At 47.8% G+C, this 69,332-nt stretch overlaps 3 protein-coding genes and 1 long non-coding RNA gene across 11 annotated transcripts in view; 2 read left to right on the top strand and 2 right to left on the bottom strand.

Moving 5' to 3' along the window:
* Window positions 1-2,933, top strand: part of Rfx5 (regulatory factor X5) — a 6,335-nt gene extending 3,402 nt beyond the window's left edge. For both annotated transcript variants that reach the window (XM_059265812.1, XM_059265813.1), the window contains exons 8-10: window positions 1-111; window positions 619-722; window positions 1,123-2,933. The exon at window positions 1-111 is cut by the window's left edge and continues 91 nt beyond it. In XM_059265812.1, the coding sequence (XP_059121795.1) occupies window positions 1-111; window positions 619-722; window positions 1,123-2,220 (1,313 nt within the window). In that variant the 3' untranslated portion in view covers window positions 2,221-2,933. The remainder of the gene's footprint in view (window positions 112-618; window positions 723-1,122) is intronic.
* A 12,554-nt stretch (window positions 2,934-15,487) lies between these two features.
* On the top strand, window positions 15,488-49,988 carry Pi4kb (phosphatidylinositol 4-kinase beta). 4 transcript variants are annotated; one of them, XM_059265808.1, is made up of 13 exons: window positions 15,488-15,865; window positions 25,244-26,180; window positions 30,858-30,902; window positions 34,915-35,142; window positions 35,983-36,210; window positions 38,436-38,545; window positions 39,137-39,241; window positions 39,415-39,538; window positions 41,636-41,901; window positions 47,626-47,758; window positions 47,988-48,108; window positions 48,679-48,741; window positions 49,114-49,988. In XM_059265808.1, exons 2-13 carry the CDS (start codon window positions 25,272-25,274, stop codon window positions 49,293-49,295), a joined length of 2,514 nt encoding a protein of 837 aa, XP_059121791.1. In that variant the 5' UTR covers window positions 15,488-15,865; window positions 25,244-25,271; the 3' UTR covers window positions 49,296-49,988. The 4 variants fall into 4 exon arrangements, with proteins under 4 accessions (XP_059121791.1, XP_059121792.1, XP_059121793.1 ...); XM_059265809.1 differs by lacking the exon at window positions 30,858-30,902; XM_059265810.1 differs by lacking the exon at window positions 48,679-48,741 and having other exon boundaries at window positions 15,489-15,865.
* LOC131913266 (uncharacterized) lies at window positions 36,754-46,474 on the bottom strand. The gene is made up of 4 exons (XR_009379852.1): window positions 45,648-46,474; window positions 44,910-45,117; window positions 39,314-41,788; window positions 36,754-38,713 (listed from the first exon to the last, which is right to left on the bottom strand). It is a non-coding gene; the product is annotated as an uncharacterized LOC131913266 (long non-coding RNA).
* A 6-nt stretch (window positions 49,989-49,994) lies between the features above and the next one.
* Znf687 (zinc finger protein 687) lies at window positions 49,995-59,176 on the bottom strand. 4 transcript variants are annotated; one of them, XM_059265804.1, is made up of 10 exons: window positions 58,364-58,454; window positions 57,065-57,160; window positions 53,593-55,715; window positions 53,271-53,449; window positions 52,726-52,902; window positions 52,450-52,612; window positions 51,962-52,291; window positions 51,762-51,874; window positions 51,425-51,569; window positions 49,995-51,310 (listed from the first exon to the last, which is right to left on the bottom strand). In XM_059265804.1, the coding sequence occupies exons 3-10, from the start codon at window positions 55,696-55,698 to the stop codon at window positions 50,816-50,818; spliced, it is 3,708 nt and encodes a 1,235-aa protein (XP_059121787.1). In that variant the 5' UTR covers window positions 55,699-55,715; window positions 57,065-57,160; window positions 58,364-58,454; the 3' UTR covers window positions 49,995-50,815. The 4 variants fall into 4 exon arrangements, with proteins under 4 accessions (XP_059121787.1, XP_059121790.1, XP_059121789.1 ...); XM_059265807.1 differs by lacking the exons at window positions 57,065-57,160; window positions 58,364-58,454 and adding an exon at window positions 58,839-59,176; XM_059265806.1 differs by lacking the exons at window positions 57,065-57,160; window positions 58,364-58,454 and adding an exon at window positions 58,542-58,661.
* Between the last annotated feature and the right edge of the window lie 10,156 nt (window positions 59,177-69,332).

Consider the following 69,332-nt stretch of genomic DNA (forward strand, 5'->3'; position numbering starts at 1 on the left):
TGAAACGGTCCTTCAGTTCCATAGTTCAGGTCGCCCGCTACCTACTACAGCAGCATCTCATCTCTGCCCGATCTGCACATGCTCATGTGCTTAAGGCTGGGGGGCTTGCTGGTGGGTGGACCTGCTCTTCAGCCACTTTTACCGGTTTTTTTTTTTGGACGTGCGTGTGTGTGTGTGTGTGTGTGTGTGTGTGTGTGTGTGTGTGTGTGTGTGTGTGTCTGACTCTGTTGCCATAGATGGACTAGCCCTCCTGGGCTCTAGCAGTCCTCCTGCCTCAACCTCCCAACAGGCACACACTGATATCCTTTCCAGCTCTAAAGGCCTTCCCAAATACAAGGGTGGACACACCTCGGATTGCCTTCTCTTCCCGGTGATCATTTTTGTGTGGGTGGATAGGTGTGCGGGCCAGGTGGAACTCAAGTCATGCTTACTTGGCAAGCCTGTAACCAACTGAACTATCAGCCCAGCCCCTCCTGGAGCTGCTTCTTAGGACATGCTTTAAACACATGCTTTCCCCGCTGTCTGTCCCAGGCACAGCTAGGCAGTCAGGTTCACTTCACTGTCCACACCTTGGTTTTTTCCTCACCCTTGCTTTATTCCCATTGGGTACCTCTGCAGAAGAGGAAGAGCGAGCCCCTCGGGAACGGTCATCATGTAAATCCAAGAATGGCGTAGAGAACCTGGAAGGTGGAGGCCCCAAGAAGCCAGAGAGACCAGCCCAGGTAAGGCAGCTAATGCCTCTGCCTTCGTGGCCCAGGGCTCGGGGTTTTAGTGTCCCCTTCCAGCAAAGAGCCTCCTCGTACTTTTATTTTGGTGCATCAAGCCCTTCTCTTCCTCCTGTATTCAGTCTTTATTTTCTTAGTTATCTTTAGATTTATTTATTCATGTGTATGAATGTTTTGCTTGCATGCATGTATGTGCACCACATATGTACCTGGTGCCTAAGGGGAGAAGAGGACTTCAGATGCCCTGGAACTAGAGTTACTATTGTGAGCCACCATGTGGGTGCTGGGAACCGAACCTGGATCCTCTACAGGAACAAATCCTCTTAACCTGTGAGCCATCTCCCCAGCCCTGTATTCACAGTCTTTATACATGATTGTGGCTATGTTTGCATTTTAGCCTCCTAAGGAGCTAGAAGTCCGAGCTGGAACTGACACCCCAGGACGTGGAGAACGGAAGAAGAGTGTAATTGACAGCCCAGCCCCCGCAGCCAGTAAGCCACAAGTTAATGCCCTTGTGGCCCGCCTGCCTGTGCTCCTTCCCCGAGCACCACAGTCACTTATTACACCCATTCTGGCTCCTAAGCTTTCTCCAGGCACTCTGAAAGTAGCTACATTGCCTCTGCCTGCTAGGGTTGGGGGACCCCAGGCAGCTGTGCCCATCATTAACATGATCTTACCACCTGTTCCTACTTTATCAGGGGCTGGGGCTAGAATTGGGCCTGGGCTCGGGGCTGTGCCTGCACCTGGGCCTGGGGCTGGGGCTGGGGCTGGGGCTGGGGCTGGGGCTGGGCCTGGGCCTGGGCCCGGGGCTGGGCCTGGGGCTGGGCCTGGGGCTGGGCGAATTCCACCTAGGACACTACTTCTGCCTCGAGGCACAGAGAACAGGGAGGTAGTGATAAGTGGTGACCCACGACCCCATGACAAAGGTATCAAAAGGACAGCGGAAGTGCCTCTGAGTGAGGCCAGTGGGCAGGACCCACCGGTTAAAGAAGTGAAGCAAGAGGCCGAGGCCACAGTGAGTGAGGCGAAAAGGAAGCGGGGACGCCCTCGAAAAAAGCCAGGCGGGAGTGGGGAGAGGAATGCTACTCCAGAGAAGGCAGCAGCCGCAGCTGCTGTGAACTCTCCCCGATCTCCGAGGTTACTCTGGGAGACATGGAGCTCCAAAGGAGAAAACAACTTAGTTGGGAGACCAGAAAGACTAGGGCCAATGGGTGACGCCAAGCAGGAGACAGTGCCTACTCAAGGTCAGGAAGATGGTGCTGTTTCCAAAGGAGAAAGGAGCCTGAGTTCCCAGCCAGCCAAAGAAGCAGAAGATAAAATTCCTCCCATCACCTCAAAAGTGAGTGTTATCAAGGGCGGAATTCCAAAGGAGGCCCTTTCGTTGGTAAAGGGAGAGGCTGACACCACAACACAGGGTAACAAAGGGTTAAAGGGTCGTGGACTTCAGAGTTGCCTAACCCAGGAGCATAAAGACCCCAAAGCAACACCCCCATGATAGATAGCTCTGTGGGGAAGAATGGCTATGTTCATTTGAGCTCAACCTGCCTGCCTGGTAGAGGCCCTTCACTGCACCTGCTTCTCATTCAGCTAGTCTTTCCCTAAAGGAGCCCATTGGCCTGGCTTGTATAGTGCCTGGCAGCTGCTACAGACCTTTCCAGCTCAATACCTTGGCTTAATACAACCAGTAAATTATAATGACCTTCCCACCTAGATCCCTGTGCTCTCCTGGGGGAAATAGAGATAGGGTAAATGTGAATGTAGGTTAGGGATATTCTGGCTTCCAATCATAGAAAACTTAGAACTCACTTAAGACAAAAGCTGTTAATTGGCTTATGAAATTGGAAAGTCAAGAGGTAGTGCTGGCTCCAGGTGAGGTGTGATCTGATCGCTCGGTACGTTTCTCACGGCTTCACCTGATAATGTAAAATCATCCTTAGTTTGGACCATTCACAGCTGCCAGCACTCCCAGGACTGCGTTTGCCCATTATATCTAAGCAGAAAGAAAGGGTATCACTGTGTCAGGAATCCTAGCAAAAGCCCAAAGATTTACCATGATGAAACCAGCCTGGGTCAGGTGGTGACCAACAAGTGTGGCCAGGAAGATGTTTATGCTAATGTGTTTATTATACATCATGGACCAGCTTTGGAAAAAGGGTGGAATTGGCCTTCTCACACCACAGACTCCCCAGATGGAGACTTGGGGTGGAGAGTGGCTGCTGGAAGTGTGTCTTCGCTTGCTACGCTAAGGTGAGCTAGACTGCTGCCTTTTCCCTGAGTCTTGTGTTTCCCTCACTGTGGCGGTGACATCTTATCTCATTGTAGTCTGGGAAGGACAGAGAAGGAAGCCATTCTCTTGAGAGTCTCTTACTTCTCATGACGACAACTTTTCCACTGTCTCACAGCTCCTTCAATGGTCTGATTCTGACTCTCTGGGTCCCACTCCCTACCATGAGTCCAGGAAAGCTAGCCTGAGGTCACTTCATTCAGTCTGCAGCCACCAGGTGTCAGGACCGTGTGGGGTCAGGCTAGATTAGCCGAGGAGGTGGTACCCGACTCTGTAAGTCAGGGAGCACCAGGGGCCAGAGCCAGACACTACAGATGTATCCTTGGGGACAGCAGGAAACCAGCCCATATTAACTGAGGACCTACTCTGTCCTCTCCACAGGATAGCTTCTTGTCAGGGAATCTTGGTTTTTTTTCCCAAGAAATACAGATTTTCTTTCAGGGAGATAACACCCATTTGTCCATTTATTTCCACAAGAGCAGATTTTTTTTAATTATAATAATATTTGATATCTATAAAGAAATATTTACTATAAATTATGAAATGCAATGAGTACCTGTGACCCATCATTCAACTTATACATTAAAACATTAAAAATTCTATTAGGTTATGCCCCCCTTCCCTGCCTCTTCTTAGAGGTAACCACTGTCTTTAATTTTATGCTCATTAATTGCTTGTTTATGTATATTGGCCATGTGTGTATATATTCTTTAAGAATGTATTATTTCGTTTTGCTTGTATTTCAGCTTTACAAAAATGTTGTACTCTGTTAGTCCCTTGAGGTTTGCTCTTTTGCACCTACCATTGTTTCTAAGATTCATCGATGTTGTAATAGCTGATTCATTCATTTACATCTGTATAATACTGCAGCAAATACATACAACACAACCGACCTAGCCATTCACCTACTGAGTAACATTGGGCTGTTCCCAGGCTTTTGTTATTATTATACACAATGCTGCTATGAACATTCTTGTATATGAGTGCCTTTGTTTTTAGTAAGATTTCTAAAGAGGTTTCTAAGATGGTCCTGGACGGTCCTTTTGGTCTGTGTACCCTCTGAGTTGGGGACTGTTGCCTCTTGTCTTACTTTATGGAAGAGTTTACATCATATTGAAATGAACTGGTCTTGAATGTTTGATAAAACTCACCTATAAAGCCATCTGAGCCTTATGTTTCTTTGTGGGCATGATTTATTTTTATTTATTTTTTTATTTTGTTCTGTTTTGTTTTCTCAAGACGGTCTACTATGTCGCTCTGCTGTCCTACTCACTATGTAGATCCACCTGCCTCTGCCTCCAGACTGCTGGGACTAAAGGTGTGCACCACTGTGCCCAGCTCTTGGTAGACAGAATTTTAACTACTGGTTCCAGTTATTTCATAACTATAAACTATTTGGGCTCCTGAGTCACTTTTCCAGTTTAGTGTGTATTTCATATCTCCTTTTTTCCTTTTTCTTTTGAAACAGAATCTTATTATATAGCCCTGGCTGGCCTGGAACTCACTGTGTAGATAAGGCTGGCCTCAAACTCACAGAGATCCTCCTGCCTCTGTCTTCAGAGTGCTGGGATTGAAGGTGTGCGCCACCATGCCCAACTCATTGGTCTTGTCAAACATGAAGTTAATGTATTCTATTTTCCTTTTCATTTCAGCAGTTTCCCCGTGATCAACTGTACCAGAAATTTTAGTTATAAATTTTCAGATGCTACTGTGGGCTTTGTTGATCCTCTCATTATAACTATCCAGAGTTTGTCCTACTTTTTTTTTTTTTTTTTTTGGTTTTTCGAGACAGGGTTTCTCTGTGTCGCTTTGCGCCTTTCCTGGAACTCACTTGGTAGCGCAGGCTGGCCTTGAACTCACAGAGATCCGCCTGGCTCTGCCTCCCGAGTGCTGGGATTAAAGGCGTGCGCCACCACCGCCCGCCCGGCTTGTCCTACTTTTTTAAGGTTTGATTTTTATGTTTCCATATAGTTAGTAGAAGACACATTTTGATTTCTGTTTGTTTTCAGTAGCCCAGGCTGCCTTTAAAGCACTATGTAGCTGAAGATCACCTTGAACTTTTGATCCATCTGCCTCTGCTCCAAGTGGTAGGATTACAGACATGTGCCACCATGCCCCACTTATGCAGTGCTGGGTTGGAACCCAGGGCTTCATGCATGCAAGGCAGACACTCTACCAACTGACCAAGATACCCTGCCCCTTTTATAATATCTTAATTGGACAGCTGGTTATATCTACAAGGTATCTTTTTGGTTTGGCTTGTTTTTTTGCAAGAACTCAAGACAGTCTTCCGTCATCAGCTTCCTGAGTGCTTTATTCTATGCTGTCAAACTCCACTCTTAGCTAAGGCTGAGGGTCACATGGTCACCAGCAGTCAGAGCTCTGAGGTACATATTCAGGCTTTGTTTTGTTTTGAGACAGGGTCTAGGGATGGTACATATCTCAGGATGACCTTGGAAGTCTGTGTAGCCCAGACTAGCCCCTAACTTGTGATCCTCCTGCCTCAGTTTCCAAAGTGCTGGAATTATAGGTGTATGTCACATACCCAGCTATTTTAAAACTCCACTTTTCTACAAACCATGAGGTTTTCTATGCTATATAATATTTTCATTAATATTTAATTTTTTAAATATTTAAATTACCTTCATGAGTTTGTGTAAGTATTTATGTGATTTCCATATGTGCGCACTTATGTAAAGGACTGAACTTAAAATTAGATGTCTTCCTTAATGGCTCTCACCCTACGTATCAAGGAAGAGCATCTGCTGAGCCCAGCATTCCCTGTTTTGGGCTAGTGTTGGAATCCCTGATACTGACTCCTACATGCTGGAATTACTGGTAGGCCTTCGTGCCCACTAAGCAGTGATTACTCCAGTTCTCACACACAAACAAACACTGCACCGCTTCCCCGTCTCCACAGCTCCCTTCACGACCTGTTTTTTGGTGTATGTGGTGGGGGTGATCAGAAGTAGGACTTTGTGAACGCTCTACCACTAGCTGTAACCCTAGTGCTCTATGAGTTATTTTAAAAATTTATAAATTTCCAAATACCCCAAAATTTATATTTTTAAATCTTTTTTGATACTGATTTTTCAACTTTATCATTAATGTTCAAATAATACTGAAGAAGAGTATGGTGCCTTCATACCTGTAATTCCAGCACACTTGGGAGGCTGAGGCAGGAGGATTACAAGGTTGAGGACAGCCTGGGCTATATCGTAAATTCCAGGCTAGCTTAGGCTTCAAGTGTGAGACCATTTCAGAAAACTAACCAAACAAAGCCAAGTATGGGTCCATGCCTATAATCCCATGCTTAGGATATAGAAACAGGTTTGTTAATCTATAAGAATCCTGGGGCTGGAGAGATGGCTCAGAGGTGAAGAGCACTGACTGCTCTTCCAGAGGTCCTGAGTTCAGTTCTCCACAACCACATGGAGGCTCACGACCATCAGTAATGAGATCCGGTGCCCTCTTCTGGCCTGCAGTTCAGGCATGCATGCAGGCAGAACACTGTATACATAATAAATAAATAAATAAGTAAGTCTAAAAAAAAATCCTGAGGGCCTAAATTAGAAATAATTCTCCATTGGCTTCTCCCAGGAGCCAGGGCATGTAGCAACCTAGACACAAGCTGGCCCTTCAAAGAACCCGGAGTTAGTGGGCTGTAGTGTAGAATGGTGGTATAGAATGCCCACCATATGGGAGGCTTAGGGTTCAAGTGAGGAAGTCCAGGCTTAGTAGTAGTCCCAGTCTTTAACTAGACCTATGGTTTTGACTGTTCACAATGCTAATTTGGGTGTCTGACCCCAGGGTATGTTGCTCATCTTTTATGTAGCTTTCAGCATAATGCCTTCTATTTTCTCCTTTCATGTTCTCCCTTTCTGATAAACTCAGCAACATGCAAAAATTATGTGTAACTGTAACGGATCCAGAATCTCACTGTCCTTTGGTAAGAGAGCTCTTGATTTTCTCTCTGCTGTCATGTATGTATCTACGAATATGATTCTGGTATTTCCTCTTGTTTCTCGAAGTGCTAGGCACTTACAACACTGGTCTATGTGGACTCTGTCTTCAGACATTCTAGTTGGGAAGACGACAGTGATGTTAACAGCAGGGACAGTTTTCTGAGTGGTAAGCACAGAGGGCCCCCAGAGCCTAAGGAGCAGCATGTAGATCAGACGGGGATCAGAGAGAACTTCCTAGAAGAGGTAAGCAGGACATTGGGACGATTCTAACTCACAAAGCAGGGACAGCCTGGGCCGTAGAGGAACCAGAAAGCAAGCTCTTGACGGTAGATATAGGGACTTCAGTGGGGCTGAGTAATCTGGGGAGGCAGCATGGAAAAGGCAAGTGTGAGTTAGTCAAGACTATAAAGATGGAAAGGCAAAGATGGGCATTCCAGAAGCAGCAAGGTTGTGGTGGTGTGGCGTGGCAGTAGAGCCTGGTAAAACCACAAGAAGTGTATGAATTAAGGTTGTAGACTTGGTGGCAAGTGCCTTTGCCCACTGAACCATCTTACAACAATCATGCCTGATTTGCATGGATTATTAAAAATAGCTTTATCCTATTTTCAGATGTAACTTGGGGGCTGGAGAGATGATTCAGTCACTAAAGTACCCACTGGACAAGCATAAGGGCCTGAGTTTAGATCCCCAGCATCCACTTAAAAGCCAGGCAGTGTAGCATACCTCTGACTTCACTGCTGGGGGATTGGGCGGAAATACAAGAATCCCTGGAGCTCACTGGCTAGCCAGCCTAGCTGGATCAATGAGCACCTGCTTCAATTAAGAGACCACCTTCACAAGAAGTAAGATGGAAAGCAATCAAGAAACATACCCAGAGTTGACTTCTGCCATCAAACTCACTCTGTAGACAGGCTGGCCTCAAATTCACAGAGATCCGCCTGCCCCTGCCTCCCAAGTGCTGAGACTGAAGGAGTGTGCCACTACACTCAACCACAGTATTCTTTTATTGTGTTTTACTTACGTGTCTCTGCAGGCATGCCCAAGTGCTTGAGTACAGGTCAGGAGACAGCTTGGGGGAGTCAGTTTTCCCCTTCCACCACGTGGGTCCTAAGAATCAAACTCGGCAGTCAGGCTTGGTGCCAAGTGCCTCTGCCCACTGAACCATCTTGTGGCCTGGGAGTATTTCTTTTGTTTTGTTTTGTTTTGTTTTTGAGACAGGGCTTTTCTGTATAGCCCCAGCTGTCCTGGAACTCTCACTTTGTAGGCTGGCCTTGAACTCAGAGACCCACTTGCCTCCTGAGTGCTGGGATTAAAGGCATGTACCACTCCCACCTCCACCCTGGCTCTTTTGTCTTATTTATTTATTTATTTGTTTGTTTGTTTGTTTATTTATTTATTTGTATTTTGGGGATTTTCAAGACAGGGTTTCTCTGTATAATGGCTCTGGCTGTCCTGGAACTCACACTGTAGACCAGGCTGGCCTCAAACTCACAGAGATTCACCTGCCTCTGCCTCCTAAGTGCTGGGATTAAAGGCGTGCAGCACCACTGACCAGCTTTGTCTTTAAAAAAAAAAAAAAGTTTTTATTTATTCTTTGAGAATTTCATACAATATAATATATTCTTTGTCCTCAACTCCTCCCCCACCTCGCTACCCACCCGACTTCATGTTCTTTCTCTCTTAAAACAAACAGAAACCACATGGAGTCCAGTTTGTTTTGTGTAGTTACTACTGAGAATGGGGCTTGCCCAGAAGTGTCACTCCATTGAAGAGAAGGGATTCTCCCTCTCAGGCACCCATCATTTGAGAACAGCCCCTTGGATAGCAGAGGTTGTGCCCGCTTCCCACCTCCATGCTGGGTTCTCTCTGGTGTGAGCAGTCTTGTGTGTACTGACACCGTCTCTGAGTCTGTGCGTCTGCTGTGAACAGCTCCCCAAAAGTCACCACCTGTGGTTCTTATTCTGCCCCCTGTTCTGCATAGAGCCCTGAGCTCTGAGGGGAAAGGTGCGATAGCGAGGTCCCATTGAGGGCTGAGCCAACACTCTCTTAAGAATGGAGGAGAGGCCCGGGAGTACAGCTAGTGGTAGGGCACTGGGACTGGTGTGGCATGCACAGAGCCTTGGGTTCAGGCCCCAATACCACAAAAAAGGCAAAGAGGAAAGTTATCCACTATGTAGATCAGTATAGAAGTTCCTCAAAAAATACTAAAGTACTCAGAAGTGAGTTCCAGGACTTACATACATCCTGTCTCAAAAAAATATGGAGAGAGAGAGATACGTGCCACAATGGTGATGAACCTTTAATCCTAGCACTTGGGGGGCAGAGGCAGGTGGATTTCTGAGTTTGAGGCTAGCCTGGTCTACGAAGTAAGTTTGGCCAGCCTAGTTAGATGCCCCCCACACACACGAATACATGTTTACTTAGTAAAGATGAAATATTGTTTATTGGAAAGATCGTGAAAGCCAACTTTAGTTTTACCACTTACCATACAACTATTTTGTGTGTGGGGAGGAGGCGCGGCTGTGGAAGCAAGACGAGGGTGTCAGATTCTCTCTGGAGCTGAGGTGACATGTGGCTTCAGACACCTGACGTGAAGTCAGTACTAGGCCTGAACTCTGGTCCTCCCTAAGAACAGCAAGTGCTCTCAACCACTGAAGTGCCTCTCCGGATCCCACCAGATGGTGGTTTGGTGGTTTTGTGTGTCTGGATGTTGTGCCTGTCTGTATGTCTGTGCATAGTGTGTATGCTGTTGCCTGCAGAGGCCAGGAGGCATTGAATCCCCTGTAACTGGAGTTACAGAGACTCATAAGCTACCATGCAGGTGCTGGGAATTGAACCCAGGTCCTTTGAAAGAGTAGCCTGTGGTCTTAACTGCTTGCTGAGCCACCTCTCCAGCTCCACAATATGATTTTGAACATTTATTGTCTAGTTTTTCCAAACTTTATGTTGCAAGCCACTAGTAAACTATGAAATCTATTTAGAAGATTGCAAAACATTGTTTCTAAAAGGGAAATAAAATAAGCCCCAAAGTATGAGAGTGCTGCACAGTTAGGTATTAGTTCATGAAACTCTTATTTCATATTAAATATGCTCATGTATTTTTCAGTGATTCCAGTATAAAATGCATTGGCTTTTTAAAAAAAAGTTTTTAAATGTGTAGGTGTGTTTTGCCTGCATGTATTTATGTGTATCATGTGTGTGCAGGTGCCAGAAGAGGGCATCAAATCCCCCGGCACTAACTAGAGTTACACATGGTTGTGTACCACTATGTGGATAGTGGGAATTGAATCTGGGTCCTTTACAAGAGCATTGAGTGCTCTTAACCACTGAGCCATCTCTGCAGCTCCAGAATCCACATTTAAAAAGCCAGGGGTGAGGCTGGAGAGATGGCTCATGGATTACAGTTCTGCACCCCATACCAGATCTCCTTTAAGGTTCTGAAAAGCAGACTTTTATGAGCTTTGTGATTTAGAAGTCTGGAGGGGCTGGAGATAGCTCAGTGGTTAAGAGCAGTCCTCAATTCAATTCCTAGCAACCACATGGTGGCTCATAACCATCCATAATGAGATCTGGTGCCCTCTTCTGGCCTGTAGGCATACATGCAGGCGGAACACTGCATATAATAAATAAATAAATCTTTAGGGGAATTAAAAGGCTAGGTGCAGTGGTGTTGCTTATAACCCCAGGGAGGCAAAGCCAAGAGGATCCCTGGGGCTCGCTCAGCCAGCTCAGTGAGAGCTTGTTGCAAAAAAAATAAATAACAACAAAACCCAAAGTGAATGGCACCTGAGGGAATACCACCAAAAGTTTATCCTCTGGCCTCCACAAGCTTGTGTGTGTGCATACATATACTTGTACACCAGCAAACACATGCACGTACACACACAAAGAGGTTCAGTGGTGAGGAATTTAGAGAATAATGAAAATATATTTCAGTTTTGAATACACTTCTCATGGTTTTGCTATTTGAAAATGAGACTTGAGTATAATGTACTATGCTTGTCATGGTTTTATGATTGACACTTAGGAGACTGAGGGGAAGCTAAGTAACCTGCTTGTGGTTCCAGAATTCAGGGGGTGGGAGTAGGAGGGTCTCAGGTTTGAGGCCAGGCTAGGTTACACAGTGAGATCTTCTTTATGTAACTCTGCCTATCCTGGAACTCACTATGTAGACCAGGCTGGCCTTGAACTCACAAAGATCTGCCTGGCTCTGCTGGGAGGCCACCATACCCAGCTGAAACCCTGGTTTGTTTTTTTTCCCAAACAAAACAAAATAGGACTAAGACTTTAAAAATAAAGGAAAATAGGAATATAGAAAAATTAATTTAGTCGAACCTATGGACTTAAAATATTTAAAATTTATTCACTTTTGAAAAATATACTTTCTCAAATAAGACATCAGTAAAGTTTCACATTGTTTCACAATTTCATAAATCTCCTTTATGCGCTACTAAATTCTCATATCTGCTTCTGAATTCAATCTGATGCCATATCAACAAATACAAGTTTTTCCTATGGTGAAAACTATGGATTCTTAGAATGCAAAGGTGAATCTTTCCCCTCCTGTAGGACAGCAGTTCTCAAGCTGTGGGTCATGACCCCTTAAGCAAACCTCTGTCTCTAAAAATATTTATGTTTCATAATAGTAGCAAAATTATAGTAATGAAGTAGCAAGAAAAATAACTTTCTGGTTGGGGTTCAGCACAACATGAGGAACTGTATTAAAGGGTCGCAGCAGCAGCAGCAGCAGCAGCCTTAGGAAGATTGAGAAGCACTGCTCTAGGAGCTCAGAGTTGAAGACTAAGGATTGGTTAAAAATTAGGTCTGTAATCCTAGCTACTTGGGAGGCTGAAACAGGGTTGCAGGTTCACTGCCTGCCTGGGCAACTTCTTGAGAACCTAGCTCAAAAAGGCAACAGAGCTGGGGATAGAGCCCAGTGGTAGAGCACTCGTTTAGTGTGCAAGAGGCTCCAGATTCAACCCCAACACTTCAAAAATAAATAAAAGTGTCAAAATACAGGTCGAAACAAGGCTGGGATGTATGTAGCAGAGAGTAAACAAAACAACCAACAACCCAAACTCTCCAGATAAAAGCATAAAGACAAAGCTGTAAATGTGCACCTACTGCAGAGGACACACAGAGGTCACAGGGCAACTTGCAGGAGTCAGTTCTCTCCTTCCACCATCGAGGACGGGGACTCGCTCTCAGACAACCAGGATTGGTAGCAAGCTCTTTACCCAATGAGCCATCTCACCAGCTCCAAAGAGTTGCTATCTTGATAATAAAATCCTCAGTTTGAAGAGATACTCTAGTCTTGAAGTCTTGTTTTTCTGCCAATGGAAAAATCCCAAGAGGTTGAGGAAGGAGGATCACTATATACATAGCCGGGGTTATCTAAGTGTCTCAAAAACAAATGATAAAGGGAGGTACAAGCTGGTTGTGGTGGCAGATGACTCTAATTTCAGTACTAAGAAGGCAAAAGAAGAAAATTGGGGAGTTTTAGGCTAGTCTTAGCTACATGAGACCCTGTCTCAAAAAGCAAACCAGTAAAAAGGAAGGGGTGGATGGGAGAATATGAGCAAAGTAAAATTGTATATATGAATATATACATATATTTGTGTCTGTTCATAAAAATGTCATAAATGGGCCAGGCAGTGGTGGTGCACACCTTTAGTCCCAGCACTTGGGAGGCAGAGGCAGGTCGATCTCTGTGAGGTTGAGACTATCCTGGTCTACACAGTGAGTAGTTCCAGCACAGCCAGGGCTACATAGTGAGACCTGTCTTAAAAAAACAAAATTTCCTGCCAAAAGTACTGGCTCAGGCTGAGTTGATACAAGTTTAGAGTCAATCTGGGCTACAGAGTTAAAGACTAACCCGGGCTATAGTGATCCCGTTTCAGAAAACAAACACAAATGAACAAAAACCCTAAGATAAAAAGGGCTCTCAGCAGGGCGGTGGTGGTGCACACATTTAATCCCAGCACTCAGGAGGCAGAGGCATGTGGATCTCTGTGAGTTCCAGGCCAGCCTGGTCTACAGAGTGAGTTCCAGAACAGCCAGAGTTACACAGAAAAACCCTGCCTCCAAAAAAAAAAAAAAAGGACTTTGACACCTCATTTTGTATTGTTTATTTTAATATAGCCAGCCTGTCATACCTGTTTTTACAATATTTAAAAACTAGTTTTAACCCAGTGTGGTGGCACATACCTTTAATCCAGGCACTCAGGAGGCACAGGCAGGTAGATCTCTGAGTTTGAGTTCAGCCTGGTCTACATAGTAAGTTCTGGGACAGCCAGGGCTATGTAGAGAGACCCTGTCTCCAAAAATCAAATTAAATAAAGACTAGTTTTGTGGCCCCATGGAATCCTAGGTCTTTAAGGAATGTGTAACATTTAAACTCTAGGCTACCACAGGCTCACCACTTCTCGATACAGCTGATGATTGGAAGCTAGCTGAGAACTGTGGGTGTGACAGGTGGGATGGTGATGGCCCACACAGTGACAGGTTGAACTGTCTTTGGCACCCTGTTGCTCTTCTTTGCTTATCTTCCATTACTATGCTCCCCCTTTAGCCTAGTTTATCTGTCTGTCCTGTCCTCGTGATCTGAAAAAATTCCCATTTCTATTGTTCAGCATGTAATTTTTTTACTCTTAGAATGCTCTTTTTTATCCCACTGGAGACTATCTAATATCTCTCCTAAGTTCTGCCTTGCAGTATTCATAAGAAACCTTCCATTCATTCACCATATACCATGCAGCCAGGCCTTCTGTGTCAGTTTAACAAGGTTCTGCCTTGTGTCTATACAAGGAAGAACTCCATTTGTACTACCTTCTCCATTTGTACTACCCGAGGCAGGTTTTAAGCAGGCATTTCAAGCTACAGCTCTAATTTTATCTGCATGAATGTTTTGCCTCTATGCATGCAGATATGTGTCTGGTGCCCACAGGTCAGAAGAGGGCATTGGACCCCTTGGAAGTGGAGTTATGGATGTGGTGAGCCACCCTGTGGGTACTGAGAATTGAACCCGGGTCCGCTGCAAGAGTAACAAGGGCTCTAAACCACCAAGCTATCTTTTCAGCCCCCTCAAGCTACAATTATTTATCTGCCACCCATTAAATACTGACGCAGGGACATTCATCCCTTGTATTAATGTTCCAATAACAGACATGTAGTATTATAGTACTTTCTTGATATTCCCCAACCCCCCCTAAACCTTGGAAAATGGTATTATTACCTCAGATATTACTATTACTATATTGTTATGGTAATATTGTCATTGTTATACAGAGGTTCAGTCCAGTATGGGGGCATGTGAATATATTACTAGTCACTTTACAGGCCAGTGACTTGAGCCGAGGAATTATAAAGCATCCTGGGAAAAACAGACTGTCTCTAAAGGGGAAAGGTGGGGGGGGGGGGGACTAGAGGGAAAACGGAAAGAAAGAAGGATGGCAAACACTAAGCACCGTGAAGATGGCATCCAAGATCTGAGTTCAACCAGCTTCCAGTAGAATATTAAGATCCTACCCCTAAGCCGGGCGGCGGTGGCGCACGCCTTTAATCCCAGCACTCGGGAGGCAGAGGCAGGCGGATCTCTGTGAGTTCGAGGCCAGCCTGGGCTACCAAGTGAGTTCCAGGAGAGGCGCAAAGCTACACAGAGAAACCCTGTCTCAAAAAACCAAAAAAAAAAAAAGAAAAAAAGAAAAGGTCCTACCCCTACAGGGAGCCCTAGGTCCCGAGAAAGGTTCCAGGAAAGCGTTGGGGCAGTCGTTCTGAGGAAGGGGAGGGCTTCCAATAATAGCGGCCAACCAATAGCACAAAACCAGCACGGAGGCCTGTCTGCAAGGCCCGCTTGTGTCTGCTCAGTCTCACATGGTTGTCTGGTTTGGAAAAAGATGGCCTCTAAGCTTTCGTCACTTCACTCACCTCTCCTAACCTGGCTTGTCCAGCCTGTTTGAGGTCAAGGCGACTGGACACTGGAGGCCAAAGGCTGCCCAAGCTGGGGATGACCTCGGAAGCAGAACCTTGGCCCAGAGCGGTGCTGCTAACGGTAAAAGAGTGAGGCGGTTGGACTGCGCCATTCCAGAAGCTACAGGGGCATCCTCTTGGCATTGTCCTTAACGATGAGGAGGAAAAGGAAAGTGAGGGTGATCCCTTCTTTTTCTCGTTTGTTTTCTGGCCTTCCAGCATGGGTCCCACCGGCTGGCTTACGAAGGGAATCCTGCAGGATAGGAGGAGGAAAAGCCACTGATGGCAATTCCCGTAACTCAGTGGCTTTTATACAAACGAATCATTTACATATAATTTGCATGTTGGTATACTTGTGGAAGTACATAAACTATCACTACATCCACATCTCGCCGCCTATCCAGCCCACGGTGCTTCCCTCTCGGCTTCCTTAGTAAAGCCTGCCTCTTAGGTCCGCCCTCAAACACTGGGCCCGCCTTCCCCCGATAAGCCCCGCCCTGCTCCCCCGCCCCTTCCCAAGCTTCCAAATCGCTCTTCCCCGCCCCCTTTTTATTTCTGAACAGGCGTGACTCGGGCAGCTCACCCAACTCAGATTACTATGGCATCGGTAGCGTCCTGACAGTCCGGGAAGCAGGAAGGCAAATCCCGGCAAGAAGGGCTCGGGCCCAGGAGACTCTAACCTGCAGAGGAACTGTTGTTTTGGGTCCTGCTTGTGCGGTCCGGTCCAACTTGAGGCAGCGTGAAGGCCCCTTCAGGCGGCGCCGCGGGCAGCCCCGCAGCCGGGGCCTGGTGCAGCCGCCGCGGCCGCTGTCAGGGAAGCGCAGGCGGCCAATGGAACCCGGGAGCGGCCGCTGCTGCTGAGGCGGCGGTGTCGGCAGTCCGACCCCGACCGCCTGCACCCCCTCCGCGAGGGTCCCCCGGAGGTAAGCGGCTCCTCCCCCATGAGTCGCCTTTGCCCTGGTGGGGGGTCCTTCTGCCACCCTGTCCCGCACAGCCTACCGCGACCTGGGTTCGACTACAAAACTGCCCTCCTGGTGGGAGCTGCACCCTGAGGTCCCTCACCCTGTCCCCTCGGGCCCGGGGTCGTCGTCTCTGCTTTTTGGCTTCCTCCTCTGTTTAGCCCCTCCCTCTGCCCCGTGGATTCCACCTCCCCCCACCACACACACTTCTTACCCCTGTTGCCTCTGTCCCCTAACTATTTCTCCAAGCCGTGAACCTTCTCCACGTTAGACTCCCTCTACAATGTCCATCCTTGTTTGCCCTTCTCGCCGTTTGTGTTTCTGCTCCCAGACCTTCTCCATGGACTCCGCCTTTATCCCTTTTCCTATTTTTGCCCCACTCCTAGTCTGTGCAACCTCAGCACAGAGTTCCCATTTCCCTCAGCTAGAGATCGTATCCCTCTCTTCTGCTTCCGATTCCATTACCTCACCGTAACCCACTCCCCCCAGCTCCTAGCTTCCAAGAATTGCCTATTTCCTTCTTAAAGGATCTCAGACCGTTGTCATCATGCCCAAGATCCCATCTACTCTGACCTCAGTGCTCAACTCTTCTCTGGGGTCCCTGATGATACCTGGAGTTGGTCGTCTTTGGCTTCGCGTTCCCCCTTCTCAATCTCCAGTCCTCCGGAGGATGGTTCCTGTAGGAGAAGGATCTGCCGTGAACACCCTTTCGGATTAGGGATTTCCAACTTTTGACACACACACAAAAACAACCCTCTTTCCAGGACTTTGCCAATCTTTGTCTCCCTTCGTTCTGTTTTCCCTGTGGTCTTTAAGTGTTCTCTGTCACACTCTTTATCTCCACACATCACTTATTTCAGATCAGCCAAACCTTGAACTAAGAAGAAAACGTGTTGTGAGGAGGGGTGCCTCAGCTGTCTGGACAGATGTGTGTTTCTGAAGGATGGAGCAACTTTTAAAGAAGTCCCTATCAATCACATTACATTTCGTTGACTGATTAGGAGCAACCACTAGGACAGATGGGCAGGCTTGCATGGACACTGACTGAGGCTGTGAGAAATTTTGCTTCAGGTTGTTTATTTTAGGTCTTTGTTAGGTCACAGGATAGTATCTCCTACTCCTGTCTAGACCACATCATTACTTTACTGACCAAAGCCTCGTGGAATAGTGCTGGTTGGTTTCATAAGCACTTGCACCTAAGGGGTGAAGTTGTGTATGTCTGGGGTGGGGGGTGACTGGGAAAAGGAACATGAGATGACATAAAGAGCTGGCATATTCAGAATCAGGACCCTTGGTTCTGCATGTAACTTCCTTACTTGAACTTGAAAATGCTTTTTTGAGAAAAATGACCCATTCTGTAAGCACCAGGGCAATGATAGGCTAGTAGCAGGATGTCTGTTGGGAGAAGAATTATACTTTTTCTTTTAATCTATTAAACACTGCAGGTTCTCAGGCAAAAGGTATTTATTGCTAGTGATTTTGTCATCTTGAGACTTTCCCTTTATTGTGATATTTTGATCTCTCTGGTCTCTGTGTGTATGAAGTCAGTTTGAAACACAAGCTCCTGGCCTGCTACTTTTCAGCTCTGCCTTTTTCTCTTCCACCATGTTAAATCGTTGGCCACCTGCGCCTCTCTTTCTGTACCTGATCCATAACTCCAGAGTCTGTAGTTAGAAAATGTGTTTGTAGAAGAGCCCTTGGGAAAGGGGACTTAGCGGCTGACCAGCTCCTGCTTCGTCTCCCACATCTCTTCTGGCCTGAGATAATAAGGAAAGCACAGGCACTCCGTTCCTCTCCCAACTCTGGGCCTGCTCAGGTCTGAAATAGTTCTATAAACCAGGTGGTGGTGGTGCGCCTTTGATCCCAGCACTGGGGAAGCAGAATTTGGATCTCTGAGTTCGAAGCCAGCCTAGTCTATAAATGGAGTTTTAGGACAGTCAGAGCTGTTACACAGAGAAACCCTGTCTCAAACTGCACCCCCCCCCCAAAAAAAAAAAAGAAAGAAAGAAAGAAAAGAAAATAGTTAAACCATCTTGGCCCACTTCTTACCCGAAGTTACTCAGAGTACAATCTAGTAATCCATCTATGGGAGACCTTCCCTCCTTAGATGTGCCTTTAACAAAAAAACATACCTCTAGTTGTCCTTGCTTCTCATCTGGGTCCACACTGCATAAGAACATGTTTGTTGAACACTAATGTAACAAACTGAGCTGCTTTGGTTTGGGGAAGAGGTTTGGGAAAGAGGTTTGGGAGGATCATTTCTGTAATTGGCATGGGACAAAAGAGGGCCTAGTCTAAGCACATTGAGGACTTAAACAAGGAGGACTAGTTCAGAGAAAGGTGAGCAGTACAGGTTGCTTTCTTTACCATCTGTCAGTCTCATCAGGGGCTCCTGAGCAGGCTTAGGCTGTCTGGCTGGAATCTGCTTATACCTGCTACATGGCCTTACACAGAGTTCTCAGCTTGATCAATATTGACCTAACTACTGTGAGACCACTGCCCTTCCCCTACGGCTGTAGTTGAGAATGCCCTCTTCCCTGATACCACCATCTTTTGAGACCTTGGGCAAGCATACTTGCTTCCTGCTGGGCTTGAGCTTGCTAGACTGCTCAGTCCAGAGTCTCTACAGGGAAAAATGTAGAAATCATTCTTCCTTTACCATTAAAGTCAAAGGTGAAAGATGAGTTGAGTTCTTAAAGATTTGTAATAGACCTTAAGACATGGAAAGGAACTTCTTTTTTAAGAAAAATATTTTATGTGTATGGATGTTTTGCCTGCCTGTATGTCCATGGGCCATACATGTGCCAATTGCCTGCAAAGGCCAGAAGAGGATGTTTGTTCCCTTGGAACTGGAATTAAAGATGGTTGTGAGCTGCTGGGAATTGAACCCAGATCCTCTGGAAGAGCAGATAGTGCTCATAACTGTTGAGCCCTCTGTCCAGCCCCAGCAAGGAACTTGACAGCAGAACAAGTAGCCTAGGACAATACAGAGTCCCTTTTGAAGAGCAGCCTATTTTTAAAAGTTGCTGCTAACGATGTACATGTACTTGGTAATATTCAATAGCATTGTAGGGATTTACGATCAAAACTAACAGTCCCTTTCCCTACATCTGTACTCACACTCCCTCAAATTGGAGCTAGCCTCTTTAATTATCTCAGTATAAACTTCTATCCAGAGCTCATTACCGTAGCTTCACTTAAATGCTTGTTTCCCGACCCTTTGTTGCAAAAGAGAGTTTGATTGTAGAGGATTTATACTTGTTTAGGTAATTATTACATTTTTGTTTCCATCTGAGCCTTTTCCATTGCTGGGATTGAAACTCAGAGCCTTGCTCATGTTAGATAAATCCTATATCACTGCACTGGACCATTGGTTCACTACACCCTTGGCCTTCTTTTCCATGAACTTTAACTGCACCTCATACAGTAAGATACTGGTTCCTTTATCTTTTTTTTCCACTTCTTGTGATCCATCTCAAAGGATCCTTAAAAGGAAGGAAAACTGAGCTGGCCTGCCTGCTTAGAAGAAGAGCCCTAGATCAGATGATTTCTAAAAAGTAATTCTGTGTGCCAGGCGGTGGTGGCACACACCTGTAATCCCAGTACTCAGGAGGCAGAGGCAGGTGGATCTCTGTGAGTTTGAAGCCAGTCTCAAAGTGGTCTACAGAGTGAGTTCCAGGACAGCCAGAGCTGTTACACAAAGAAACTCTGTCTCAAAAACAAACAAAAGACATTCTGTGAAAATGCAGGAGCATGTTAAAGCATCAGGATTGGTGTGAAGCAGTTCATATTTATCATGCATGGTAAAAGATTTGAAGTGGTAATAATGGTGATTGGGTAAGGGCATTGATTTGGGACTTGGTACCATCTTTCCTGAAAAGCCAGTCCAGTAAGTCTTTTCATGAAGACTTTTTTCATTAAATTCTGTGCAAGCAACTTCATGAAAAGTTTTTTTTTTTTTTTCATGAAAAGACCTTTTTCATTAAATTCAGAATTTCTGAGGTGCTCAGTTGAAGATAGCCTGGTTAAGAGATAATATTCCCTCCAGAGTCTTCTGTAGACATAACTGCTCAGGCCAATAAAACATATGGGGCCACCTTCTCTGCCTCTTCAGAAGCTGCTCTGTACTACCATAACCTGGACTGACCCTGATAGCCTTTCTCTACTATATTAGTTATTTTCTTGTTGCTATCACAAAATACCTGACAAAAGCGACTTAAAGGAGGATTTGTTTTGTCTCACAGTTTGAGGTTACAGCCTGTCCGAGTGGAGTGTGGTGGTGTGGTGTAAGGAGTGAGGCAGCTGGTCACTTTGCATCTGCAGTAAGGACAGAGAGACCATGAATGGACGTACTTGCCTTACTGCCTCCTTTTGATTCAGTCTGGTGCCCCAGGCCATGGAATGGTGCCTCCAACCTAGTCTAGAAAAATCGCTCACAGACATGCATACAGAGGTTTGTTTCCATGGTGACTTTAAATCCTATGAAGTTGATTTAAGATTACCCATCATGCCTACCTTGCCCAGTTCCATGGGGCACAGTTGTCAACACTTTCAGCTCTGATCTTTCCCCAGCCCCCTCCTTCTTTCCTAGTAGCTGAGCTGCTAGGCTCAGACAAGGAGGCTCTTCTTTTTTCCCCAGTCTGTCTTAAGGAGAGTTTAGACTCCCAGTGTGCTGTGGATCCTCAGCTGTGTGGATGCTACAGCTTGTAGGAGGAAGAGTGATAAATACAAGGCTTGTTTCTCCTCCTTTTTTTGTTGCTGCATTTTAATCCTTTTACTTTCTTCAGAATAGTTAGTGCTCCAAGGTTTATTTTCATTGCATTTAAAGATGAAGAAATTAATATTGAAGAGCATATTTGAATTAGATTTTGGAGAATCCCTTATTTCTGTTACTCATGTAGATGTGTCTCTGCCCATATGTTTATTTGTGTGTGCACACATACATGTGGAGGCCAGAAGACAACTTTAGGTTGTTTATCAGATGCTGACCAGCAACCTTTTCTAAAAGACAGGAGTTCCTTAGCTTGCATCTGGCTGAGTACAATAGACTGGCTAGGTGATAAGTCCTAGGGATCTGCCTGTCTCTGTTTTCCCAGCACCGGGGATCACAAGTGTACACTACCATGCTAGGCTTTTTTGACATGGGTTCTGGAGATCAAACTCAGGTCCTGGTGCTTGCAGAGTAAGCATTTTCCCATCTGAACAACCTTTTCAGTCCCTATTTCTATTATCTTAATTGCCAATGTGATCTAACCCTATTTCCTCTAGTACCCCTTCTCTCTGACTTGTGGTCCCTGAGTCCCTAAGAGCCAGGTGGAGATGCTTGTATAAAAGAGAAGTCAGGCTTATCTGCCCTACTTTTTCGGTTTGGTTTGGTTGGTTTTTTTTTTATTTGTTTTTTTTTGGGGGGGGTTGGTTTTAGTTTTGTCTTGACAATAATCTCTTGTAGCCCAGGCTGGCCTCAACTCACTAAGTAGCTGAAGATGAGCACGAACTGTTGATCCTCCTGCCTCTACTACCCAAGTGCTGAGATTACAGGCATATACCACAATACCCTGCTTTTTAAAAAAATCTGTGTTTCGTGTGCCTGTGCATGTGCCAGTACACACATGCCATGCCGTGCATGTGAAGGTGAGAGGAAAAGTTTCATGGCATGACTGATTCTCTCCTTCTGCCTTAGGCTCAAGGAATGGAACTCGGGCCTCCAAGCTTGCATGGCAAGTGCTTCTGTTCACTGAGCCAATCTCACGTGCCCTATGCCAGGCTTTTTCTGCACCTGTTGATAGCATCCGGTTTCTTAGGCAGGTGGGGGAATCTGTTCACTGTGGGATTCCTCGCTGAGCCCTGGGAGACTGTCTTCTTTTGCCTATGGGATAAAACGGTGATGATACCTTTACCTACCTTCCTGGTGCCAGTCATAAACACAATTCCAATTAATTGGGACAGGAATATTAATTTCCTGTCAAGTCTAAGACACTCTTGTGTGTGAGGATGAGTGAACTTCATTTCCCTTGGAAGTTTAGGGGATGGTTGGTTTTGTTTTGTTTGTTTGTTTGTTTGTTGTTGTTTTTTTAAAGATTTATTTATTTATTACGTATACAGTGCTCTGTCTGCATGTAGGCTGCAGGCCAGAAGAGGGCACCAGATCTCATTACAGATGGTTGTGAGCCACCATGTGGTTGCTGGGAATTGAACTCAGGACCTCTGGAAGAGCAGTCGGTACTCTTATCCTCTGAGCCATCTCTCCAGCCCTGTTTTGTTTTTTGAGACAGGATTTCTCTGTGTAACAGCCCTAGCTGTCCTGGAACTCGCTTTGTAGAACAGGCTGGCCTCAAACTCACAGAGTTCTGTCTGCCTCTGGAGTGCTGGGATTAAAGTGTGCCCTCCACAGCCCGGTGATTGTTTTTGTTTTAATGATACTGGGGATCAAATACAGGGCTTTGTACGTGTTAGACAAGTACTCTGCTTCTAAGCTTTTATTTACTCTCAGTACCCCTTTAAATTTTTTGCTTTGTTTCTTTTTAGATTATACCATGTAAACTGGGCCTTGAACTTGCTTTGCTATATAACTGAGGATGACCTTGTGTTCTTGATCCTCCTGCCTCTGACTCTCAGGGATTACAGTTCTGCACCCCATACCAGATCTCCTTTAAGGTTTTGAAAAGCAGACTTTTAGGATTTAGAAGTCTCTAGGGGCAGTAGAGATAGCTCAGCAGTTATAAGCACTGGCTGCTCCAGAGGACCTGAGTTCTGTTCCCAGCAACCACAGGGTGGCTCACAACCATCTGTGATGAGATCTGGTGCCCTCTTCTGGCTTGCAAGCATACATGCAGACAGAACACTGTATACATAATAAATAAATAAATCTTAAAAAAAAAAGTCTCTGAAATAGAAAAGAGAAGGATGAGTCAGGCATACAGATACTGAGAAAAAAGAGATAGTTGAACAGAGTTGATTGAGGCTAGAAGACCTAGAAGGTAAAGGTCTCAGTCATGAGAGTGCCCTACAGAGGTGTGGCAGGAGTGATTAAAGCTGCTATTATTCCTGTGCAATACACATAGGCAGCCATGCTGGTTCTTCTGCTCAGAGGCACTGCCTACCTCTGGGAAAGAGTATAGTGAAAGGCTGCCACCTTCATATTGATACCAAGCCCAGACCTCATCAGGAGTACAGAGATACTTTTCTTGCTTGACAGAGTTGGGAGAAAGTTGAAGTAAAGTTTCCCTTTTTGTTGGTATTTGAGAGTTGAAGAGTTTCCCATCAGTCTTTCTGCAAAGCTTTGGTACTATTCCCGGGAAGCAGAGAACTAGACTGTATAATATTGGGCAAATGAAAGTAACCTTGCCACTTAACGCTTCAGAGGTAAAAGACGTATCCGTGGAAGGAAGGTGGTAGAAAGTAGGGCTTCTGCAGCTGGAGATGCAGCTTAGTTGGTAGAGTGCATGCCTAACATGTATGAAGCCCTGGATTCAATCAAACCAGGCATACAGGCCCCTGCCTTTAACCCTGGTACTTGGGAAATGAGGCACAAGTATCACAAATTTAAAATCATCCTCCGCTATATAGTGAGTTCAAGGCCAGCCTGAAATTCATGAGACCCCTGTCTAGGGAAAAAACAAAAGTCCTTCAGAGTGACCAGAAAAACATATACTGAGCACCCCTTTTCTACTCACCCAAGGTATAAATACCCCAGCCTCACTGGAACAAAGAATAATGTTCTAAACACTTAGAAATTACTTTCTTTTTTTGTTTGTTTGCTTGTTTGTTTGTTTTGAAGACAGGGTTTCTCTTGTGTAGCTCTGGCTGGCCTGGAACTCACAGAGATCCGCCTGCCTCTACCTCCCGAGTGCTGGGATCAAAGGCGTGCGCCACCACCGCCCGGCTGGAAATCACTTACTTTCTAGTTCTACAGAAGCCTCCCCCTTCTTCTAAAGTGGTACATTAGATGCTCTCTTTATTTGGAAAGAGGTCTCTGAGTCTACTGATGCTATGTCGAGGTTCTAAAGCCAGAGTCATCTGACAAAGGGTTCTAGACTTTTCTCCTGATCTGGTCACTCTGAGATCCTTTTCTTCTGCTTTTTGCTTACTCTCCTGATCTGGTTTGGTGACACTCTGAAGGCTCCTGTAGGGTCAGTGGTTCTCACAGCAGTATTCTCTGACTGCTTCTACAAGTCCATCCAGAGAGAGATCCAAGTTTCAACTCCTGTGTCGCCCTGGTTTTTTAGAAGTTAGAGACCCATGAGTCCTGATTTCTTTTTGTCTTTTTACAGCCCTTCCAGTTCCTAGAGTTTGTACATGATAGTGGGGAAGGGGTAGTAAGGGGAGGGAAAAGTGGTCATAAATTTTTAAAGAATCACAAATAACTAGTACAGCTCATGTCCCTTATAATAGCACATATGCACACACTGTTTAGTAACCTTTTACAGGGTTAGAATTCAACTAGCATTGTTGAGTACTACCTCGTGCCAGAAACTGTATTCAATCATTTCATCCGCATACGTTTATGTCTGTCTTCTATACAGCAGCAATGTGAAGTAATTATTTTTTTTCTCAATTTGCAGTTGAAGAGACTGAAACAGAAGATACATGGTGTGTTTCAGTTTTTACGGCTATAAACACAGAGCAAGGGTGTAGTGTCAGGAAGCCAGACGTGCGGAAAGTGGTATAGCTTCTGCAGGATTGCTGACGGCTGTTTGAGAGATGCTCTCCACTACGGGAAGCCTAGTGTGGTAGTTGCTGGCTCTTGTTCCCTGGGCACTCTGTCTGTAACCACAGCCAGGAGTAGTAACTAGTACCTATAATTCCAGTACTTGGAAGGCTGAGGCAGGAGGATCACTACAAGTGTAAGGCCAGCCTGGGTATAAGATTGTCTCAGAAGACAATAACAGCTTTGATACTAAATAAAGAGAGAGGCAGAGAACTTGTGTGTGAAATATGTTATGAATAGTTTAAATAGGAAAAGTATCACCACAGGCATTTGAAGGTGACACAGGAAGAACAAGAAAAAAGTATTTAGAGTTAAAGAAAAGAGAATAAGACCAAGTTGCTCCCCAGTATGCTGAAAAACTTATAAGACTATATAACTGTATCACCTGTTTGCACATACAAGCTAAGAACCACGGCTAGTTTGAGTAAGTACAGAAGGAATGAAGATATGCAGTGATCAGAAGTGGAGGTAGTGAGGGAGATTTCTGTGGAGATGACTTCGCTGATGTTGAAGGAGTGCAGAAAGACAGGAGGAGGTGCTTGGGCAGGCTTCATGGTAAAGGGAAGACCTGAATATGACACCACTAACCACTGTGTGTGTGTATGTCCCTTTCTGTTCTTGTCTCCCTCCTCTAGCTTGGAAGCTCCAAGTCTGGCTGTAGCCATGGGAGACATGGTGGTGGAGCCTGCCACCTTGAAGCCAACTTCTGAGCCTACTCCTAGCCCATCAGGGAATAACGGGGGCTCATTACTAAGCGTCATCACAGAGGGGGTCGGGGAACTGTCAGTGATTGACCCTGAGGTGGCCCAGAAGGCCTGCCAGGAGGTGCTGGAGAAAGTCAAGCTTTTGCATGGAGGTGTAGCCATCTCTAGTAAAGGTACCCCGCTGGAGCTGGTGAATGGGGATGGTGTGGACAATGAGATCCGTTGCCTAGATGATCCACCTGCCCAGATCAGGGAGGAAGAAGATGAGATGGGGGCCACTGTGGCCTCTGGCACAGCCAAAGGAGCAAGAAGACGACGACAGAACAACTCAGCCAAACAGTCTTGGCTCCTGAGACTGTTTGAGTCAAAACTATTTGACATCTCTATGGCCATTTCATACTTGTATAACTCCAAGGAGCCTGGAGTGCAGGCCTATATTGGCAACCGCCTCTTCTGCTTTCGCAATGAGGATGTGGACTTCTATTTGCCCCAGTTGCTTAACATGTATATTCACATGGATGAGGACGTGGGCGATGCCATTAAACCCTACATAGTCCACCGATGTCGCCAGAGCATCAACTTTTCCCTCCAATGTGCCCTGTTGCTTGGGGCCTACTCTTCAGACATGCACATTTCCACCCAACGACACTCCCGAGGGACCAAGTTACGGAAGCTAATCCTCTCAGATGAGCTGAAGCCAGCTCACCGAAAGAGGGAGCTGCCGTCTTTGAGCCCAGCCCCTGACACAGGGCTGTCTCCCTCCAAAAGGACTCACCAGCGCTCTAAGTCAGATGCTACAGTCAGCATAAGTCTCAGCAGCAACCTGAAACGAACAGCCAGCAACCCTAAAGTGGAGAATGAGGATGAGGTAAATTGGGGGAGGGACAGAAGGGCAAGGTGTCCGAGGGTTGCATGGAGACAGGACATCTTACATGGGGTCACTCTGTTCTCTGTCCTCCCTTCTGTTCCATTTCACTGTTAGAAGGATGGAATGTTAGGATGGAAAAAGACCTTAGAATTCATGTATTCCATTGGCCTCATTTCACAGAGGAAAAATTCGAGAGTAGAGAGATAAAGTGACTTGCCTCAGGTCATCTAGCTAATGGCAGGGCTGATACTCTTGACTTTGTCCGAGTTGGCTTTCACTAAACTGTGCTGTCATTCCATTTCCACATACTAAGAACTGTGGTACAGGCCTGATGCACCCTGCCTGAGACCTGGCCTGGCTGAGGTACCAGCAGCCCCAGCAGCCCACAAGGAAAGAAAAGAGGCTGTGTTCTTTCTGTGCTGGGAGAGGAAGGATGCTAACTAGTACACCAACTTCTTCTCCTGGCCATTCCTCATAATCCCCTTCCCTCACTCCCCAAAGATCCTACTTTTTGCTAACATAGGGTAAAGTTTATTCTCTACCAGTGGGACCTCAACAGAATGTCCTGCCTTCGTTGGAGATAAACAAAAAGGGGAGAGAGAAATAGCCTTGGCAAAGTAAGTCTAATGCCTGGTTGAGGGGCTGAGACGGAGAAAAGAAAACTGAGCAGTAGCAGGCTACCTAATATTGGTACAGAGCAGGAAGTGAGTGGTCAAGAGCTTAGCGCCACCCTGTACTATACATCTGGACAGCTTGTGGGGAAACGTGCCCAGTGGATAACCAAGTTCAGTGGCCTGGTGTCCCAGCCAGACTAATGGGGCTCCAGTCTTCATCTCTGATTTCGCTGTTGGCAGACTCCCATCCTGGCTGCCAGCTGAGCCTAGCAAAGAAGGAATTGAAAAGAAAAGAAAAAAGGAAAAACAATGAATTTGCACTGTTGGAAAGCTTATGCCCATGGTCCTGGCATCTGGCTCTGTGGGGTGTAAACCACCCACATTTTTGATACAGTAAAGTTTCTTTCAAGTGGGGGGAAGTCAGAGTAGTTAGAGAAAGGAAAAGCAGTAGACAAGGGCAATCTGGAGCCTGCTCTCCCTGGAAATGTATTCTATTATGATATTTAAATCATACTAAAGCTAACTGTGCCACTGTTTATTGACCATTGATGTGCTAGACAGCAGGCCAGATAATGTATGTGGAACCCTCACAGCTCTACCTGGTGTTATTTCACCAGTGAGGAACCGGGCCTGGAGAAGTTAAGTGACTTTACTAAGGTCACTCAGCTGAGCTGCCTCGGTCATTGCTCAGCATCTGCTCCCCCATATCCCAGCTGTAAGAGGTCATGGGGGAAGAAGAGCCCAGGATGTGACAGTCTGCACTTCCACATCTGTGTACAGACAAAGCCCGAGCTATTATGGGAAGTAGAGTGGACCGTTTTCATTTCTGTCTGAGCTTTGCAGCAGAGTCCAGGGTCTAGGAAGGGAGGTTGTTGCAGAGCAAGAAGAACCCTCCAGATTGTGGTGGACCTGAGGGCCTGGAGGGCTTGAGCGTCTCTGAAAGAACTGCCTCATCTAAAATCAGATCTGGTTGGAGTGCGTGTGCGCATCTGGGAGGGAATTCATTGGTGCCTCTTGTCTGGCTTGACTTTTCCCTGTATCTATTTTTTAGTCTTCATCTTAGGACCAGAAAAGCAGAGGCCTTAGGGTTTCTCTTACCCTGTGCTGGTCTGGGGTCCCTCTTCTATGCATCTAACTTCTGCTGCAGGATTATGGATGGCTCTGAGAGGCAGGTATTCTATGAGTGTTTAAATCTCTAGGGTGGGTTTTTCAGTTGCCGTTCTTCCCCACCTGGCTCCTAGTTGATCACTAGGTCCGGGGAAGGAGGGAAGGAAGATAGTACTTCCCCAGGCCCGCCTGCGTTAGCTGATGCTGGCAGAGAGACACTTGAATCCACTGAGGCTCCTTGGGAAATGTGAAAGCATGAAAGAGAAACAGAGAACACAAACATAAATACCACTAGGTTTCTAGGCATGGAGCCAAACTCAGGGGTTTCTGCCAGTCCTTTTGACATGCTGAGGATATGTCTATCAAAGTTTTTGTGCTTGAGGTACCAAGGGAATTGGTCTTCCTTTTCTTCCCCCTTTGTCAGGAAACCTGACTCACTAAACAACTAGTTGCTTGTACAGTGTGCAGAGTTCTGTCCCAAAGGCAGCAGAGGATGGAGGATAAAATACTGTTCTTGGACTAGAACTGATAGTCTAATACCAGAGCTCCAATATGAGGAGCTCATCAGCATGTCTTTCTTGAAAAGTTGTTTCCTGAGGCAGTAAGTACATACATATCTTATTAAAATGAACTACAGATTTTTCTAGAGCCCAAGCAAGATCTTGTAAAGAAGGAGAGTTTCTGGGTGGGGCCTTACCCTCTCTGCTCCCAGTCTCAGTTTTCCTTTGGGTTCTGCTTAATCCCGTGCTCCTCCCACTATGGAGAAGCTCGGAAGAAGTGAGGTGGGGCCTCAGGGAAGAGGCCCAGGGCTACTTCCTGCCTGGAGTCTCCCTACAAAGTTCTTCTTCACTGGCCAGGTCTCAGAAGTTTCCATTTTCTTATGAGGATTCCTTCATGCTCCTTACAGAGGGTTCTAGCATTGATTTCTCACATCTCTCTCTCACACACACACACACACACACACACACACACACACACTCACACACACACACATACACACACATACACACACTCACACGCACACACATACACACACACACACACACATACACACACTCACACGCACACACATACACACACACACACACATACACACACACACACACACACACACACACACACACACACACAAGCCCAACCTTCAAAGCAGTTCTTATCAGCCTCAATTTTCCTTCCTGTTTGTAGCCAAATGATAAATATTTTGGCGTAGAGTTGGGGGGGGGCACAAGGATCACAGAGTGATTTAGGTACCACCCCCTCGTTCTATCCTCTCTACATAATGACACTCCAGACAGATAGCTTTGTCTTTTCAGGACTGTAACCTTTGTACAGAGAAATCTGCTGCATGTCACACTGGAAGCCCTTCCAGCCTGATAAGGGTGTGATGTCAGCTCTTGGCTTCAGCTTTACTCCCTAAAGCTGACTCAGTACAAATGACTCAGGCCTAGGGAGTAGGAGGAGAGGAACAGATCACGATATCCTCCTGCCTGCCATGGACATTCATGAGTCCACCGGGTCTCATCTGGGAGAGGATCAGCTAGAGCCAATCTCCTGCCTGTTACTCTTTCCCAACTAGCTGAGGTGTAGAAATTGAACCAGTAGGTTGTAACACATTCTGCCAGCCTCACTGTCTCAATCCTCCCTCCCACTGCTACTCAAAGTAGAAGAGTTGTGGCCTTAGCGGGGTGTTTCCAAGTGTGGCTACACCCTGTAAATGCTCTCCTGCCCAGTTTCATAAAGGAAAACCCAAACGTAGCAGCTCTACTGAGACCTTCAGCCATAGAGTTGAATTTAGCAGATGCTGACTGTAGAGAAGAAGTACAGTGCCCACTACCTTCTTGCTCTGGAAACTCTAAAAGACTCTGCCTCTTAGTCCAGACCCTCCCCTCCTGCCTTTGTGCACACATTCTGTGCCGCTGCCTGCCAGCTCTGGCAGACTGTGGACAGGACCAGGCTGGCCCAGGGCATGAGTACTGCTCCACAGCCACTGAGTGTGCTGCCCGCACTTGGTTCCTAGATAGCAGCTGAGCAAAGGAGACGGGGAGTGTTTGTTGTTTAAATTTTTTGTTTGTTTCCTAAGAAAGTCTCTCAGTATGAAGCCTGGGCTAGCCTTGAACTCTTGATCCTTCTGCCTTGGCCTGCCAAATACTGAGATTATAGGCGTGTGTCACTGCACTCAGCTGGAGTAATGTTTAGATTATTGGGGTCAGACTTTGGGCTGGGATCAAGACTGCTACTGCCCTGTTAATTAGCTTTCTTGGGTGGATTTAGCTAGGACCTAATTGTCCAACATCAGTCCAGAAATGTCATGTATTCAGTGTCATGTGCAGCAGCCTGACAGGAAGCCAGAGGTTTAATGGGTTTAATGAGACTGATGAATATGTGAGCATCCAGCCCACAGGTTTCAGGTTCATAGGTCTGGGATGCCCTTTGTCACACACTTAGGGTGATCCTGGGGCTGACTAAGGAGATCTGTACACCTGAAAGATTAGCTCTTCCTGAGATTGCCAGGAAACTAGAGGAATATAGACTTTCTAGTCCAGGGGTCGTGCAGTTGGTGGCTGTCCCCATGGAGAAGGGTTGGTTGAAAGCATGTGAGTGGGTGATAGGAAAGAAGTGAACCCTGGCCAGGCACTCACTGCACTAGGGGTCCAGCTCTAGGGTTTTGATCTAAAAGGAAGGTTTGTTCAGGCAGGAATAGAAGATAAAATAGAAAACAAAGTGCCTTTGCCTTCAGCTCTTAATCTCAAGGTCTGAGCTAGCCTTCCAACATCCCCCAAATGTCTAGACTCTGGGCAAGTGGCGTTTCCAGGCTGATCATCTTTCACTAAAGCAGAAAGATATAGCTGCACAGGAGAAGCAGTTATGATCCAAGTTGGAGCTAAATTCTTTGCCTTTGTCTCTTTCCCTCCCCCAACCCCACCCTTCCCCCCCTTGCCCTCTGGCCCTTTCCCAGGAGCTCTCCTCCAGCACCGAGAGTATTGATAATTCATTCAGTTCCGTAAGTGGGGCCAGGCTGGGACTGGGTGGCAGGCTCCTTGCGGCCGCATTTCCTCTCCGTCCTATGTCTTCTATGACCAGTGAAGGCCCCTTTAATTCCAGGAGATTAGCATCTCCTTGCCAGGCTTCCCAGACCTGGAGGCCAATGCCCTGAGCCCAGGCCCAGACAGGTTCAGCTGATCCTCTGCTCAAAGACAGCAGCTGGAATGTTCTTCTGCTCCTAGGCCTCTGGAGCAGACAGCTGGGACAGGTAGAATTTATTCCTGGATTAGAGCCAAGGACTGTTTGGCAGAAACCTCCAGGACCCCATTTCTCCCACCCAGAACCCTTTCCCCATGACTTCTGCCATCAGAATTTATTTTTTCAGTTTTCTAAATGTTAGGCTCTGTGCTGGCTGAGCCAACTCCAAAAACAAACAGGAACTGGCCTGAGGGAAAGTTTTGCCTTCCCACAACTGGTTTTCCTTTTTAACTTCATTTCTTCCAGGTCTGAGTTCTTCCCTTCCCCAGCCCACTGCCCAGGATGTCCCTTAATCCCTGTTCTCCTTTCTTCCTCCCTCTGGACTAAACCATGACCCTCTGGTCCTACAGGGTCTTGGACCTTGTTCCTGGCAAAGACGTGAGAGGAAATGCTGGACCCTCTGGGAGTTTGGATATTTAAATTTTTTTTTTTTTTTTTTTTTTTTACATTTTATTCTTTGTCTACCCACTGTTTTCTATTTTCTGTGCTGATCCCCTTTTAATCGTGATCCCTTCTCCTCCCATGTGGCAGAGCCTCTTTTTTGGAGGCCTGGGGTCATGTCCAGTCTGGCTAGGTAACATAGGGGTCTACAACTGAAAGGCTGATTTGAGGATGGAAAAGAAGTCTGCCTTTTCTAATATGAGGTGACTAAATTGGATGGGGTGGAGGGTCCTTTGGACAGTGACCCTTTGCCACCTGAGTGGATGGATTCAGGGATCAAGATAAAGGCATGAGTCTTCAGATCTCAATCGCCCTCCATAAACACACCCTCTCTTTCTGGGGTGGAACCCAGGGCCTCATCCTTTTTTGGCTGTGTTAGGCCCCTAGGATATTTCTAGGGATCCTTGAAGTCCAATTCCATTTTCTTTTTCTCCTGCAACCCTGTCCCTAGAGCTTCCCGTCCTTGCTGCTGTGCAGGGCTCTAAGCCAGCACAGCTCCTCCCATCATGGAGTAGAGGCTGTGCGGTTCCTTTGCCCCCTGACCCTATCCCACACGTCTAGGGGACATGGTATTGCCCAGTTCTCAGGAGAAGCCTCTGGGTGGGGAAAACTTAACAAGGCCCCGCCCTAGATGAAGTGCTATAGTAGCTGGCAGTAGCTGCTGGGGAGAGAGAATCCGTTTCCTCCAGGAATAAGCCCCATGATAGGTTTCCCAATCCTAAATGGTCAGCCATAAAAACTTTTACATGTGCACAGCACTAATTGGACTTAGTATTAGATGTATAAAATAATAAGAGGTTGAAAAAATGGCTCAATGGTTAAGAGCAATGGTTGCTCTTCCAGGGGGCTTACTTTTGATTCCCAGCGCTTACATGATGGCTCACAACCACCTGTAACTCCAGTCTCAGAGGATTGATGCCCTCTGTGGCCTCCATAGGCACTGCACACATATGGTATACAGACATATAGACAAAAAACCCATACACATAAAATAAAATAATTTTTTAAAGACTTATCCAGGTGTGGTGGTATGTGCCTTTAATCTCAGCACTTGGGAGGCAAAGGCAGGTGGATCTCTGTAGCTGGAGCTACACAGTGAGACCCTGTCTCAAAAACAAAAATAATTTCCATGCCCAGTAGTTTCATCTTTTTATAATACTGTAACACTATTACAGAAAAGGTAGAAAGAAACTGGGTCTTTCTGCTCCCAGTGTGTCCAAACTCTGAATAAATCTACTTTCAAAAAAATAATTTTTATTATAGAAGAGATGATGAATTCAAAAGGGAATAGGAGGGACATGGGAAGGGTAGAAGTGATATAAATATAGTACACTCATATATGAAATTCTCAAAACTTTCATTAACAAAAGAAGTCTTGAATAAAGTTTGTTCTTAATTTCAAAAAAAAAAGAAAACAAAAGATGTTCTTTTTCTTTTCTTTTTTCTTTCTTGTAGTATGAGCAGTAAAGGTAGAAATTCTCTATCAGAACAGTGAGCAGACTTGGTATAGTGGTACACATCTTTAATCCCACCACTGAGAAGGTAGAAGAAGGAGGATTTCTGTGAGTTAAAAGGCCAGCCTGGTCTATATAGTGAGCTCCAGGCCAGACAGGGCTATATAGCAAGATCTTGTCTCAAAAAAAAAAAAAAAGCCGGGTGCTCGTGGTGCATGCCTTTTCAATCCCAGCACTCGGGAGGCAGAGCCAGGCAAATCTCTGTGAGTTCGAGGTCAGCCTGGTCTACAGAGCGAGATCCAGGACAGGCACCAAAACTACACAGAGAAACCCTGTCTCAAAAAACAAAACAAACAAACAAAAATAGCAAAGAAATAGAAAGAGAAGCCAGGCAGTGGCGCACACCTTTACTCCCAGCACTCAGGAGGCAGAGGCAGGTGGATCTCTGAGAGTTCTGAGGCCAGCCTGGTCTACAAAGTTCCAGGACAGGCAGATCTGTTACACAGAGAAACCCTGTCTCAAAAAACCGAAAAAAAAAAAGGAGGGGGGTGGGGAGTAGTGAAAAGCCTGGTAAATGAAATACTATTTCAATAAGAAGAGCAGAAAGGAAGAATAAGAAGAGAGATTGTTTTATACATCTGAGGAGACATGATGAAATACGGAATTGTGTAGTAAATATCTGTTGGTTTTTCAGGGTCTTAGTATTTAAGTCTTGGCTGACCTAGTAATCACTAACTCAGGCTGGCTTGGAATTTGTGGCAGTCCTCCTGCCTCAGCCTCTCAAGAGCTAGAATGTGAGTCACCATGCCCAGCATATGGGGGTTTTGTTTGTTTGAATCAAGTTCTTTTCTATAGCCCACACTGGCCTCCAACTTGTGATCTTCCTTGCCTTGACTTTCAAGGTGCTAGGATTAGAGGTGTGCACCTCTCTGGCCAGCTTTGTGGCTGTCTTGAAAAAGGGTCCCTGTGGTAGACAGGCTTAGACTAGGAGAGCTCTTCATCATGTCTATCTGAGTCCATCTTTCTCCCCACCCTACCTTGGCCATTCTAGGAACTGCTAAAATACCTGGCATGAGGAACCAAGCCTATCACAGGGAACTAAAATGGGGAGCCTAGCCTCTGAAAGGCAGGGGAAGAGGACCCAGGGAGTAATTGCTAGAGACAGGCCTTCAGAAGGGCCACCAAGGGCTAAAAGGAGCTATTGCTGTCTCCATCCACCTGTGTGCACCACCCTCCCCCTGCCTTATCTTTCCCCCTGGCTATACCCTCATTAATACAGTTTGCTCATTCTCTTCTCATCCCCTGCTTGTGTACTTAGCCCTGACGAGAATGTGGGGTAACTGGGTTATGTGCCATGGAGAACAACAGAAGTTTTAGGATGAAGAACCTTTTTCTTCTTTGAAAGGAGAAATACTGATTCAGGCCACTTTTCCTAGTCTTGTGAGGTCTGGCAGAGCCCTTTGGCACAGCCAGCCTGAGGGCCCAGACAGGAGAAGGGATAACCCTGTTCTTCAGATGAGTATGAGCTCTTCTGTCTGAGGTCCTGGGTGGCCTCTCTAGACCTTGTCCCCTTGCCTGCACCAAAGGCTTAGGGCAGTCTTTAAGAAAGGACTCAAGTCCAAGAAAAAAATGGTCTATCCCAGTGTGCTGAGTTCAGGCCATCTTGGGTCCCTAGGAAGTAGCTCAGAGAAGGGAATGTGTTGGTTCTTCCCAGTTCAAACTGAGAGGAGGAGGGTGGAAATTCCTACCATGGCCAAAGGTCGCCCCTTTCCTGGGGTTCTTTAAATACTGAGGCCCTGGCCAGAAGCAAATAAGAGGGATAGGCTGCTTTTCCAATGTCATCTTTACCATCTTTTGTTTCATCCCAACCCTCTGTAGCCTGTCCGGCTGGCCCCTGAACGAGAATTTATCAAGTCCTTGATGGCAATCGGCAAACGGCTAGCCACGCTCCCAACTAAAGAGCAGAAAACACAAAGGCTGATCTCAGAGCTCTCCCTGCTTAACCATAAACTCCCTGCCCGAGTCTGGCTGCCCACTGCTGGCTTTGACCACCACGTGGTCCGTGTGCCCCACACACAAGCTGTTGTCCTCAATTCCAAGGACAAGGTAAGTGGGTTCTGGCCTAGACCCTTCCCTTCATCTGACTGCATTCCCTTGATTCCTCAGGCTTTGTTCCCTACCAGCATGCTGGAGACTTTTTAGTTTATGGTGCATGTGTTAACCGTGACTCTACCTCATTGCTCCTGTGATGCTCAGAACCCAAGAACCCTCCTGCCTGACTTCTTGGGTTTTGCTTTTATGGGCCAAAGTAGCCCAATTCCAGTTTACCTCATGCCATCCTTGAGGAGAATGGCTTCCCACCCATTCCTTGTCCTCCTTTGAGAAGTTCTTCCAAACTTCCAGCCTCTCTGACTTTCAGGCTATCCAGGTACAACCACCATGTGGGTAAAGGGACATTTTTTATAAGACTTTTTTGATCAAAGTGGGTGGAAAGGAAAGAAATATGCCCAATTCATACTAGAAAAAATAAGCTGTGTTTGTCTGCTTACAGGAATGATGGTGCTCATGGTTCAGATTCTCCTCTCAGAGGAAGTATTGAAAATTAGGGTTCTCCTTGGGACACATATCGCTTTATCCAGTTTTTTGTGTCTACTTCCCTGGGCCCCGACTTTAGCATAAGCCCACAGAGCTTCAACTGCCATTGACAGTTGGAACAGTTTTCCAAATTGTACGTGTGCATTTGAAGTCCTGATGATAAGCGTGGAAGCCTTTGCAGTACCCTTCCCCCAAATGTTTTATGCAGGTGGTATCACAAGTGCCCACCTGTGCATGTTGCTCACAGTCAGAAGGGACTGCTGTTGAGGGTTGGAACAAAAAGAACTATGTCAATGAAATTTAGACGGGGAGGTAGTGGCAAATGCTGTCTTCCCCCACCCACCCACCCAGGCTCCCTACCTGATCTACGTGGAAGTTCTTGAATGTGAAAACTTCGACACAACTAGTGTTCCTGCCCGGATTCCTGAGAACCGAATTCGGAGCACACGGTCCGTAGAGAACCTGCCTGAATGTGGTATCACTCATGAGCAGCGGGCTGGCAGCTTCAGCACAGTGCCCAATTATGACAATGATGATGAAGCCTGGTCGGTGGATGATATAGGCGAGCTACAGGTGGAGGTGAGGTAGCGCCAAGGAGACAACACTGGGGGCCCAGCACCTGTTCTCTAGGAGCTTTTAATACATTTGGGATAACACACTTGTTAGCGGAGGGTGGCAGGCACCCAGATGAGTGTTGTAGGGAGTGAGGGGTGTGAGGAGGAGAAGCTCTGAACAACTGGTTGGAATAGGTTCAAGCTTGTTCCCCTGCAGGAGGGACTCAGATTGAATGTGAGGAGGAACATCTAGACTAGGCGAGGAGGGAAATGTAATAGAACATTTATGGACACCTGCTACATAAAGTTGATTTTGATCAGCAGAGACTGAGAAGCCATGCATGCATTCAGTCAAATACATAAGGGAACTGGGCAGTGGTGGTGCACTTGGGAGGCAGAGGCAGGCAGGTCTGTGAGTTCGAGGCCAGCCCAGTTTACAAAGTGAGTTCCAGGACAGCCAGGGCTGTTACACAGAGAAACCCTGTCTCTAAAAACCAAAAATAAATAAATTATATATATATATATATATATATATATATATATATATATATATATATAAACGGGCTGGAGACATAGCTCACAGTAAGAGCACTGACTGCTCTTGTAGAGAATTGGGTTCAGTTACCAGTGCCTTTGTAGTGGCTCACAACTGTCTGTAACTCCAGTTTTAGAGGACCATCTGCCCTCTTCTGGCCTCTGTGGACACTGTATGTACATGGTGCACATATATACATAAATATTTTAAAAAGAGAGAAATATTAATATCTGTGTGTAGTGACTTACAGCTATAATCCCAGCACCTAAAAGGTTGAGGCAGAAGGTTTGGGGTTAAGGCAAGCCTTGGCTATATAGAGAATTTGAGCCCAGTCTGTACCCTTCTTGAAAAATTAAAAAGAAAAAAAGTTTATGGAGGGCTTTCTGTGTTCCACACCTGAGTACTGTATGCTAGTGAACAAGACTTGGCTTATACCTGCAAGGAATTTATGACCTAACAGAGAATCAGACCAGACAGCTGGTAGTTTTTTTGTAGTATGGTGTGATCTGCACTGTCGTGGGGAGCATGAGACATTATGGAAGTACCCAGAGTTGGTTCTTACTCCAGACTTGGGGTGGGAGTCAAAAGATTTCCTGGAGGAAGTAGTCTTTCAGCCGAGGCCTGAAGCATGGTTGGAATTAGAAGAACAAAGAACATTCAGACAGAGGAATGAATGTGTACAAAGACTGAAAGAGAAAATGGAGCATGGATTTCAGTTCCATGATAGGAACTGAAAGAAACTTGTATGCATTGGATGTGTAGTATGAGGTGAGAAGCAGTGACGAATGAGGCTGGAGAGGGTGACACGACCTGACAAGCCATGCACTCATTCAGTCCTGTTGGCTGTGGGAAGAAATTCCAGCTTCATTCTGGGGTTATAGAAAGGCAAGCAGAGCAGGATTTTATGTAGCAGCATTTGGTGAAAAAGACAGATCTCTATCTGTTTACAGTCAAGTCGAGGTTAGACATAGTGATTCAAGGAGAAAAATGAAGATGCACAAGTGGATTAGCTGGCAGAAGCATTGCAGTAAGAAGTGGGTTAGAGGGTCAGGCTGAAAAGAGGAAGGTGGATGTGGAGGCTCACCTGCCGTCCCAGCACCCAAGTGGAAGCAGGAAAGGCAGGAATTTGAGGCCAGGCTGAGAAACGTGAGTCCCTGTCTCAAAAAAGAAAAAAAAGCCGGGCGGTGATGGTGCATATCTTTAATCCCAGCACTTGAGAGGCAGAGGCAGGCAGATCTGTGAGTTCAAGGCCAGCCTGGTCTACAGAGCAAATTTCAGGACAGCCAGAGTTACACACACAGAAACCCTGCCTCGAAAAAACAAAACAAAAAAATTGAAGAACTAGTCAAAGAAATCTATACGATTTCTGCAAAAGTTGTGGCAATGGTGTACAAACTTGAGGGTGTTGGGGGTATTCTGAAAAATTTGCTATAATCTAGCTTCTAGATTTCATTCCCAGTAGTTCCAATTTAGACTGATGGTGAGATCTGAGAATCTGCATTTCCTACCCATCTCCATGAATTATGATGGAGTAGTTCACACTTTGAGAACACCACTGTGAGATCTATAACTCCAGAAGGCCATAATGGTGTGGAACCACGGTGACTTTGGGAGCAGTCTGGAATGAAGCGGTAGGCCTGTACGCCACAGTCAGGGCAAGTGATCAGCGGGCAAGAGGGATCTTGTGTTTAGCACCTCTGACCTGCTCTTCCCAGCTCCCTGAAGTGCATACCAACAGCTGTGACAACATCTCCCAGTTCTCGGTGGACAGCATCACCAGCCAGGAGAGCAAGGAGCCTGTGTTCATTGCAGCAGGGGACATCCGGTATGGCCAGATCACATCAGCCTTCATTTAACCTCTTCTCCAGGCTCTGCTTGTCACTTTATCCCTCTCCTGTGTCCAGTCACCAGCTGTCAGCCTGTGTCTTTCTCCTTTATCTCATTATTCTGTCCTCATCCTCGGGCCACCATACTTGAGGCATTGCTTGAGCTACTACAAAAAGAAATGATATTTTATGAGAGTTCCAAAAAGAAGACAGTGCCTCAGAGGGCATTTAAGCATTGCTTCTCAATGTTGCACTTGACTAGCATGTGCAAGGCCCTGGGTTCAGTTCCCAGCACCACGAAAAAACCCAAAACCAAGAATCAAAGTGAGATCTCAAAATTGTATCCTTCACTTTGAGGGGAGAGAGGAGACCTTATTAGACGTGCAGATTCTGGAGTCATACCCTTTCTGAATCAATATTGGGATAAAGGAATGAAGAAAGCCAGGTTCTTTGCATGATCACAAACTACCAGGTCAGCAAAATAGTGCTGTTGATTATGCTTCTAGGAACAGTGGCAAGGAAAAGGGGACAAAGGCATTGCAGCTCTGAAATAACTCTTCCAAATAAATTGTGTATTTTCTTCCTGCTAGACGGCGCCTTTCAGAACAGCTGGCTCACACTCCCACAGCCTTCAAACGAGACCCCGAAGACCCTTCTGCAGTCGCCCTCAAAGAGCCCTGGCAGGAGAAAGTGCGGTGAGGAGGGTAGAGGGTAGAGAGTAGTCTCGGTACTCCTCTCAGAGCTCCAAGGCATCTTCAGGTGCTTACTTCATCCTCCCCAATGCCTTTCACCTCTAAACACTCCATGAGACTTCCACTGCTGCCTGAGTCCTTATCCTGGCGTCACCCTGGCTCTTCTTTCTTCATAGGAGGATCAGAGAAGGCTCCCCCTACGGCCATCTTCCCAATTGGCGGCTCCTGTCAGTCATTGTCAAATGTGGAGATGACCTTCGGCAGGAGCTGCTGGCTTTCCAGGTGTTGAAGCAACTGCAGGTGAGGAAAGGAAACAAAAACGCACAGGGAAAGGAGCAATGAAAAACTGGGTGCATCCCCAGCGCTCCAGGGACCACACAGGCTTTCTCAGGGAGCTCTCTGCCCAGCACCGGCACCGCTTCTACCCAGGTCTGAATGGGAAAGTTAAACTGAAACTGGCTTGTCTTTCCCCAGAGAACCACAGCCACAAGATGAAGAGCTCTAGGGCGGCCTCTGTTGGTTCTTTCTGGAGCTACATGTTCTGCCCTGTTCTGACCACTGAATGTCAGTTTCTTTTTTTGACCGAGGAGTGTGATTTCACGTAGGGTCTCACGTGGTTCAGGCTAGCTTCGAACCCAGTTATAGCAAAGGTGGCCTTGCGCTCTTGATCCTTCTGCCCTCACCTCCCAAGTGCTGGGTTAAATGCATGCACCACTGGGCTTTGGGTTTGTGCCTGAAATCAGAACTTCCCAAATGATCTGGGTTGGATGGATTTATTCTGTGCTCAAGCATTTGGGTTTTGTTTTGTCTTTTTTAAAAAATATTTATTCATTTTTATTCATGTGTATGGGTGTTTTCCATGCATGTATGTGTACAGTATCCATAGAGACCATAACAGGGTGTCTGATCCCCCTGGAACTAGAGTTACAGTTGTGAGAAGCCACATGGGTGGTAGGAACTGAACTAAAATCCTAAGCAAGAGCAGGAAGTGCTCTTAACCCCTGAGCCATCTCTCTAGCCTTTGCTTTGTCTTTTTGAGACAAGGTCTCACTATGTAGTTCAGGCTGGCCTTGAATTCATGACAATCCTCATACCTCAGCTTGAGTAATAGGATTACAGGTGTGAACTGATGGGCCTGGCTATACTGTGTTGAGATACTGATCACCTGGTCTGCCTGGGTTGGTGACCTGCAAGAGGCTTCACCTGTTCAATCCAGTGCTTTGTAATATTTGTAGTTTTTGTTTGTTTGGTTGGGGTTTTTTGTTGTTTTTTTTTTTTTTTCTTTTTTTGGTTTTTCGAGACAAGGGTTCTCTGTGTAGCCCTGGCTGTCCTGGAACTTGCTCTGTAGACCAGGCTGGCCTCAAATTCAGAGATCCACCTGCTTCTGCCTCCCAAGTGCTGGGATTAAAGGTGTGTGCCACCACCGACTGGCTTGTTTGTAGGTTTTTTGAGGGGTAGAGGTGGCTTGAACTTTGTCCTGGTTTTGGTTTTGTTTTTAGAAAGGACCTCACTTATAGCCTCAGCCAGATGTTCCTTGCTTTGTACCCTCTGTACTCTCAGCCAATGTCAACTGTCCTTGTACCACACCCCACTACCTCCTCCCTCAGCTTCCCAATACTAGGGTTACAGTATGTGACACATGGCTTAAGTACTTGCATTTTTTGTTTTGTTTTTGAGACAGGATCTCATGTAGCTCAGGTTGACCTCTGACTCTCACTTGTAAACACTGGCCTCAAACTCCTGATCCTCCTGCTTCTGCCTTCCACATATTGGAAATACAGGCTTATGCCACTACATCCAGTAGTATTTAAATTTTTATAATTTATTTTTATTTTATGTGCATTGGTGTTTTGCTTGCATGTATGGCTGTGTGAGGGTGTCAGAAGCTCTGGAACTGGAGTTACACACAGGTGTGAGCTGCCATGTGGGTGCTGGGAATTGAACCCAGGTCCTCTGGAAGAGCAACCAGTGCTCTCAACCATTGAGCCATCTCTCCAGCTCCATATTTTCATTTTCTAGAGATGCTTTCTCTGCCCCTAAAACTCCATTTTTTTAATTTTTGTTCTTGTTATTCAAACTCATATTAACCTCTATGTGTAGTTTCCTCCCTTTGCCAGGCCCTGGACTTCCTTTTCAAACTTCCTGGTTCTGTTATTTGTGGTTGCATACACCTGTAATCCTAGAATGTGTAAAGTGGAGATGGGGATCAGGAATTCAAGGCTAGCCTGGGCTATATGAGTCCCTGTCTCAAAAAACTTCCTGGTTCTTAGTAGGTCAGTGAGTCTTGCTTAATGTTCAAGATACCAAGGGAGAGATTGAGGAGAAGGAAATTTTATTTCTTCTTCTCTGATCTGGAGACAGATGAGCCACTCTCGGTGCCTTTGTGTCTCTTCACAGTCCATTTGGGAGCAGGAGCGAGTGCCTCTGTGGATCAAGCCATATAAGATTCTCGTGATCTCCGCCGACAGCGGCATGATTGAACCCGTCGTCAACGCTGTGTCCATCCACCAGGTGAAGAAACAGTCACAGCTCTCCTTGCTCGATTACTTCCTACAGGAACATGGCAGTTACACCACTGAGGCTTTCCTCAGTGCCCAGCGCAATTTTGTGCAAAGTTGTGCTGGCTACTGCTTGGTCTGCTACCTGTTGCAAGTCAAGGACAGGTAAGTGGCTTGTGCCCTTCATCCTAATCTTTCACAAGGGTCTTCTCCTTTCCTTCACATGTAGTTCCTCAGTTGATGAAACATCTTTTTAGGAAAGATTTGTTTGTGTGACATTAAGCCAAAGAGGCAGACTGATGCGTGCTGGCGGAAATGAGGACAGAAACAGAGGACGTAGGAAAGACTTGAATGAGTAGAGAAAGGGTGAGGGAGAACAAGGGCAGATTGAGCTGTGGAGGAAAGATAAGGAAACGTTCCATTGGGATCAAACCCCGGGTAGCAGGCAATGACACCAGTCCTTCGTTATGAGACTGAAGAGTTTGGGGGATTTTGTTTTTTGAGAAAGGATCATTTTATGTATCCCTGAGTTCCTGGAACTTGATATGTAAACCAAGCTGGTCTTGAACTCACAGAGATCTTCCTGCCTCTGCCTCCTGAGTGTTGGGATTAAAGGCCTGTGTTACCATGATCGGCAAGAATTTTATTCTGCAGGATAGGAATGATATGTTCTGATCTGTAGATGCCATATGGTGCTGTGGGTGAATTGAAGGTTAGTGTGACTGCATCCTTAACAAGAAAGCAGAAGATAATGGAGCCTGACACAAAGGTAGTCAGTGACTCAAAACAGAAAGGAAAGGATGAGCCGGGCGGTGGTGGCGCACGCCTTTAATCCCAGCACTCGGGAGGCAGAGCCAGGCGGATTTCTGTGAGTTCGAGGCCAGCCTGGGCTACCAAGTGAGTTCCAGGAGAGGCGCAAAGCTACACAGAGAAACCCTGTCTCGAAAAACCAAAAAATAAAAAAAAATAAATAAATAAAATAAAAATAAAAAAAAATAAAAAAGAAAGGAAAGGATGAGGGAGACCATGGAGATAAACTTGAAATCCCCAGTCACAAGCTTTCCTTTCTTCTCATTCCAACCTGATTTCCCAAACTTTTGTTTTTTATGTGTATGGGTGTTTTTCCTGCATGTATGTGTATGCCTAGTGCCAGTAGAGGCCGTAAGAGAGCATGGGATCCTCTGGGACTGGAGTTACAGGTAGCTGTAAGCCTCCATGTGTGCTAAAAAGTAACTCCTCATCTTCTGGAGGAGCAGCCAGTGAGTGCCCTTAACCGTGAGTCATCTCTCCAGTCCCCAGTTTGCACAGTCCTTAAGTATCTCTTGTTCTGCCTAGACTGTCATTTCTTTCACTATCACATCATTTTTATGAAGCCCGTCTTCACATAGGTGAAGCATTGATAATGGCACTACCTATGCTCTGCAGTCTTAGTATCTCCAGGCAAGTGGTTTGAGGTCTGGGGCCTGAATGCTCCTGTTGGTTGCAGCTCTCCCTAGCAAGTTGGCTTAGTGGTTAAAGCTATTGCTCAGTCCCTGGAACCAACTCCAGAGTTGTCAACTGACCTCCACACGGACACCCTGACATGTTCTGTAGCATGTGCACACATACAAATATACACACATGGTAACACTAAAAAAATAAATTTTAGAAAGAAATGTGCTTCCAGGGCTTCCAGTGACACGGCAACCCATTAACATTAGTCAGGCAAGCAGCTTCTCGGAATCTAGCATTATCTATTTAGTGACTGTATATCACATATGACCATGGCCTCACTACATTAAGTGAAAACCTTGTGAAGTAAGTGCTCCCTCATGAGGAAGCCAAGGGTCAGTAGTAGCTTGGGAGCCTATGGTCATTCCACCCTGCCAGGCCTACCAAGCAAGAAGGGCTGTGTGTGTGTGTGTGTGTGTGTGTGAGAGAGAGAGCTGTAGGAGTGTAACCATAAGGATCTTGATGGCAAGCTTTAGACTGTCCTGAGCTTCGGGATTTTGAACCCAGAATTTTGAAGCCCAGGGCTCAGCTACAGGATTGAGTAAGTGAGGAACAGGGAAGCTAGCACTAGTTAGATCTCAGGAATTTCACTTTAGAAACTGATATGTAAAAATAATAAAACAGATAATAAATAACACTACCAAAAGAAAATGTTTGGATGAAAGTCTGTCCCTTTGGTGTGGCAGGAAGTTGCTGACCGTTTTTCCCCCAATGTACGAGTTTTACCTGCATGTATGTCTGTGCACCATGCACAATGTGCCCAACAGAGCCAGATAGCATCAGATCCCTTGAGAATAAAGATGGTTGTTAACCACTGTGTGGGTGCTGGGAATTGAACCTGGGTCCTCTGGAAGAACAACCAGTGCTCTTCACTGCTGAACCACCTCTCCAGCCCCTGATGAACTATTCCTACTAACTTAAAAAAGAATGGATGTGAGTTGGTGTTGTAGCTCAGGTTGAAGAACGCTTTGCTTAGCATGCACGATGCTCTGGGTTTGATCTCCCATTTAACACATTGACACTGGGAGGTACAGGCAGGAAGTTTAAGATCATCCTAGCTACATAGGGAATTTTTTATAAAAGAAAAGAAAAGAATACTGGGAATCATCTCACAAGATGGAGGCTATAAAGAAAAGAAAGTTGTTGGTGTTGATCAACTGTAGGCCTTATTATAAAATCACACACACTCGCCAAGTGTGTGTGTGTCGCACGCCCTTAATCCCAGGAGTCCGGAGGCAGAGGCAGGCAGATCTCTGAGTTCAAGGCCAGCCTGGTCTACAAAGTGAGTTTTAGGACATCCAGAGCTGTTACAGAGAGAAACAAACAAAAAAATCACACACATTTAACATGGTCACACAAGGCAAAGCAAAATTGGTCATCCTCACCAACAACTATCCTGCTTTAAGCAAGTCTGAAATAGAGGACTGTGCCATGTTAGCCAAAACTCGTCTATCACTACAGTGGCAATAATATTTGGGTATAGCATGCAGAATATGCTACAGAGTATGCACTGCCATCAATCAGGTGATTTTTAATATCAATACAAGCCTGCCAGAACAAGCCTAGGAAGAGTAAGCCGTTCAAATTTTTTCTTTAATAGAATTTGCCAGAGCTTATTTTTTATTACATTTTTATTTTATGTGTGTTTTGCCTGCAAGTATGTCTGCACACCATGTTCGTACCTGGTGTCCACAAAGGCCAGAAGAGGGTGTCAGATCCCCTGGAACTGGAGTTACAGTGAGCTGCCACGTGGGTGCTGAGAATCAAACCTTGGTCCTTTGGAAGAGCAGCCAGTGATCTTTACTGCTGAGCCATCTCCCCAACACTGCTTTTTAAAAAGGGGGGTGGGCTGGGGAAGACTGAGAATGTAGCTCAGTTGGTAGAGTTTATCTAAAATACATAAAGACCAGGGTTCAGTCTCCAGCATCCCATAAAACCAGGCATACTGGCACACACTTGGGAGATAGCAGAAGGAAGATCAGAAGTTCAAGGTCATCCTCATATGTTCCAGACCAGCTTGGGTAATGAGACTGTCTCAGAATAAAAAACAAAAAAAACAGCAAAGGCATATGGACTTATTTTTCAGGTCACATTCCATGTGTATAGTTTGAATATGGAAAGTTTTTCTCATTCACAGCTGAGGCTACAAAGAGGTAACCAGCTTTCGGTACTGGTGCAGTTATGGGTCTCTCTGCCTATCAGGGGAAAGTTAGCTCAACAACGGTGGGACCTATTTGGGCCAAAATAATAATTTTCATGTATTATTTGTTAAGATTCACTTCCTCCTTTTATTTCTAGAAAGTGTTCACTCTGTTATTCCTGCATTAAGATCTTAGTAGGTCTGAGGGAAATCTGACAAAACCGTCACTTGGGGAACTGAAAGAGCACGTCCACTGCACTGGTGCAACCAAGAAACGTACCTCCTTTTATTCAGTGTGCTTCGGGGATCTCTAACAGCATGAATTTCCAATAAGTGGAATTCGTTACGTTCTGAGTTTTAAACGGTGAAATAGGAATGCATTGTTTAATTTATCCCCAAAAATGTCACTGTCAAGACATAAGAAAACAGAAAATTAAGACAATTAAAAACAAAACAAAAACCCTTCATTTAAAAAAGAGCCCTAAGGCAGCTTTCCAGGTAGAAGCCATCCCTGGTAGTTAAGAGAATGAGAGGAACTGCCTATTCCTGGCTTTGGGACATTGGGGGCTGGGCTGGGGGTCACCTGTCTGCTCTGGCTCTCGGGATGGTGTGGGCATGCTACTTTGTCAGTGCTTTCCACAGCTGGAGGACTCAGGTGGTCGTGCTCTTTGCACCCCTCCTCTTTGAGCCAGCCTGACCAACTCAGACAAGATGGCCCTCAGATGGGGCTTGAGTGCTCAGCCTAACAAAGCTTCTATTGATAGTGGAAGGCTGGTTATGCAGACTAGGCCAGGCCTCCCTCACATGCTTAGCATGTCAATTGTTCTTCCTAGCCATTAATGTGGGACTCCCAAAGACCTGGGATTTATCCCCTTAACTCTTCTTCCCTGCAGCTGGCCTGTAGTATACTTCTCCTAAGGTTCTTTATGTAAGTGATCTGCCCCCACGCTGTTGTATATTTAAACTCTTCTCAGCCAGACGTGATGGCTCAGTTGTATAAATCTTAGCATTTGGGATGCTGAGGGAGGACTGCCATGAGTTTGAGGCTGACTTGGGCCACAATAATAAGTTCCAGACCAGCCTAGGCTGCAGTGTAACAGTTCTTTAAAAAAAAAAAAAAAAAAAAAAGGCGGAGGGGGGGGGAACTGGGGAGATAGTTCAGTCCATAAAGTTACTGCTATAAAATCAAGAGGACCTGAGTTCAATACCAGAACCCACATTAAAAAGCCAGGTGTGACAGCACAAGCAGACACCAAAGGATTCCCTGGGCAAGCTGCTCTAGGAATCCCAGTATTTAGGATGCAGAGGCAGGTGGATCTCTAAAAAGTCTGAGGTCAGTTTAATGAGTACAGACCAGCCAGGCAGGGCTACGTAGTAAGACCCCGTCTCTCAAAAAAAAAAAGTAGATGGCTTCTAAGGAACAATGCCTTAGGTTGACCTCTGGCCTCCACATGTGTATATCCACATGAACATGGATACACACAAATACAAAATAAGTTATACTCAGCCTGCTTGCTTCTAATTGGTGTTCCGTACTGATAGGGCTTTGGTTCTACAGTGGTATGATTAAAAATTAAAATAATCCCAGCACTCAGGAGGCAGACGCAGGTGACTCTGTAGTTTGAGGCCAATTTGGTCTACCTAGTGAGTACCAGACCAGCTGGGGCTATATAGTGAGACCCTGTCTCAAAAAAATAAAACAGGGAAATTGATACTGAATGAGGGCTTCCCCCTATTTAGACAGCTAGCTACTGGAGACATCTGTGTTTACTACTAAGTCAAGCTCAAGTCTGGGTACTAGAAGTATAATTTTTGGGAAACTAGCATGTATTGCAGTCTGGCCTCAAACTCTTTGTATTTGAGGATGACCCTCAACTCAGGCTCCTCCACCTCCTAAGTGCTGAAATTATAGGCAAGTGCCATTATTCACATTCAGTTTATGTTGTTAGGGACAAAGCTAGGAACCACGACTTCCTGCATGATAGGCAAGCACTCTTCCAACAAAGCTACATGCTCAGCCCTCTGATAATCTTTAAACTATTTTTATTAAGCTGATAATTGAATTTCATACCCAGTTTTTCTTTGTAGTTTTCTGACTTCCTTTTTGTTGCTAGCTTTAGGTCCTAGGAAATTGACCCAGACTTACAACAGGAAACATGGCTGGGGCCTCCCCTGTCCCGTATGGTGAGGCCAGTGTTGCAGCTTGAGAGCTACTTAAGCCAAACTTACTGTTGCCTCTTCCTCCTCCCCTTCCTCAGACACAATGGGAACATCCTTCTGGACGCAGAAGGTCACATCATCCACATCGACTTTGGCTTCATTCTCTCCAGCTCACCCCGAAACCTGGGCTTCGAGACATCAGCCTTTAAGCTGACCACTGAGTTTGTGGATGTGAGTCAAAAAAGAGGTGCTTCTAGGGGTCACTGTGTTCTTCCTGAGAGGAAGAGCTGATGGGCTCCCCCAAATCAGGAAGGAACAGAACAGAAATGGCAGTAAGTCAGTTTGAGGCAGGATTTCCTAGGAGCTTTCTTGTGAAAATAGTGAAATCTACCATGATTGCCTTAAGTTAGTTCTGGGAGGCCCACCAGAATTCCTGTGCACACTCTCGACTCACTTTCAGGTAATGGGCGGCCTGAACGGCGACATGTTCAACTACTACAAGATGCTCATGCTGCAAGGCCTGATTGCGGCTCGGAAGCATATGGACAAGGTGGTGCAGATTGTGGAGATCATGCAGCAAGGTGCGGCTGGGGGTCCAGGGCCTGGGCTGCCTCAGGTTGAATTGCCTGGGACTTAGAACTTTTAGGAAGTTGAGCCCACCTCAAGACTCAGGTTGGGGAGGGTTTCTCAGGGGGTTTCCATTCCCCCTTTAGAACACTCTTCTTCACTCGGGGGTGGGGGTGGGGGCAAGAGGAAAGGAACAGCAAGAAGCTCTTAGGTACCCTCATGGGGAAAACGCCCATCTTCAGCCTCCTGGTCTTTCCAGTCTCCTCCTCTGCTAATTCTAGTGCTTCTACCACTTGTTTCCTGTCACACTCGACCTGACTGCCCTGGCCTCAGCCGCCACTTCAAGCTGCCTTCCTTTCCCTACTAACCTGTCCTGCTCTGAACTGAGTTCTTCTGCCTCTCATCTTTTACCTTTCACTCTGCTGCTTCCCCAGTCCCTCAGTCACTTGCACAGGAGTCGCCCCCACCCCAATTTCTCTGGGCTTCCTCTTATCCCCCCACCCCTGGAAAAAAAAAAAAAACTTCCAGACATTTACCCCACCTAAGCTGCCAGTCTCCTCCCCATCCTTGCCCGTACCCCACAGGTTGCCGCCGGTGCTCAGGAGCATCTCTCTCTGGCCCCGTGGTGACGGTGGCCCAGGTCATCTGTGAGTGTCAGACCTAGCATAGGCAGAGGCCTGCAACCAGATAAGTGCAGGGCCCGTTCCCAGTCTTTTCCCAGCCTCCCCTCTGGGCCCCAAGACTTCCCTGCAGTGCTTACTGGGGGATACTGTGGGCTTGCTTTTCCCTGTTCTACCCACATACTTGCACATAGAGAACTAAGGAATATGGGATGAGGATGGACTGAAGGCCTCCCAGTTGCTTTTCTCTGCACAAGCAGAGTTGCTGTACACCACCAGGGATCCCTGTGGTGGGGAGGGAAGGAGTACTTTATATACTTCTAGCGCTATTCCCTGTGGTTACTACTAGCCTGCCTTCTTAACTGTCCACAAGACTTAATTGCCACTGCTTCCCCCCAGGTTCTCAGCTTCCTTGCTTCCACGGCTCCAGTACCATTCGCAACCTCAAAGAGAGGTTCCACATGAGCATGACTGAGGAGCAGCTCCAGCTGCTGGTGGAGCAGATGGTAGATGGCAGCATGAGGTCCATCACCACCAAACTCTACGATGGCTTCCAGTACCTCACCAATGGCATCATGTGACACCCTTCTCAGGCCTAGAAGTGGTGGGACTGAAGGCACCCTCCCTAGGAGGACCTTTGCCTAAGAAACCCCAAATCACAAAACCCTACCTACCTAACCACCTACCCAAGGGAAATGGAAGGCAAGAAATACAAAGGATCATGTGGTAACCATGAGAGCTTGCCAGAGGGTAGGAGAGCCAGCTGTGGGGTCCGGACTTGCTGGGGCTTCCCCACCTCCTGCTGTCAGTATTACCACCTGACAGACCCCAGGACTCACTGCCCCCAGAGAAGAGGGGATCACGAACATGAGGAGGACGGGGGCCGCCTTCCCCTCTCCAGAGTCTCAGAGGTTCTTTCTACAAACTGGCGTGTCTTCCCTGGGTCCAAGCAAGATGGGAGGAGGAGTGGGTTCCTGGTACCTAGGATGGAATCCTATGTTTGACCATGCTGCTGCCCATCTCTGTCCCTCCCAGGGGCTGACCCCAGCCCACATTCCCCCTGCCAGGTGGGTTCTGCCGTAGGGTCCTGCACTTGCTGAGGTTCCCCATCATGGGGTTAAGGAAGGGAATTGCCACAATCCCTCTAATATATTTGAGGGTTTTGGCCTAGCCACGGGGAATTTCTTACCCTGATCCTTTCCTCACACCCAGGGAAATAGCTCTCAATTTTTTTATTTTTAATTTTTGTTTGAAATAAAGTCCTTAGTTAGCCATCTGTGTCTTGTCTGAGTTGATTCTGGGGGTGGGGGTGGGTGGAAGGGGCTAAATCCAGCATACAAAAGGCACCAAACACACAAGATGAAGATTACTTTTCCATCTGTCTTGGTCAATACTGCCTCTTCCCTGAGAAGGGCTTCCCCAGTTCTGACTCACCCCCCATCAGTACACATTGTCCAACTCACACAAAAGGAAAAGCCTGAATGGGGATTAAACCACAAGCAGTTTTAATGGTCTGGTTTTCTCCCTCGTTCCTCCCACGGTTAGTATTATCACTACAAGAATAAAGGATTCCTGAGGGCCTGTCTTCTCCTCTCCCTGGACCCCATGTGACAGGACTCATCCCCACCAACCCCCCACCCCTAGATTTCTGGGGGAAAAGACCAATGGAAGGCACTGCAGGGACGGGGCGGGGCGTTAGTGCCGATGAGTGTTAAGAGGGGGGATACTAGGGCAGAGCCCGGCACAGAGGAAATCTAGCAGAGGGGTAGAAGCTAGACCCTGTCCATCCTTCAGTCTCCCCTGTGCCTGTGTGTCCAGCAGGCTTCCCAAGGTCCTGTCCCCCCACACCAGGAGGTCTGCAGCAGGAACATTAGTGTTGGATTCAGAAAGAAGAAAGGAGAGCCCACTTAAGTAGGACCCAGGGACCAAACTCAAGAGGGAGGGAGGGGTGCAAGTTACTAGAATCCTCAAAAGCCTTCCCCTCGGGCAGAAAGAGAAGAATCAAACAAAATAAATGTTACACTCCCCAGCTCAGGGAGGTGACAGCAGCAGTGAAACCCAAGTTCCAGGGAAGAGGACTAGCCAGTCCTAGGCCTGGGACCTAGCTGTCCCCACAGCCTCCCTGCCGGGCCCTGATGAAGGCCATACCATGCGTACGGAAATGGGTCTTGAGATTCAGAGGGCTATCACAGCTCTTGCCACAGACCTTACAAGTCAGAGGGCCTCCAGAAGCAGGCAAAGGTGAATCTCCACCCTCTGGGTCAGAGCGAAATGGAGGAGCCTCTTCCTCCCCATCCCCCAGCCCCAGGGCACTGGCTTTACCCCCAGCCCGTCTCTTCTTGTGACTAATGAACCGGTGGCGGCTCAAGGAGCCGGGGGAAGCAAAGCACAAGCCACAGTCGAGGCACTGCTGCGTGCCTCCATCCACCCTCAGCCCCAGCACAACGCTCTGCTCCGCTGAGCCACTGCTCCTGCAGCGCAGAGGCCCGTGGCCCGCTGACCCAGGGCCACCCCTCAGGGACTTGGCTGGCGGCGTTGTACTGTCAGGCTCCTCACTGCATGAGTCAGAAGACTGGCGGCGTTTCCGTCCTGGGCCCTGGAGAAGAGTGGAAGAAACTGGGCCTCACCATCACCCTGGTCAGCTTCCTGAGACCAGGGTCTCACTAGTTTCTCACTCCCATGACATAACATAAGGAGGGCCTCTTCTTACCTGGGCTCTGCCACCAGAGCCTCGCACCAGGGTGCCTCCTCTGCCAGAAGGGGACTGGGTCCCAAGGGGCAAGCCATGCCGGACTTGGACATGCTTCTCCAGGATCAGGCGACTACTGAAGGTGCGCTTCCCCTCTGTGCAATACCTACAGAGGGGAAGGGGCAGGGTGGACCAGAGACAAAGACCGAGACCCACAGCTCCTGAGAGAAGGCAGGCTGCCGCCGGAGCAGAGGGAGGCCGCAACCTCCGGATCCCTCAAGCAGGAAGCAGGTGAACAGGCACTCTGGCAGTAAGGCTCATCTACCAGGTAGGAAGAGGGGACGTGAGTAAGGGTTACCTGCATGGGTAAACTCTCTTGATTCCCTCATGGTTGACCCTGACATGACGCCTCAGGCTTGGGGCAGAGCAGAAGGAGCGCTCACACAGGCGACAGGGGAACTTTTTCACTGACTGCAGAGCAAGGGTGGGAAATTTCACTCCCAGGTCAACTCCAGGGCTACCCTCCAGCCTACCTTTCCCAGAGGAAACCGAGCTCACCTTGCCATGCTCCTTCTTCATGTGTGTCACATACTCATCCCGCTCAGGAAACCAGGAATGACAAAGGCCACAGGTCCAGCCCCCAGGCCCTCCACCCCCACCTTTGATGCCTTTGCTTCCCAGGTCCCGTCGGGGTCGTTTGGTTGGGCGGGGAGGGTCAGGGGAGCTGGGCAGCTCCTCTTCGGAGGATGAGGAGGATTCCTCAGTAGCACGGGCTGCCTCTGCCCGAGACACAGCTAGCTCCTCAGGCTCAGTCTTGGGGGTCAGAAGGGCACCTCCAGCCCCTTTCCCAACTGCCTCCTCCCCCAAGCGTCCAGACTGGTGAGTGTTCTATAAGAGGAAGACAAGAGGGGTGGCTACTGGAGGAGAGCCTGGCTTTGCCAAAGTCCTCACTGCTCTCTGCTTCCCACTGCCAGAGGCTTATGTGACCCTAGTTCAGGTCAACACAGCTAGTAAGTACCCCGTCCCTAGCCTTTGCTCCTCTGTACCTTGAGATGTTCCAGCATGGTCCTTTTCTGGGCAAAAAGCAGAGGACAAGATGGACACTTAAAGACGCTGACACGCTGGGGCAGCAGGTGCTGGTCGAAGTGTGAAGAGAGAAGCGGTTTGTGCGTGAAGACGGTGTCACACATGGCACACTTATAGATCAGCCTGTGGAAGCAGAAAGGTCGGTGTAAACCATCATGATGGGATAGCAGAGCCCCACCCTGCACCCTGCCCTCCAGCCCAACCCCTCCTCCTTCTGTTCCCTCCCCAGGTCTCACTTGGCTTGCTGGGTGAGGAAGCTGGGATGCTGGGAGTAGAGGTGGGCATGGGCGCTGGGCGCAGACTTGAAGGCCATGGGGCAGATGGGGCACTTGTGGAAAACTTCGCAGTGTGACGCCTGTATGTGGGACTTGATGGAGTTCACACCCCCAAACACCACTGCACAGCTGGGGCACCTGGGAGAGGAGGGGGCACCGCGGTGAGGTCACCTGCAGCACCCCACTCACTCTTGAAGACTGGGTAGATGTCAAAGGAAATCACAAAGGAGCACAAGCAAGGCAGAGAAGGGAAGGAGGCCCAACTGTCCCCAAGAGTGGCCTGAGGAGGCAGAGCTGCACTTCCGCCAGGAGCCCTGCTCTCCACTGCTCTCCACTGCTCTCCCCTGCTCTCCCGGTACGGGACCAGATGCAGGGGATGACGTGTGCGTCAACCCAACAGAGCCCAGGGAGGAGAAGAAGAAGATGGTTCTCCTGGAGAAGCCATCTGAAAGGCTGCTGCTGAGGAAGAGGCCCGTAAGCTCTATGGGAGGGTGAGTCTGAGGCACCTGTATCCCACACGGCGCGAGAAGTGCAGACAGGCCTCTCGAAGGTGGGTCTGGAAATTGGCTTGTAGAAAGTTGCCCCCACACTCAGGACAGACGTGGGGGGACCGGTTCTTATGTGTGCGCTGGTGGGCACTGAAGCTGCAACGATTGGGGAGCATCATGGGGCAGGATGGGCACACCTGTCGAGTGTTAAACAAGGTTACGCTGAGGAGGAGCGCCCTGTACCCCATTACTTCGCCTAAGCAAGCTCCCAGTACCTTCCTGGAATTTAACTCCAACGTGTCTGGCTGTCCCTCCCCAGGAGAAACGAGAGACAACTCACGTTGCTGGCAGACCCAAGCGCAGGAGGGCCCAGCTGCTGGAAGTGGGCTGCCAGGCCGGCCTTGTCCCGGCACTGCTCCTTGCACTCCAGACAGCGGAAGCACGTGTAAACAGAGGCGGCAGGGGGGGCGGGGGGTTCTGTCGGGAGTGGCAGCACAGGGGCTTCAGTGGCAACTGTAAGAGTAGAGGAGGTAACAGCCCCCTCCCCCTTGCCCAAAACAGGCAAGGCCAGAGGTCCAGGAACAGGTGGGACAGCCACAGGCAGCAGGGGAGTGATGTCCGGCTGCCCTACCATCTGGTCAAGGGCTACAGGCCTCATGACCAAATGCGAGCACTGCATGACAAGGCCCTTGTCCTTGTGCTCACGGGCATGCAGGAGTAGGCTACACTTGTTGAAGAAGACCAGGCGACGGGCACAGTGGTTACAGGTGACCTCTATACGCATGCTTCTACGATCATAGTGCCGTGCCAGGCTCTTCTCCAGTGAGAAGGCATCCCCACACTCAAGGCAACGGTAGCCTGTTGGAGGCAGGGCCAGGCCAGCCTCAGCTGGTGGACTCAGGTTCGGTCTATAAGCAGGCAGCAGATTCTTGCTGTTGAGGATCTTGTTGAAGGCTTCTACCAGGCTGGACTGGGTCCGAGAGATCACTGAGCCACCTGCTGTGCCTGGCGCAGTAACAGGCTTAGAAGGCTGGACCATCACCACTGAGGCACCATTTACCTTCTGTCCCCCAAGGCCTAACCCTGTCCGCACCTCAGCCTTGGGCAGAGTTTGGGGTACCAGACCTAACACACTCTTAGCCATAGTCTTAGGGCTGGTGGCACTCCCCCCTGGTAGAACCACAGCTTTGCGGGCAACACTAGCTGCCATTAACATGGCAGTACTAGCATTCTGGATGGTAGCCACAGGCAACACTGTACCTTTCAGCCTTGTACCATCACCCAATTGGACACTCACCACCTTTGGACCCTCAGGGGTTGGAGTTACAGGAGACAGTTTCAGGAAGCTAGCCTCAGCCAGGAAAGCTCCCTCAGCCAAAGGGGCAGGGGGATCAGGTTCTGAGGGGACCCGGGTGACAGTTCTTGTGATATTCCCGCAGGACGTTTTAATAGTCTTGATCCGCACCTTGAGGGGCCTAGAAGAGCTGGAGGAGGTAGGGGAATCATTGCTGTCCTCGTCTGCAGCCTCAGCTCCACTAGAGGGGCTCTGGGGACTTCTTGGGGGAGACTTGTCCACTGCTGCCTCATCTTCTTCCTTCAGAGGTTTACAGCTGGATGCCTTTTCAGGGGAAGCAGGAGGGCTCTGGTGTCCTGGAGACTGCTTGAAGGACATTGCAGCCACCTGGGGAGGTGAGGCACAGGCAGGGACACCTGCTGCCTCAGGGCTGGGACCTGAGCTTCTCTGAGTTTGGCCCTGGGAATGGAGGGGGCTGCAGCTTTCCTGTTTCAAGGCCCCTTCTGGCAGGAGAGAACTAGGCAGCAGGGTTGAGCCATTTTCTGGAGCCAGCTCAAAAGGAGTGGAGAAAGGAGGTGAGGTCATGTCACCATCTCGAGGTGAGGAAGGTTCAGGAGGTAGGGGATCTGGGTGCTCCCCTGGTTCCGACCCAAAATGAGCGAAGAGGTCCAAGGGTGTTTTGCCTTCTGTAGCTTCTTCTTTCCAGGCATCTCCATTGGCAGGAGCTGGAGAATGGGGGGGTTCTGAGAGGCATGGCTCAGGACCCCCAAATCCATTTTCTATCAGACAAGATCCCACAGGCCCTTCCTTAGTTACACCTCCAGCCTTGGTCTCTTCTCCTGAATCCCCAGCCAGGGTCTCAGACTGCTCCGGACACACTGTGTTCTTGACAATAACACTGACTGTGGAAGTATCCGGCGGTTGTGCAAGGCCATGTTCAGAGGCCTCGGCTGGACTCTCAGGGTCATCCTTAACGGTTACTGTTGCTGCTCTGTCTCCAGAATCACCTCCGACACTGGGTTCTGGCTTCCCTTGGCCTCCTGGTCCCTCGTTTTCTTCTGGCCCAGAGTGAATGGCTTCATTTGCATCAATGTCAGGGATGTCAAAAGCAGCAAGGAGGTCATCAAAATCAGGGGTCTTCATGTCCCCCATAGCGACAGGTCCCAGACCTATAAAAACAGTAAGAGTGAGGAGAAACTGGGATGTCTGAAATAGAGACCTTAAACCTCCCTCTCTCAGTAACTCTGTATTTATCCCCTCCAACTTGGTAATCTCTACCATATTGAATGGTGAATCCTAGAGAGCTGTTTGAGGCATTCAGTGTGCCAACCCTAAAGTCAGGTTAGTGAGAAAACACCAGGTAGAGCCAGCATAGAAATCCAGAGAAAACAGGAGAGTCTCAGAAATACAGAGAGTAACAGAAGTTAAGGGTTCTCAGACAGCATCTCAGCTGAAGCCAGGCACAGGACCAATGAACCGACAGGAATATTAAGGAGGATGACAGACACAATGCTCTAGGTTTCCATGTGTTAGCACGGGATCACTTCATAGTCCTCATGGACATGAACTGGGGGTCCACAGAGGTCTGAAAGGCCATTCCACAAAGGAGCAGTGATTAAAGCTGGGGCTTAGATTGCTCTCCTTTAGCTTTATCCCTGCTGTTCAAGCAAGTTACTTACTTCACTGCCTTACTTCTGCTGTTTCAAAGAGGAGACAAGTAATCTACTTATCTAAGTTCTCCTAGAAACATAAAACTGTATGCATGAGTGTCAAATCCAGAATACAACTGATTATTGCAGCTGGGCCAAATTGAAGACACGTGAGGTCAGGGAGAAGCTGCCTTCCCTGGGGAGGAATACTACGGCTAGGGTCAGAGACAAAAGTCAGAGGTCATCTGAAGTCATGTGTGAAAGACCTGGAGCCACTCGTGGCACCTGGAGCCCCAGCATGGTCAGCAGGGAGAAACAGATTCAAGGGAGGGAAGAATAAGACACAGAAAAAGGCAAAGGGAGGGGACATAGTCACAAGGGCCCCAGCTGAATCCTTCCCTCACAAACACCTGCTGCTCTCACCTACCTTCCCCAGAGTGTCTTCCCCTTCCCTCCCCCACCTTGCTCTCTCAGGGTTAAAACTCCAGGGTACAAGCTGATCCACATCGTGGCCACAATGGGGGAAAGCTCCTCCTTCCCACTGACATTTAATTCGGAGTTCCTCACCTAGTCTACCTCCTAATTCAAACTCCATCTTCTTGGGCAACAGTAGCCTAGGAAGTCTCCTCCAATCTTAATCAGGCCCAGTAGGGATGGGGGGGGGGCGGGGTGAGTCCCACAAGATTTATGTGTCACTAAAGCAACAAGGAGGCCAGCTCAGAGACTGGGAGACCCAAGCTCTATCCTCCATCAGTTCTTAAGCATAAATATTTCTGTAGGAAGAAGCAATGGAGAAAGGACAAATTCGCTCCCCTTTACACATTCCCTGCCCAGGACGCAAGCCATTTTCCCAGGGCCAATTCTCTCACCTCTTTCCAGCCTTCAGACTGTAACTGGAGATAGTCCCAGCAGGTGGCGGCTGGCATTGCACGGACCAAGGTGGGGGTGGGGGACAAGGGTACCAACTAGAGAAGAAAGGGGAGTCCTCCTTGCACTTAATTTTTTTACCCCCTCACTTAATTCTGCACAGGGTTTAACAAAGCCCTTAGTGCTTCCCAGATGAATCGCTAGGTCCCTCTTCAATTTGGCTCCCTCAGGTCGGGAGACCTGGGCTACCTTCCCACTCAAGCTCCCAGCAGAGCGGGTCGGTGGAGTACAAACCAATGGGGACTAAAAACACCTGCGGACTGCTCTCCCAACCACCTCCCTCTGGCGTGCAAGTGACCTGGAGGTCATCCGATAGCCACCTGGAGCAGACAGTGGGCCAAACAGAGAGGCTTAGGGCCGAGGAAGATCCTCCACTCAGCCGCCAGGCCTCGGGAGCTGCCATCTCCCTACCCTCTGTTCCCCAAAAGCAAAAAGAGGGGGTTTCACAGGAAGAGAGTGAACACACCCGGGTCGGGTGGGGGCTCCACTGCCCTGTGCCCAAGGCCTGCTGCGCACAGCCAAGCCAAGGGGCCAGGGCCCGGCCGGGGGCGATTAGGTTGCGGCCAAGCTGGGCAGCGGGCGACATTAAGTCCCTGCCATCTGCCAGGCACTGGCGCGGGAAGCCAGCCCGGGGTTTCGGGTAGGGGACGAGAAGTACATTAAAAAACTGGAGGGTAAACTGAGGCGAGTGGTGCTTCTTTCACTTTCACCGGCTAAGAACTCACGGCAGGGCCTTGGTCAGGCCAGGCCCTTTAGGATCTGCGGCGCTGCACCTCGGGGGCCAGGACTCCCCGGCAGCGGGGAGTGGAACGAGGGGAGTGGAGACACACGAGGGGGCGGTCCCCGCGTGACTCTAAGCTCCGCGGCCAGGTCAGATGGCACTCGAACCCGGTCCCCTTCCCCTCCGCGCCCCGCGCAGCCTGCCCCGGCCCCGACCCCCACAGGCTCTCTCGAGACCCGAGTGATGGCGAGGCGCGCAGCGGGCTCCAGGCGCCAGCTGGAGTCCCGCCGGGGCCCGGACGCTGACCCGCACCGGGTCGGGATGCAGGCTCCGCTCTGGCTGGGCCCGATTCCCCCGCCCCCACCGCCCGGCACGGACACCATCTTAGGTCGCGACACCCCGCAGCCTCCAGTCCCCCCGGCCGCACTCCGACTGCCTCTCGGTCTAGGAGAGCCAGGACTTAGGGGTCCCGGGCCCCCCTCCCACGTTACCGGACTAGGGGCAGTGCTTTCAACAAGACCTGAGTTCCCACCAGCGGTCCTCCGGGATGAAGGCGGCCACCCCGCCAGGCAAGCAGCCGCCCCAGGGGGGCGGCGCGCAGAAGGGGGTAGTTGACCAAGTGGGGGAGGGGCGGGGGCATTTACCCGCCCCCCCGGGGGGCGGAGCCAAGGGCGGGTATTTGTGGCGAGCACGCTTACTTGTTCCGATCCTAGGGCGGGCTGAGACCCCCGGCCTCCAGCCGGTTCCAGCCGCCACCGCTGCGCTGCAGCCGCCGCCGCCGCCGCCGCCCTCCCCGCGGCCGCCGCTACTTCCTGCTTCTCTCCTCTTCGGCCTCCCCTCTCCCTCGGCTCCCTCCGCGCTCCCGGTCCGGGCTGCCCGCTTTCATACTCGCCATTGGCCAATGGCCCCGTCGCTCAGCCCTGAGCCCCGCCCAGCCCCGCACGGGGTTGGCCCTCCGTACCCCGCTCGGAACTGGCCCCTCAGAGTCCTCTCACCGCGATTGGACGCAGGGCCTGGGCCCTGTGGAGAAGCCTCTCCTCATTGGCTGCTCCGGAGTCCACCTGCCCCATCGGCGTAGCTCGAAAGCCATTGGCCACCGCCGCTGTCGCTTAGCAAGAAGCCTGCCCGAGTCTCGGCTTTGGGACGCCGCGAGGGGCGACTAGCCCAGAAGCGTGGCCGGCCCCTCGCTATTGGCCGCTCGAAGCCGGACGCTCGCTGCGCCTCATGTATGCAAACTTAGGAACTCTTAGCCGTGCGGCAGCGCGCCGAAGGGGATCTCGTCGTCGGCTTCGTGCGGAACCTGGGAGTTTTTAAGTGTTCGTGTCGTTTCCTCGGGCTGAGCCGGGCGAGCTCAGGGGAGATGCGGTGCAGGGGTCGCGAGATGGGGTGCCGCCCCCAAACATTACGTCATCGGGGTGGCCGTCCCCCTCGCCATCCTCGCAGGGTCTCAGTGGCTTTATAATCCGGGTGGGTGCGGCGCTCGCGTGGGTCGGCCTCTGGGCGCACGCAGCACGCACAGCTCCTCCCTCTGCGGGAGAGCCGGACAGGCCGTGGGCTTCAGAATGTGGAAGAAACCGGAACCCGGGACCTGGGACCCGAGACGCGCTGCGGACCGGAAGTGGGGGAGGTGACGTGGGGAGTGCTGGCGTGGCCTGGGCCACATCCAAAGAGCTTAAGGTAGTGTGCTGATAGGCCTCCACGCGAGAGGAGGAGGGAGCCGACGCCTACTTCCCATTTAAGAGAGCTCTTCTTCCCCGCCCCCGGCACGAGCTGGCGTTCCTGTTCAAGGTTGAGCTTTCCCGCGCTTTGCGGCTCCGCCCCCCGGGGGCGGGGAAAAGGGTGGAGTCGCTGGGGAGATGAATTGCCGTGACACTGTCCCATCTGCACGCTTTCGCAGGATCCATCTGCAAGCCCAGTGTGCCACCTGGCGCACACTCTGCAGCCTGGCTGCGCGCCGCCGCCGCCCACCGCGAACACAGCCGCTCCGAACAAGGGTTTTTTTTAAAGATGTGTGTTCTTTTCACTTTTTGCGGTGTTGGGAGTGGAACCCGGGGCTTCACTCGTTCCCAGCAAGCTACCCACCCACTTAGCACCGTGTGGAGTTTTTTTTTTGTTTTAGCGATACCGAGGAATGAACCTAGAGAGTCGCACATGCTAGGCAAGTGCACTAACACTGAATCTATACCCCGTCTCTCACTTTTTGAGTCAGGGTTTTCACCAAGGTTGTCCTGCCTGCCTAGTAACTGGGGCTACACTGCTGCGCCACCAGGCCCAGAGTTTGGTAAAGCCTTTAAAAGGAGAGAGACTATTACCTGCCCTTGGGCCTCATAGCATTAGTCCCAGAAGTCTCAGGCGCCTCCTGGGAGCTATTTGTGATTTTTAAGGCTGCAACGCCGAAGTGTGACTTGGAGCTTCTGGATGGGAGTCTTGGAACCACCACATTCCACATGATGCCATCAAGCAAGTCGTTCTACGTCCCTGAACTTATTGTCTCATGAATAAAATGGTAATTATAATATCCACCTGCCAAGATTATTTTTGCAAGAATGAAAAGCTTAGAATGCAGAAGTACTGTTTATGAAATGATAACAAGCGGATGCACGCAGCTCCACCTCACCTGCCATCTCTCTCTGCAGGTACCACAGCTCACAGCACTCTTCTCTCTAAATAACTAATTGAGAGTTCTTTACTGGAGAGCTAAAGACGTGGCTCAGTTGGTATTTTAGAAACCACCTGGGATGGTGGCTCATGCTTATAATCCCAGCACTTGGGCAGTGGAGGCAGGATTATCAAATTCAAAGATAGGGAGTCTGATGCCAGCCTGGAATACACGAGACTCTTGAGTCCAACAGGAAAAAAACAGTCGCCTACTGGATGTAACCAACCTGCATTCTCTTTCCACGTCCTCTTCTAGGTCTCCCTATAGGTTTAATAATTACTATTCACATACATATATTATAATTAGAATTTTATGTCAACTCATTTAATCCTTACCATGACTCTAGAGGAAATATGATTGTGTCCATTTTATTGAGAGGGAACAAGCACAGGCAGGCCAGATTAACTGACTTTCACAAAGTCAAAAACGGTGGAATTAAAATTTTGAGAGTCCAGAAGGTAGATGCTGAACTGCAGATTCCTTTTACCAAGAGAGTTCTGGGTAGAAGTTTGTTCTTCAATTAGATGTACTAGTCATGTGTTTAGGGAATATTTTTCAAACTCTGTGCAATGGTAGAAATCTTGTAATCCCAACACCTGGGAGGTGAAGGCAGGAGGAGCAAGTGTTCAAGGCCAACCTCAGCTACCTAGTGAGTTCCAGAGTGTATTAGTTACTTTCTGTTGCTGTGGTGAAACACCACAATCATGACATCTGACAGGGAGTTATTTGGCTTATAGTTCCCGAGAGTTAGCATATGACAGCGGCGAGTGGCAGGCACAGAGCAGGCACAGGAACTGAGAGCTCACATCTTGAACTGCAGGCAGGAAGTAGACAGGGAACTGGGAATGGTGAGTCTTTCAACCCTCAAAGCCTTCCCCCAGTGACGTACTTCGACCAGCAAGACCACACTTCCTAAACCTCTAAACGTCAACTGGGGATCAACTATTCAAGTGCCTGAGACTTACATGAGACCCTATGACCAAAATGAGAGAGAGGAGAAGAATGTTTTAATTTAGCTAATACTTCATAAGCACCATCTGTGCTTATGTTACACACTGTTTAGGGCACTAGAGATCCAGCGGTGAACACGGTAGACAAGGGTCCCTTCGTGTTGGGACTGGAGAGATGGCTCAGCAGTTGAGAACACTGGCTGCCTTTGGACAAGACCAAGTTCAGTTCCCAGCACCCACATGGAGGCTCACAACTGTCTGCCAGTCCAATCCCAGAGGTTCTGATACCCTCTTCTGGCCTCCGTAGGCACTGCACATGTGGGACACAGATACACGCGCAGACAGAACATCCATAAACACAAAATGAAAGAAAAAAATAGAGCCCTGGTGTGGCCTGGGCATTCTTACAAATCTGAGGTCCAAATACTGAGACAAGCAGGCTCACTTGAACCCAGTTGTCCCGTCCAGCCTGGTCAAGATAGTGAGATCCTGTCACTAAAATAGTAAGTAAAGCCGGGCGGTGGTGGCGCACGCCTTTAATCCCAGCACTCGGGAGGCAGAGCCAGGCGGATCTCTGTGAGTTCGAGGCCAGCCTGGTCTCCAAAGCGAGTTCCAGGAAAGGCGCAAAGCTACACAGAGAAACCCTGTCTCGAAAAACCAAAAAAAAAAAAATAGTAAGTAAAATATATAGAAGCATATTAGAAATGATATTTGCGCCGGGCAGTGGTGGTGCACTCCTTTAATCCCAGCACTTGGGAGGCAGAGGCAGGCGGATCTCTGTGAGTTTGAGGCCAGCCTGGGCTACAAAGTGAGTCCAGGAAAGGCGCAAAGCTACACAGGGAAAAAAGAAAGAAATATTTGCCAGAAGAGAAAGGGGGTGGGTGACGAAGCAGTGAACATTCATGAGTTTCCTTTAAATGCCTATTATCATTCATAATTGAAGAGAACATTCTGAGAAGTCTGCCGACTGTATAGTCCAGCTCTTATAGTCCAGCTCTATGAGATTCTAGACAGGGAAGGACAACAGGGACAATACACCAGTGGTCCCAAGGGCTCAGGTGGAGGGAAGGATGATGAGGTCGTGCACAGGGACTTGATGGCATTGAACTTCTGTAAGACACTGTACTAATAGACACATGACATTCTGCATTTGTCAGAATCCATAGATTGGACACAAAGGGTGAAGCTTAATGTAAATTCATTAGTTAATTCTAGTTAATAATAATGCCTTGATATGTGGGGCAGGAGAAGTGGTTCAGTGGCTACTTACTCTTCCAGAGGACCCAGGTTCAATTCACAACACCCACATGACAGCTCACAACTGTCTAGTTGTGCCAGTTTAAGGGGATCTGACACCCTCACACAGACATTCATGCAGGTAAAACACCAATGCACATAGTATAATAAATCATAATAATAATGCATCAATATGATTGATCAGTTGAAAGAAATGTACAATGATTCAAGAGATAAGGGAAACTGATGAGAGAATGTATGGACACTATCTGCATTTTTTTGCCCATTTTTTTCTATAAACTTAAAAATCGATAAAAAACAAATTTTCAACTGGGCAGTGGTGGTGCGCACCTTTAATCCCAGAAGCAGACAGAGGCAGGTGAAGGTTTCTCTGAGTTTGAAACCAGCTGGCCTATAGAGCAAGTTCCAGGATGGCCAGGGCTATACAGAGAAACCCTGTCTCAATAAACCATTGAAAAAAAAAAATTCAAAACCAAGAACGTCTTCAAATTCAAAAACAAAATTTCAAAGCATGAGAGGAAGCCAGGAAGCGTGCTAGGGATATAGTTTTAGATGGGTTAGATCAGTGAAGGCTTTTCTAATAAGATTGCAATTAAATGGTCCCAGAAGAGCCCACTGACTGTGCAGCTATCTGGGTCAAGAACATTCCAGGAAGGAGGTATGAAAGGTTCTTAGGTGGGAGTGTGAAACGGGGGATCAGCGGATGGGAGAGGTGAGTCAGGTCATGGGGTAACCTGAAGACTATTTAAAACGTCTTTTCTGCTTGGCAGATGTGGTGGTACACACCTTTAAGTCCTAGCACTCGGGAGGCAGAAGCAGGCAGATCTTTGTGAGTTTAAGACCAGCCTGGTCTACAAAAAGTTCTGGAACAGCCAGGGCTACACAGGAAACCCTGCCTTGAAAAACAACAACAACAACAAAAAAAAAAATCAAATAAAAGGTCTTGCTTTTTTTCAGAGTGGAATAAGAAACCATCAAAAAAAGACAAGGGTCTGAGGAGATGGCTCCATGGTTAAGAGCAGTCACTGCTCTTGAAGGGGCCTGGGTTTGGTTCCCAGCACCAACATAGCCTTAAAAAAATGTAAGAAATACCAGTCGAGGTGACGTACCCCTTTAATCCCAGCACGCGGATCTCTGTGAGTTTGAGGCCAGCCTGGTCTGTATAAGGGAGTTCCAGGCCAGCCAAGGCTATATAGTGAGACCCTGTCTCAGGGAGAAAGAAAGAAGTGGGCAAAGAGAAATGAAAGGAAGATTCGGTTCTACCTCAAAGGCAAGAGCAGAATTTTAGTGGTCTGGGAGAGTGACCCAGAGGAGGTGTATAAAGTCAGGAGTGTGTGTAGTTAAGAGTAGGGAGGGAAGGCCATGGCTTCACAGACTCAGGCTGTTTTTGCGAATAAACAGCTTCTCAGAACTTAGGGGTGGGAGGTAGTTCGGTTGCCTGGTTTTGCAACCTCTGGGTTTCGGGTCTGGGGTGGCTGCTTCCTGGGAATTCCATGGATGGCAGATTTCCTGAAACCTTGAGCCTGTTTTACAGCCATGGTTCGTGTTTGTGTGTTTGTTTGTTTGTTTGTTTGTTGGAGGCATCCTTTATTATCACGGCCTTTAACTTCAGTTCCAGGCGATCCAACATCTTCTGACCTCTGAGGTCTCCTGCACACAAGTGGTGCACATACATTCACTCAGGCACATGCACACATACATAAAATAAATTTAATGTTCCAGGCAGTGGTGGCGCACGCCTTTAATCCCAGCACTTGGGAGGCAGAGGCAAGTGGGATTCTGTAAGTTCAAGGCCAGCCTGATCTACATAGCAAATTCCAGGACAGCCAAGGCTATACAGAGAAATCTATCTCAAAAAACAAAAAACAAAACCAAGAAGAAAGATGACTGTGGTGTCACACACCTGTAAGCCCCGCACTGGGAGGGCTGAGGCAGGAAGATCACAAGTTTTATTCTAGCCTGAGCTATCAGTGAGACCCTGTCTCTAAGTTTAAAAAAGAGCTGGAGAGATGGCTCAGTGGTTAAGAGCACTTGCTGCTTTTGTAGAGGACACAGGTTGGCTTCCCAGCACCCACATGGTGGCTTACAACTGTCTGTAATTCCAGTTCCAAGGGATCCAGCACCCTCTTCTGGCCTCCTCATGTACCAGATGCACACACAGTGCACATGCATACAGTCAGACAAAACACTCAAGAAGAAGTTTTAAAAAGAGACAGGCAGATTGACCTGGGAATGTAGCTCAGCAGTGGAGCTTTCCTGAGCATGTTTGAGGTGCTGGCTTCGATTCTCCTGCACTGCAAGAAGTGGGAACTGACCACAGTAATAGGTGCCTGTTTTCCCAGTACATGGAAGGAGCCTGCAGGAGGATCAGAAGTGAGTTCCAGGACAGCCTGGCCTACATGAGACCTTGTCTCAACAGATGAGGACAATAATGAAGAGAATCTAGGGTGTGTATGAAGACTGAAAGGAGGGAAGAGTCCACGGATCATCCAGGGGAACGCCAAGCTTTCAAGGAGACTGAGGCAAAAGAGCAACAGAAGCAAGGAGGGAAACAAGAATTCTGAAACTTTAAAACTAAAGTCCTGGGGCTGCAGAGAGGGCTCAGTGGTTAAGAGCACTGGCTGCTCTTGCAGAGGGCCCAGGTTCTATTCCCAGCACCCACATGGGGTAGCTCATAACCCCTTGTAACTCCAGCTCCAGGGGCTCTGACACCCTCTTCTGGCCTCTGTGGGTGCCTGTATATAAGTAAGCATATGGCACCTGTACACATTCATAAATAAATCTTAATATATATGAAGTCAGTCCCTATTCATAGGGAGGGAAGGAGAATGGTACACTGACAGGTACCACTCACATTAATAGGATGGGAATTGACCCTATGGATTAAAGCAAGATAGAGGTCATCAGTGATCTTGATGAGAACAGACATGGTACCTTAGCAGGGTATATATGAGTTCATAAGAATGGAAGAGGGGCCGGGCCTCTTTAATCCCAGCACTCTGGAGGCAGAGGCAGGTGGATCTCTTGAGTTCAAGGCCAACCTAGTCTACAAAGTGAGTTCCAGGATAGCCAGGGCTACACACACACACACACACACACACACACACACACACACACACACAGTCTCAAAAAACGAAACCAAACAAAATAATGGAGATAATGGAGGCAGGATGCTGGAGCATGGTCTTCATAATGAGACCCTGTCTCAAAACAAAACAAAACAAAAAATGGAGAAGGGGCTGGCAAGATGGCTCTAATGGATCCCGTGATCCCAGGTGGCAGGAGAGAACCGACTGAGTTCTCTGACCACTGCTCTGTGGCACTTGGGTGCTTACACACACACACACACACACACACACACACACACACACACACACACACGGGTGCTTACACACACGCACTCCTTTTAAAGAGCGGGGGAGGGAGAAAGAAAAAGAGAACCATTTCAGAGGCGAGAACAGTATCCAAAGGAGAAAGAACAAAGAAGAAGCATTTGGAGGGTGGGACTGTTTGCAGTGCTGGAGATGGAGGCCAGGTCCTCACAGATTGACAGGCACGTTCCCACTGAGCTGTATCCTCAGTCTCAAATAAAACCTTAAAAACGTTATTTATGTGTATGTGTGTACTGTGTGTAAGAGTCCCCTCTGAGGCCAGAACGTTATTTATGTGTATGTGTGTACTGTGTGTAAGAGTGCCCTCTGAGGCCAGAACGTTATTTATGTGTATGTGTGTACTGTGTGTAAGAGTGCCCTCTGAGGCCAGAACGTTATTTATGTGTATGTGTGTACTGTGTGTAAGAGTCCCCTCCGAGGCCAGAAGAGAACGCTGGGTCCCCAGAGCTGCAGTTACAGGCAGTTGTGAGCTGGACGCTGGGAAACAAACCAGGTTCTCTGCAAGAGCAGTATGCGCTGTCCACCGCTGGACCATCTCTCTAGCACCAGAGATAAGTTTTCTCATTTCGTTTGGTTTGATTGTTTTAGTATTTTGTATATATGGCGTTTTGCCTGCATGTGCTACATGTACTGCATGTCTGTGCTACACGGGCCTGCAGTGCCACTGGAGACCAGGAGAGGGCATTAGATCTCCGGGGACTGGAGTTACAGATGGTTGTGAGCCACCAGGTGCTGGGAATAAGACCCAGGTCCTCTAGAAGAGCAGCCAGTAACTGCTGAGCCATCACTCCAGCCCCTAAATTGTGTGTGTGTGTGTGTGTGTGTGTGTGTGTGTGTGTGTGTGTGTGTGTGTGTGTGTTAGGGGGGCAGCCATTGAGACAGGTGTCTCCCCCACCTTATGAATCCCAAGCCTTGAACTTGTGATCCTCCCAGCCTCTGCCTCACAAATGCAGAAATCACAGACAGACATGCACCACCATACATGGGAGAAAGGGACGTATTTTGTTGTTGTTGTTGTTGTTGTTGTTGTTTTCAAAACAGAGTTTCTCTGTGTAGTTTTGGTACCTGTCCTGGATCTCGCTCTGTAGACCAGGCTGGCCTTGAACTCACAGAGATCCACTTGGGTCTGCCTCTGAGTGCTGGGATTAAAGGCGTGCGCCACTACCGCCCAGCCGAGAAAGGCACTTTTAAGATGAAGAAATTGAGGCTGGGATTGTAGCTCACTTGGTAGGTAGAATGCTTGCCTAGCATTCATGAAGCCATGGGTTTGAGCCCCAGAACACTATAAAACCAGGTATGGAGTCTCAAGTATGTAAGCCCAGCACTTCAGAGGTCGAGACAAGAAGAGCAGAAGTTAAACTCATCCATCTCTGCTACTTTAGACCCTGTCTCAAAACCAATAAAATAATAGTAGAATGTCAATAAAGTATGTTATTAGTACACTCCAGGCAAAGATCCTGTAAAGGAAAAACTGAGATTACAGCAGAAAGATGATTTTTAAAAGGTCCTGGAAAAGCTGGGCATAGAAGCACATGCTTTAATCCCAGAACTCAGGAGGTAGAGGCAGGTGTGTGTGTGTGTGTGTGTGTGTGTGTGTGTGTGTGTGCAAACATAAGGAAGAGGAGGGAAAAAGGAACAAGATCATCCCCTAAGAGTGAGAATGAAGGAAAATCTAGGCACTAGAGGAGAGAAAACTTAGAAAAATTCAAGAGAGGAATGAACCAAGAGGAAACCAAAGGGCTGAGATACTAGCAGATAGGAATGGAATGCTCATTCGCAAGGACATAGGGGTCATCGAGGATTATAAAGGCTGGGGATACAGCTCAGCTAGTAGAGTGAGTGCTTCCCTGGCATTCCGAAAGATGTGGGTTCAATCACCAGTACCAGAATAAATAAATAAATCTGCAATATAACCCCTGTATATAAGTATACTACATCTCCCCCTTTTGTCTAAACAAACTTCTAACCTAACATAAAACAATATACAATAGGAATGATTATCCAGTATTGTCTAGGAGAGGGGAAAGGTAATAACATAGACAAAATAGAAATACAACCAGCAAGAACAATATCAAACAAGACACTAAAATCCAGAAATATCCAGACCATAGGTAAATGGCATGTTACAGAGATTACTCCAATAGCTGTCCTATCCTAAAGAATTTAACTTTATTATTTGAAATGTTCTTAGCTAAGATATGAGAGGGTGGTAACTGTAACTATCTAGTCTTCAACCCCATCAAAGACCCGAGAAGGAAAATAATATTACCTGAGAAAACAGGAAGTGCAAGCAATTTCCAAAAACTGTGAGAATAGACAGAGACAGCTGGCAGCCTGGACAGTCACCTAAAGTTTCTCAGCACCGTTGGGGCACCCATTTTTGGCTACAGGCCTAGAATATCTGACAGAACATTTTCAGAAGCAGGAATTTTGAAAGACCATCTTACCCTGTCTTGGCAAGGTTCAGTAGTCACTTTTCCTTGTGTCCTGCTCGTCCAGAAAGGACAGCGTTCATACTGTCAGCAGTTGAGGTAAGGAGGGCAGTTCTTTGCCCAGCAGGCCATTTTTTTTTTTTTTTTTGCCAAGAGGAAGACAAACTTCCATACAAAGTATCTTTGAAGCTCAATGTTCTCTCCGAGTAGATCAGTGCTGCCAGGAGCAATTTGTGTCTCACGTCAACAGAATTCTAAGTTATCAAAACATTTAAATGTCATATTCTCTAGGTCTATGAAGCGTTTGAAGATTACCTATCCATCTGACATATGTTTCTGTAAGTCTGGAGAACCTAACTAACATAACTATAGATATGACATGCATGGGTGACTATTAATCTGTCTTATCTACCTAAATAACCTAAGGATTAAGGCTTCACATTAACAAGGTAAACAATCTGTAAACAGATGTACAGTAAAAGGACAATGACCTCAAAATTGTGACAATACACAAAACATCTTAAACAGAAGTAGAAATGTATAGTGCAATATGATAACATTTATCCTTAATATGTATCAATATACAAAATATCCTAAACAGAGGTAGAACATACACACAGTATGACAAATATAATTTTACATTTGTATCAATATATAAAATATTTCAAATAGGAGTAGGAACATGTGTACAATATGACAATTATAATTTTGGGTTTGGGAGCTGGAGAGATGGCCCAGAGGTTAAGAGCACCGACTGCCCTTCCAGAGGTCCTGAGTTCAATTCTCAGCAACCACATAG

This window comes from Peromyscus eremicus, chromosome 6 (assembly GCF_949786415.1).
Source record: "Peromyscus eremicus chromosome 6, PerEre_H2_v1, whole genome shotgun sequence".
NCBI lineage: Eukaryota > Metazoa > Chordata > Mammalia > Rodentia > Cricetidae > Peromyscus > Peromyscus eremicus.

What these genes read in the sequence shown, in the direction of transcription:
- Znf687 (XM_059265807.1), bottom strand. Translation starts at nt 55,698, where the DNA reads ATGGGGGACATGAAGACCCCTGATTTTGATGACCTCCTTGCTGCTTTT. An exon ending in CGCTTGGGTCTGCCAGCAAC is followed by an intron (nt 53,450 to 53,592) that starts GTGAGTTGTCTC and finishes AACACTCGACAG; the next exon opens with GTGTGCCCATCCTGCCCCAT. An exon ending in CCATGCTGGAACATCTCAAG is followed by an intron (nt 52,292 to 52,449) that starts GTACAGAGGAGC and finishes TTCCTCTTATAG; the next exon opens with AACACTCACCAGTCTGGACG.
- Pi4kb (XM_059265808.1), top strand. Translation starts at nt 25,272, where the DNA reads ATGGGAGACATGGTGGTGGAGCCTGCCACCTTGAAGCCAACTTCTGAG. An exon ending in TTGATAATTCATTCAGTTCC is followed by an intron (nt 30,903 to 34,914) that starts GTAAGTGGGGCC and finishes AACCCTCTGTAG; the next exon opens with CCTGTCCGGCTGGCCCCTGA. An exon ending in AGGTGTTGAAGCAACTGCAG is followed by an intron (nt 39,539 to 41,635) that starts GTGAGGAAAGGA and finishes GTCTCTTCACAG; the next exon opens with TCCATTTGGGAGCAGGAGCG.